Source organism: Gymnoscopelus microlampas (genome assembly GCF_963454915.1).
Source record: "Gymnoscopelus microlampas genome assembly, chromosome: 6".
Taxonomy (NCBI): domain Eukaryota; kingdom Metazoa; phylum Chordata; class Actinopteri; order Myctophiformes; family Myctophidae; genus Gymnoscopelus; species Gymnoscopelus microlampas.
The window spans coordinates 23,084,434-23,156,522 of NC_139943.1; the positions used below are offsets into that span (position 1 = coordinate 23,084,434).

The 72,089-nt window shown below is 40.9% G+C and overlaps 3 protein-coding genes across 13 annotated transcripts in view; 1 reads left to right on the forward strand and 2 right to left on the reverse strand.

The window, feature by feature from the left end:
• Positions 1-1,809: 1,809 nt before the first annotated feature.
• Positions 1,810-16,556, reverse strand: prdm11 (PR domain containing 11). Of its 3 annotated transcripts, XM_084059957.1 has the most exons (7): positions 16,365-16,556; positions 13,790-13,882; positions 13,155-13,414; positions 12,490-12,557; positions 11,378-11,565; positions 8,291-8,770; positions 1,810-7,611 (listed from the first exon to the last, which is right to left on the reverse strand). In XM_084059957.1, exons 2-7 carry the CDS (start codon positions 13,815-13,817, stop codon positions 5,450-5,452), a joined length of 3,186 nt encoding a protein of 1,061 aa, XP_083916083.1. In that variant the 5' UTR covers positions 13,818-13,882; positions 16,365-16,556; the 3' UTR covers positions 1,810-5,449. The 3 variants fall into 3 exon arrangements, with proteins under 3 accessions (XP_083916083.1, XP_083916084.1, XP_083916085.1); XM_084059958.1 differs by lacking the exon at positions 8,291-8,770; XM_084059959.1 differs by lacking the exons at positions 12,490-12,557; positions 13,155-13,414; positions 13,790-13,882; positions 16,365-16,556 and adding an exon at positions 8,975-9,029 and having other exon boundaries at positions 11,378-11,504.
• Positions 16,557-17,452: 896 nt separating this feature from the next.
• phf21ab (PHD finger protein 21Ab) lies at positions 17,453-54,981 on the reverse strand. Of its 8 annotated transcripts, XM_084059114.1 has the most exons (20): positions 52,237-52,510; positions 50,127-50,166; positions 48,349-48,400; positions 46,420-46,518; positions 44,673-44,705; positions 43,225-43,290; positions 37,855-38,013; positions 37,091-37,327; positions 35,346-35,441; positions 34,040-34,438; positions 31,988-32,113; positions 31,300-31,351; positions 31,095-31,174; positions 30,688-30,748; positions 27,161-27,300; positions 26,506-26,661; positions 26,052-26,127; positions 25,712-25,815; positions 24,896-25,318; positions 17,453-24,847 (listed from the first exon to the last, which is right to left on the reverse strand). In XM_084059114.1, exons 3-20 carry the CDS (start codon positions 48,388-48,390, stop codon positions 23,585-23,587), a joined length of 3,612 nt encoding a protein of 1,203 aa, XP_083915240.1. In that variant the 5' UTR covers positions 48,391-48,400; positions 50,127-50,166; positions 52,237-52,510; the 3' UTR covers positions 17,453-23,584. The 8 variants fall into 8 exon arrangements, with proteins under 8 accessions (XP_083915240.1, XP_083915239.1, XP_083915235.1 ...); XM_084059113.1 differs by lacking the exon at positions 52,237-52,510 and adding an exon at positions 54,864-54,981 and having other exon boundaries at positions 17,453-25,318; XM_084059109.1 differs by having other exon boundaries at positions 17,453-25,318.
• A 6,807-nt stretch (positions 54,982-61,788) lies between these two features.
• Positions 61,789-72,089, forward strand: part of dgkzb (diacylglycerol kinase, zeta b) — a gene marked incomplete at its 5' end in the record, with an annotated part of 50,112 nt that continues 39,811 nt past the window's right edge. The window contains one exon of one of the 2 annotated variants that reach the window (XM_084061087.1): positions 61,789-61,917. In XM_084061087.1, coding sequence (XP_083917213.1) covers positions 61,796-61,917 — 122 coding nt within the window. Of the gene's footprint in view, positions 61,918-67,522; positions 67,707-72,089 lie in introns of those variants that run through there. The other variant, XM_084061088.1, reaches the window with a different exon arrangement.

The following is a 72,089-nucleotide window of genomic DNA, read 5'->3' on the forward strand; positions in this document are numbered from 1 at the left end:
ACACACACACACACACACACACACACACATCCAGTACAACCAGTGTGTAACTGGTTGCCACTGAGCAATTGGCAGTCTTGCTTTGCTCAAGAGAACCTTTTGGGGATGGGGAGAACATCTCTCCTTCACTTATCAACCAGTCAGACACAGGCGATACAAAAGAAAATACCTTTGAAGGTCTCTAATGTCTGGGTTATTGCTGCCCTCCATTTATCTCAATATATTTTCTCATATTGTTCATTAAAATACATCTATCATTTAGGATAATTATGCATGTTGCCCAGCCCTGGTGCTATGGTGTTGGCAGACAATCCACACAGTGTCTCTGTCCAGATGGGCTCAGAATAAAACATTAGTTTGTTCTTTGTGTGTTCATCACCACTGTTGCATACGGTTTGTCTGCAACAACTTATATTGTTGATCAGCAGATGTTGCTCTGCTGAGCAACTGTCCTATGAGGGGTTTTTCCAAAATTGCTATGACACAATTGTCTTGACACCTTGAAAGAAAACAAAACACAAAACAAAATCTTCAAACTACATTCACAAAACCCCTGACTCTTCTGTCAAAATCAAGCACCTCAAAACCATTTGTTATCTTTGCTCAAAATCAAACACTGCTTTCATATCATACACACAGCCAATGTATACAATACAGAGCATTCAGTAGAAACTACATTTACACAGCATGCAGGGCATGTAATTACAGAATTGTCTATAATTGTAAAGGCATTTTGGAATAAAAAAGTATAGTAATCACAACTTACCGTGAATATATTGTATATTGTATTGTAAGTAGGCTACTGCAAGTAGTTTTGAATGTCTGCACTTGCATAAAAATACAGTAAGCTCAATTAACAAAGATAACTCTAAATGAAAGCACATTACAGTACACTCAAAATGTTGTGCAACTGCTAAATCAAAGTCAAAGAGAGATTCATTGTGCCTCAGCATCACGTCTTTGTTCTGGGTCACATGCAATATTGTCCCTTGCCAGGCAACGGGGCAAAAACCCTCTGGTGTGCCGGATCCAGTCTTGACAACACTCTGCCAGCCAATTCCATTTCCTGTATTTCCCTGCTATATGAGCTTTGGTCACTGCCATGCAGAGAAAACCTCGAGCAAAAGAGTGGTGGAAGGCAAACATTTATGAATCACTGGTTGATATTGAACAACTGTTGTATCTGGACACCACTGTGAAAGCTGACAGTGGCCCAAACCACCATATAGACAGACAGAATGCACTGCCTGTTAATGTTCCTGAGTCGTACTCGTACTTCATAATAATATTAATTAATTAAATTAATAATAATACTCATAATAAGATTTTTACCAATAGTCCAATTGCCCAAAATAGGGACACCAGATTAAAGTGATTTACATCAGTGGCTAGAAGTTAGTCCAATGAGAGAATGTATAGATAAGAATAACTATTCTATAGGTTTCACTAAACAATAGTAGACAGTTCTATACTAAATCTAATCTAACAACAAACTAATGGGGGTCCACGGCCTACTAGGCATCAATTTGGGGGTCCTTGCCATGAAAATGTTTGAGAACCTCAACCACTGTGTTAAACCTCGTTAAAGAGACATTTTTCGTCTCTGCCCCAACAGAAACCTACATTTCTGTTCAACAAGGCTTTCGTTGGAGGACTCCCTCCTCCAGGACAAAGCTCATTTCATTCTCTGACTTTAACATTGATCTACTGCTGGGAGACAGCTCTGAGTTGAACGTATACACAACCCTGTTAAGAGGACAGAGGGGGGGTTGTAGTGGGTCTCACAAAGACCTCCAGAACCGCCAAGACAGGACACACAGAAAGCTCTCAATTTATAGACTTGTTAGACAGAGACGGTGATGGCGTTTTTTTCTTTGGTTTGACAATGCAAGATCTTTTATAGCTTAAGATAGTTCAAAACGTTGTACACACAAGCACATTTTAAAAACAAAAGACTATATATTAGGGACTACCATGGAAAATATTTTATTCAACAATAATTTCCCATTATATATATTCTTTACAAAGCAGATTATAGAGCCAGAATTGTGATTTAAGAATATAATTTGATATTTAGGTTCCATATTCCACATTTTAATCCAAAATCCTGTGCTCATCCAAATTGTCCAAAAAAGGTTCAATCATCCAATTATGTGCACGTGAATTTGAGTTAGACTGTAAAATCCTCAGTACTAATTTAACTTTGCAATGTACAAATGTAACCAAATATACCTGTAGGTTCCATCCAATTAACACGGAGGATTTGTGTAGAATAGATGATAAACCCATTCATTGTTAGTCTGTCAGTGTCAGATAAATAAATTAATCCTAACCTGATCACTGATTTTGAGTGGCTCCAAGTGCATCAGCAAAACTACTATAAACGCCTGATGTTACACTGCTGAGATTTCACACAAAGTCATTTTTTTGTTTTTAAATGGCTGCAAATGCAATCAGAACAAATGATTCAGAGTATTGGTGAAAAATACAGTAACACTGTATAGTAGTAATTTAATGTGTAAAAGTGCATATTAATGTCAGAGATGGAGTATGCAATGCAGCAGATTAGCTCCCACAGTGCATTTATTTAGACACTCATACCAATAACATTACTGGTTCGAGTGTCTAAAGTACTACTCTTTCTCATTGAACATTCTGTCTGTACAGCACCTGTGTTTACTTTGGATGACTATGTTATTTTCCACATAAAAGTGCATATTCACCACCAATTGAAAATAAATTAATTGTGCAACTGATTCGTTTTTAAGGCATATAAACGATAGGTGAGGTTTGGAGCTGAACTAACATCTTGTCACAATATATATGAACTGGACACAATATCCAGCTCATCTTTCTGGTTTTAATTGATCTACACTAACAGCTAATTTATACCAAACAAAGAACTGAAGCTTACTCTACTACTCTGATGCTGTGGAGGTCAAATATGAATACATTCTACAGCAGCGAGGGAGACTTTTAACACTCGTCAGGGCCTAAAGTTTTAGTTCTTAGTTCTCAATGTCTCAAAAACATTACCTCTAAGTACTACTTAAATTACTTATTCAACTTCAACTTCAACTTGATTTAAATCCTGTTCTTATCTGAATTATAGAGGACATGCAGTAAAACAACCAGAAATATGTTTCTGTACCAACAAAAATTAAGAAAAAGCAATACAAAAATGCAGGTGAAAAAACTGTACATACTGTATATTTGTTTGCTGTTTTACTGCTCTTTGCCTTTGTGGAACAGTGTAATGATTTAGTGAAGAAAAAGGCAATGTCCACACACGATAGCTGCTCTCCCATCTTTTTTATTTATTTTAACCAAACAACAATGTTTCGCCCATGCAGGGCTCCATCAAGTTCACTTGATGTAACCCTGCATGTGCAAAACGTTAAATAAATAGAAAAGACAGGAGAGCCGCTATCGTGTGGGGACATTCCCTTTTTCTTCACTCGATTATTTTTGGGTCCAACACTGTGTTTAAAAAAACTGTGGGGATGCGCATATCCTACCCTTTTTTCATACAGTGTAATGATTTATCATACTTTGCTAAATAAAAGCCAAAGTATCAATAACAAACCTTCATGATATGAGATATATTTAAAAATGTATGTTGTAAGCATTTGAAATAGGAAACATCATATTGATAAGTCAGGGATCATCAGCAAGGAGCTTTCAGTCAAAACAATATCATTGATGACAATAAAGGACTATTGTAGTTCTGAATAATTCCCAACCAGCATAAACACGAACAAACAACAAATATAAAAGTGAACATAAACAGCATTAATCAAACTCCACCCACATCTGGAGTCAGTGTACAATCAACCAAAGGGTCAGAGTTCATTATAAGAACAAGCAGCAGAGAAAACATGTCGCATTCAGACATAGAATAGTTTTGGATTCTGAAAGAAAGCTTCAACATGAGCCTTAATTACCGATATAGAGGAAGTGACATCATTGTACACCTCATCAAAGTAACATTCCATCCAATCACATTAAACTGCATCCTTTATCTCCAAATACTAAAATAAAGTTGTGGTTTTTAAAACATTTTGGTCTGTTTATAATCATAACATGCATACGATAAAAACGTGCAAAAATGTAATTATCTTCAAAAGCAAAGACATTGATACAGGTTTGATAGATTTTTTCTTCTATTTTGCAAACATCATCTTTCAGTCATTGAATAATAAAGCAGAACTGTTGAAATATTGCAACAAACTAAAAACAAAGTCAAGCCACCACGATGACGTGAAGCAGGTGGACGTTTCATCCTGATGCAAAAAAAAAAAAAAAAAGCTAACAGGAAGTTCTTTGAGCAGGAAGTACTTTGAGCCACACGTCAAACTGACTACAAATAACTTCCTGTCACGTTAAAGTGTAAGAACTGAGTATCACACCATGAAGGGTTTCATATGGACTGCATAATCCTGATGATCCTCTCAAACGTTAGCTTTGGCATGAAGAACGGCTGGCATGCTAGCAGCTCCAAGGCATCACTGAAGAGCAGCCGTGAAACCTCACATTAATCCCAATTGAAACATTTCAAAGAAATTATCGGATATATCAGTCATCACAACAGTAAACATGTATACAGCTCCTGGTATGGTAGCATAGCAGTCTAGCACCTTTTCTTCTCTGATCTTGCATTCTGTCATTATGGCACAATCATAAAATTCAGAAGAAAAATACTTCTCTTAAAAACAGGCTCAAATGCATATACATTATACAGTATGTATATATATATATATATATATATATATATATATATATATATATATATATATATATATACACACACACACACAACTGTATATCAGATTTCTATAAATTTCATTTAGAAATATATAGCCATGTATCACTCTTAAATGTGTCATTAAAAGACAGGCTGTCTAAATAAGAAAGCTGCCTCCAATACTCTTAAAACAATTAATTGATTGTTCTCATTAGCCGATTGGCTCCCATGGCAACAGCAAGCTCTTTGAATCAGAAGCGCCAACTTATTGCCATGACAACTGTCTCTGGTCTACTTGTCGGAGATCAGTGACCATGGCTGTCTCGTTTTCTCATTCACAGGAAGCTGAAGAGCACACAATGACTGGAGCCCAGTTCACAGCGTGGTGAAGGTGTTAGGTAGAGAACTAGCTGTGACACCATGGGTGTCACAGCATTTGCCCATGACCTTTATTGCATGAAGTTCACTCCCTCTACCGTCTACCCTGTTTCCCCATCTCAATCCACTTTACTGGGTCATGAAATAGAAATACCCCAGGAATTATTAAAAAAAAGAAAAAAAACTCCCAATGTGGGATTATTGACTTCAGACGCTTTGTGATGTTGATGGCTTTAGGACAGAGCAGGCTCTAGAGTTCACTGGGTCCTAAAGAGAGTTTAATCTGAGTCACCAGTGTCCCAAAGACAGCTGTGTTTTTAGTCCCATTCAGATATCTGGGTAGAACTCTGTGTTCACGTCCACGCTGTGCAGAACAGACTTCTGTTCAGCCGTTGACATTCTGCTCAGAACCTCAGCAGACAATGAGTAGCTGCTGCCTGACTTCTCCTCAAACCAGCTGTCCAGTGCTCGCTTGCCGTCAAAGTTGACAAGGGGAGGTCCGTTCACAGCCAGGGTCAAAAGGTCATTCATCTGGTCCAGGGTGAGCCTAGAGCGACTGTTGTTCTTCCACATCTTCTGTAGAGAGTTGCGGCCTTTATCACAGCAGGCTGTGGAGCTGGGCAGAACCCTCACCACCTGGACGATGCGGTTGAGTAAAGGGAAACGCTGCTTGTACCTGGAAATGTGACCGACAACCTCCTTGAAGCCGTTCATGCTGTAGTAGTCAGCTTTCAGGTCCCTCCACTCCCCCACCACGCTTCCCCTCGCATCCGTCCGGCCCTGGGCTTCATGTCTGACAGAGGGCAACGTCTCCAGGTGGTCAAAGATCAGCGAGATCTCATCCTCTCCATAGCCCTGCAGGTCCTCGCGGCTCCGTGGCCAGGAGCTGAGGTCTAGGACACGGCAGGCTTGGGCCACCGGTCGGCTCTGCTGGTCCAGTCTCTGGGACAGGATGCCCTGGCTCCGCTGGCAGATCTTCTCTCGGATTGACTGGAACTTGGACTCCGCCACACGCAGGTTCTTCAGGGCCACGCCGTTGAAACTTTCCCGGAAGTTTTCCTCAAACTCCTGCAGGTACTCCCCGGGGCAGTCGACCAGCTGTCCGATCTCCAAGATGGCATCCTGGATGCGTGTGTGAACCTGTGACACCAGAAGGTAGTCTCCCTGGAAGACAAAGGCTAGGCGGGAGAAGACAGCGATGACATCCAACAGGAAGTAGATGAGCTTGACTGACTGGTAGTCCAGCAGGAACTGTAGCAGCGTCAGAGCGATGGCTGCAGCATCAGCTCTCTGAGTCTGATTGCTGATCTCCTTCAAATGAGCCACAACTTCCAGGTAGTCTTTAATCAATGCATTCAGGACATTGGGCTCTCCGATAATCCATCGCACCGCCCGGATGTCTCCCAGGAACTCTGCCTCCTCTGAGAGGGTGGGGGCACTGGAGCGTAGCTCCGACATCATGCGGGGGGAGTAGCGGTAGAAGCTGAGCAGCTGCTTCAGGTTGTTCTCCAGGTCTTCCAGACAGGTGAGCTCCTTCCCACTGATAGCGTCTAAAACTTCCAAGTGTGGCCGATGGATCATGACAGGCAGGCAGAGGATCCAGGGCAGAGTCTTCTGGATGGAGATGTATAGGCTGGCTCTCATTCCAGACGGGATGTTAGTTCCATCCACCCCTAACCCAACAACCGGCTGGTCCTGAAACCGCAGCCCCAGAACCCCGAAGGCTCGGTCCACAGCCTGGAGGTAGCCCTCCACGCTGGTCATGCCCAGTCTCTGCAGGGACAGAAACTCTGTGCTGGGACAGCCGTCACTGGAGGAGAACTGGACATAAAATGCCACTGTGTCAGAGAAGAGCTCATCGTTCTGGGCATCCATAATGACACTAAGAAACGGAGACAGACGCATCTTCTCAGCCAAGTCCTCCTTCTGGGCACGGGCAATGTGGTGGATTAAAATCTGACAGTCGCCCTCGTTAAGATACTGATCTACCACCTTCAGGTCACATTTCCTCAGCAGCTCGGCCAGGGGTCGGAGGTCAGAGAAAGGTCGCCCCTCAAGCGCCAGATGGTAGGCGGTGTTAAACAGCAGCATCATGTTACGACACATTTCTTCTGTCTTCTCCGGGTGCATGCGGAGCTTGTACAGCTGGAGACACTTCTTGTGCAGGTTGCTCTGGCTGTGCAGTTTAATAGTGTGGATCTTAAACTGCTTGGATCCAATGATGAAGGCAGAGGTTCTAGAAGACTGGACGGTGTACTGCCGGCAGACGTGGCACCACATCTCATTGAGCGTCGGCGAGTAGCGCAGGAACCAAAACTTCTTCAGCCACTCTTGTTTGAACCGTCGGATCCTCCGCCCCGACGCAGAGGCCAGTTTGGCAGGGTCGTCAACAGAGGTCAAAAGTTCTGCACTGATGGATTCGTCGGCCGAGTCCATGTCCTGGTCGTCTTCATCCAGAACCACTGGCACTGGCATCATTGGTTCAGTTCCTACAAGACAGAAATACAACCAGAATGTAAAACCTACAACAAATTAAATTATTATTATTGTTATTATTAATATCCTGCGAACACTGTCAGAGTCTGACTTTTTTTAAACTGTTCAAACTGAAATGCTTAGTGACTGCAAATCTGAAACAAAATTAAATTGAATGTTGTTATGACGTCTTTGTACTTAATAAATATACCCATGTGTATCTACCTTTTTATAATAAGTTATTAAATACATTATTTAAATAGTATTTAAGAGTTTGAATAATAAAATGGAAGAAACATTTGAATGCTTTTAAAATATTAATTTAATGTAAATTAGAAATGTACAACAAAGTACAGAGCTGACATTCACAACATGAAATGAAAACAAGTGCAAAGGGAAAACAGTTAAGAAAACAGATTCATAAAGTAAAATAAATTAGAAATGAAATCCCATAGCAAGCATTGACAGTCACACAGGGCTCGTCCTGACGATTATGTTATTCTACACTTCAATGGAAACGTAAGAAGTAACAGGCTAGATTAATATTAAATCAATAAAGTAGAAGGTCACAGGCTCATATCCTGTTGACGCGCTGTTGAACAATACGCCTATACCTAGTAATGCTCAACCCTATGTAAAAGTCTTGTAGCTTTGGGCCGAACAGCATCAGCCTCTCTAGCTGGCTCCACCTACCTGGCAGGTCTTCCACGGGTGCTTGCTCAGGATGGGGCGGGGCCACAACCGCCTCCACCTGCTCTCCACCTGCCCTGAACTGGCTTAGCTCAGCCTCCAGCTCCCTAATCCTCCTCTTCAGCCGGATACAATTGGGACAGAAGGAGGACGTGGACGGCTTCTCTTCACCCTTTTTCTCCTCTTCCTCCTCCTCCACCTTCATTTGAGGCAGGTTAACGTGAGCGCTGGAGGAGTCGAGCCCAAGCCCCAGCATTGGTACTTTGCATTCCCTGGTGAGATGTGAAGGCTCGATCTCCAGGGAAGCTTCAAGAACGTCTTTAAAGATCAGGTCGATTTTCTTCTTCTTGGACGGAGGATGTTCGTCTGCCTCTCCGTCTCCTGGGTGTTTGACATGTCGGCCATGCAGAGCTGCAGACCACAGACAGGGGCCTTTAGTGTCTGTCTCCAGGCCTAGATGGACACCTGATGTCGTCCCTTGGTCTGGAACACAGTGGTATTAGCACATTAGCGTACCGACACAAAGCTCCACACGTACATGAAGACTAATAAACCTGATTAAAACGGCCACAGCACTGGACTAGTAGCAGGGGCAATGTTTATAACTGTTCAACAAAGCAAAGAAAAAAAAAGGTATGGGAAAAGGAGAAGCTAAGACAAAGTTCAACATAAACCTGAGGTGCTTACCTGCAGCGAAAAGTTCCAGGACATTTTTTATGCTCTTCATGGGGACTTAAAGGTTCTGACAAATGGAATTCAAAAAGTCCAATCAGAACCACCTATCTCTGTGATGAAATTGTTTTAAAGAATGTTTCTTGATCCATTTTTTTATGTGGTGTAGCTTCTCAAGTTCTTAGTTTCTATCTCCATTTCTTAATGATATTTTCTAGGGATTTTCAGCTTCATTTGAGAGGAGTGTAGAGAGACAGGAAAGGGGGAGAGATGGGCAGACATAAAAGACAAGACAGGAGCCAGAGTGGAACTCAGATCGTCACAACTCACGAGAAGTATTTCTTCATAAAGCATATTTTAGACACCATTTTAGATAGGTCACATATACTAGGTGTATACTGTTAATACTATAATTTAGCTGTCTGTCTCAGTTCCGAACACACTTTTATTATGTCACTGTTGGGAACAGTAAAGGTCAAAACTCATTAAAACTCAACACTATAACAGTCCTCAGCTACTGTACCTGGAACGAAATGTCAAAAACATTGGAATTAACAGTTTCCAGTGAATTGTAATATAACCGTAATTTATACAGTATGTAACTGATAATATTTGTTATACTGGTAATATGGAGAAACTGTTGCCTGTGATTTAAGAACAGATCATGATGACAGATCTAATCTTTAATTTACATTTTAATGGCCCAGAGTTACAATAGGCTCAGGGATTGGGTGCTGGATGTTAGGTTACTGAGAAGAGAATAGAACAACATGCTGCTACCAAGCTCAGCTGGAGTTCACTTCCACTCAATTCTACAAGAAAACATGATCTAGTTTAATTTGACACAAATGTTGACACATTCACAGGTTTACATATTATGGGACAAATCAGATGGATGTTGCTGAATCTGAATCAGAGAAAAACAACATTTTAAGTCTTCATTTTAAAATGTATTATATATTTGCAATTCAATTTAATTAAATTCCAATGACAAATGTGAGAGATGCAGTGGCACTCTAACATGTTATACAAGTTTAGAAGGTAACTAGTGAGGCACAAAGTGATGCAAACCTATTGTAATGAGACCACTGTGTCTGCATATCTGTCCACCAGAGGGTACTGGTGATTTGTCACTGATACCGTATGCATAATAGGAAGTTCAACCTCTCCTCTTGTATAGGAAGACAATAAACTACAGAACATCCAAAATCTTGCTATCTTGCTGTATCTAAAAAAAACAATATTGCTGAATCTTCACATTATAATCCTAAAATAATGTCCTGGTTTAATTTGAAGACCAGACTATAGCTTAGACTTCCTATAACTAGCTATGATTGGCTGTGATGCCTATCTTTACATTTCTGTCCTTCACCAGTTTGAGTGACTTGTAAATGAGCAGTAAAGCTTCACTGTCATGCACAAGCATAGGGGATGTTGTGCTGGTGGTTATTCATGATGGCACTCGCCCTGGGGTGTCGATTAGATCACAACAAATAAGGCAAGGTGGAGTTTTCAAGAAGAGATGCACATCCAATCAAAAGTCTAGGTGCTGGACAAATGGCAGATCAACATCGAAAAAGAATAAAGTCTGCACACTGGTTCTCAGCAACACTTTAAAAAAAATATTGCTGCTCGATTTTTCAATCTCTCAATCTTCATCAGGTATACAACCTCATCTGTGCACGTTCACTTAACATAAAGCAAATAGTATTCTACTCAAAAATACAGAACGTGCTATATAAGAAAGGATTGACTTATCGATCCATTTATTAAAGCACATTTTTTGCTTTAATAAATGAATACTTTGAAATTGATTGATTGAATACTTTATAAACAAGTTTTAAAACAGTACAGCAGTACAGTAAAATAATTAATGCACAAGTGTATAAATGTCGCCATCTCCATGTAGGCTATAGGGAAGAAACCAGATTACTAGTAATAACCAAATGATTTTTACTGATTTATAACCTGATTATTCCCAGTAACTGGGGTATTCGTGATAGGCAAACTTTTGAAAGTCTTCAAAAGTTTTCAGATATAAGAAAAAATAAATAGCCGATATAAACGCTCACAACGACATACGCGTTGTGAGTTTGTAGCTTGGCTATTTTTTAAATAAAAGGTTCAGTTTATGTTTATTTTTCATCTATCAAAAGAAAATTGTGTTTACCTTTATTTATTTGTTTGATTATTTTGTTTGCTTAAGTTAAATGTTTTCAAATATTTTCTTTATGAATTAAATTATACAATAGTTGATAAAAGAAAATTGTATTTTTAGACAAAATATTGGTCTAAACATCGGTAATCTGTGGTCTAGGACTCTCCAAAAATCAAGATTGGACCCAAAAGTCTGGCATGGGTCGCGCGTGCTCTATGACATTATATTATTAATATAGCCACTTCCTTTCTCAGTCTCACCTGCATCCAGGTTATGGTCGATGCGTTGCTGGGAGACACTGTGCAGCCGTCTCATATAGTCGTCACTGTACCAAACCCTTAGCCGCTCCCCAACCTTTAACCCCCGACTGACCCGGAAGTAGATATGTCCTGCATGTTGGAATGCTGTCAGGTTCCTCTCAGCTTCATCGGATGAAGTACGCACATACCTGGGAAGACAGATACATTGAGATGGACGGACAAATCGATAGATGGACAGACAGACGAGGAGAAGGTCAAATTTTTAATGAATGAGAATTACAGAGCAATCAGCTCTGATCCGAAAACTACAGCAAATGTACCACTACTGGTACTTATACAACTATAACTTCTATAACTAGAAATGTGTGCAAAACGGAAGAGGGGATATGATGTGACATGAGTTTTATTCTCTACTCATTTTCAGACCTTCTGAAGGTTAGGCAAAAGCATTTGAAAAATTGTGGGAGGGAACACGTCTGTCTTGAGAGACTAGCCTGTTATCAGTGTGCGCAAGAAATATGAGGCTGATCAGCCTAGTAGTGTGCAAGATTAGCTGCGGATAGACACACATGAGCTCCTTGTGCAGGTAATAACTACTGGTTCTAATGTCTGTTTTGCTTAATTTCAGATTTATTTCATGTTCTCCAGATTTTAACCTAGTTTATAGTTTATAAATCTCCAATTATATCCACACAGTACTGGTGGTTCCTCTGATGTGGGTTGTCGTGATGCTATTAATACTACAGACTTTACAGAGGGTAGGGGAGACACTAGGAGAGTGAGACAATGTAGGGGGAGAACAGTGGTTGGATTTGGTCCCACTGTAAGACACATGTACTGTCAATCTGAAAGCACGTCTATTATTATGACGTTGACGACATCCTTCCTACAATGTAATCATTACTTCGAGGAAGGCTCTGATAAAACAAATCCGTTTGCTGCTACCTAAATAAAAAGTACCTAAAGGACATTTCCGTGAGTGCTGGTGTCTGTCTATTTATATGAACTCTTCTGAGCTGTGCCATCAGTAAAGACACTACTTGTTGAGACTGAGTTGTGCTTGCACTGACTTCCAAACATGCAGGGCTTGTATGGTCAATGACGCTGTGTACCTCATCCAGTTGGCTCTGGCCTCATCACTGCCATCTATGGACCTGTATGTGTTATTGGCATCAACCACCTAGAAATATCCAACACAATATCAATTTATATGAATAAGTGATATTTATATGTTATTCATTCAAACATTCAGTTAAGAAATATTAAGAAATATTAGATAGATCAATAGACAGACCTGTGTCTGTCTATGGATCCTTCCATCCACCCAGGGTCTTTCAATAACTCCTTCAGCAAGAGCCAAGACCATTAACCACATTAACCCTGGCATCCCTATTTTGGGCACATTTTCAAAATTGTCTTTTCAGCTATAAGACAAAGTACACAGGGCTTAAGTGATTAAACAGGCTGCTTTCATACTGTGTTGTATACTGGTTCTACTGGTTTTCTGTTGGTTAGATCAGTGTTTCCCAAACAATGGGTCAGGAGTAAATATCCCCTTTTTGTAACGTGTTCTACCCCAAAAATATAAATAAATTCAAAAGCTTTTCAGAAATAAATAAATAGGCCTAAATAAAAAACTACTTTTAAGAAATAGTGAAAATAACAAGCTCACAACGCGTCGCAATAGGGCTTTAATTCATAATGTATCAAATCAATCTTTTGGGTCTCGAGCTGAAAACGTTTGGGAAACTCTGGGATAGATAATACTTGTACTTACTATCCAGGAGTAGAAGCCGGTTGACTCATCCTTGTTGACCAGTTCTCCTTCATACGGGCCAAACAGTGCCCCCCTGGGGATGTTTCCATCGAGGCAGCGGACATCGGTCTCTTCTCCCTCTGTGAACACCTCCAAGCCCCCGGGCACAGAGAGCGCCGCCCTGTTGGCGCTGCCGGGTGCTACAGGAGTGTCAGGGATGAAGAGGGGAGGGCCGTGGGTTGGACACTCCTTCTGAAAATACTCTTCACACTCCTCACAGACTGAAAACACACACACACACACACACACACACACACACACACACACACACACACACACACACACACACACACACACACACACACACACACACACACACACACACACACACACACACACAGTACACAGTTAATGGACTCTCATACACAGACTTCAAACAAGTACAACTAAATATTCAGTTTCTACATCTGCAACATTAAAATCAAACAATAGTAAGGAGATACAAAGGGGAGAGACACAGTAGCCAGATAATATTTCCATGATCCTCGAAAGATCACGGAAAGAGGTAGAGATACGAAAAGGAGTATCTCTACAAATGAACTGCTGTAAGTTTGTAAATGACAGATACAAGTATTTCAGTCAAACAGACAACTCACACCAAAGGTCTATTTCCTGGTTGCTCATCGTGTTGCCATGGTGACAGTTGATTGGCAGTTTGTCTCCTTACTCCAACCCCTTCACTTCTCCCTCTGTTGACAGACAGGAAGCGTCACAAATAATTATTTTGTCACTAATTATAATGTAATTATCACATGCTCATGCTTTTATTTGACCTATGTAAGGAGTGATAAAAGGACAGAAACTATAGGGTGATAAGCTTATGCTGAATGATAAGGTGTCGTATCTTCCCCAGGGGTTATACGGCAGCCAACCAATTGACAATTAAGATATATATAATTATAAAAGTCCTATGGTGTCAAACATGGACCAAAACTCTGCCGCCAAACACGGTAGCTTCAGGTAGAATTCTCAGCTGAGGAGACAGTTTATCTGGGTGCAATGGAACCAAAACAAAGAGTCAAAAACTGTTAACATTCAACAGTTCACAGAATGACTGTATAGTAACAACATGGGCAAAGTCCGTCAACCCGAGAATATTCCACTGAAACCTGGCCCAGATTATTCACAGTATTTTGGCGTTTTCACTGTTTGTTTTGGTTGCCAAAAAACATCACAGATGTATCTAAAACAACAGTGAAAACACCAACATACAGCGAGAAAGCAATGTGTCTCTGCAGGTAAACACCACTATACACCAGTGGCTGTTCTGCTGGTATAGAGGGAAATGTACTTAATGTTTTGCTATGTAAACACAGCGCAAAGCTATACTATGCCTTTAAGCATGACATCTCCAGAAGTGAAGTAATAACAGCAATATTATATTAAAATATGAACTTTGTCCTCATTGACAGCAATGTGAAAATATTGATTAAAGTGTTCATTAACCACTTAACCCCCATATACTTTTTTTGACCGTGATCCCCCAGGTGCCTATCCTTGGTCCTGCCTGTTTTCACTCTCTACACTAAATCTCTTTGCTGAAAAAGCTGATCTACAAGTTCACAACATGCTTGTACAGTAGATCTGCCATTTTCACTGAATGTTCACCTATTATGACATATACCCAGCAAAGGGACGCTATATGATTCAAGTGTTTAAAAGCTATTTCTTCATTGTCTTTGTGAACAAATAAGGTTATGTGATGGATATATTATCACTTGGCATTCAATCATTGCCCTCATATCCAACCTCTGGCTGACAAGCCTGCCCTCAGTTGGATGAGTTCAGGCACATTAATGCCCTGTTGTCCAAAAAGTTGGAAAATGTGAGATATAATGTTTCTGTCCAACAGGCACAAATTCTCTAGAAGATTTTATGACAGGATTGTATTTTAAAGGGCATTTCACTAACATGTTTATTGAATCCATAATATCTCAATCAGTTCCCCCCAAAATATATCAAGAGTTTGCTTAATCAATGAATGAATTAACTGTCAGAAAGGGCACTTGCATGCATACATTCAGCTTGCATAAATAATGACATAAATTGCATATATAATTGCATGCATAAATTCAGCCAAAGACTCACTGAGAGATATGTAACATGGGTTTACAATTACTTTTTGTATTTTGTATCTATCTATATTGTATACAGTATGTATTTAATACAATGTTACTAGGCTCTGATGAAATTCAAATAGCCTACAGAAAAAAAAACACATGAAAACCTAATGAATATGTATCTAGGTTATAGTATTCAGACATACAGACTGCAGTGAAAAGGTGTCTCGGAGAAACAGTCAGCCTAATGTACACTGCCCTGGCCTCAAACTCAATTTATAGTCATTGTCACTTGCCAAATGGAAGAGATTAACAAGGCATTGTAGCTTGTAGATCAGTTATTTTTGACAAGAGACAACGTACCACGGCACGGACTGTTTTGGCTCCATGCAGTGACCTGTCAGACCAGGATGCCTCGGTGACTTGAGGTCAGCGCTCTCACTGTCACACGTTCACTGTCACACTCACAAGTCACAACATGGAACACACACTGGCATGTTTACTGTATATTTCATAACATTATTAGACAGAGTGACTACCAAGGATTCCGCTTTAAGACACAATGCAACACTTACGCCGCTTTATAAAGACATTGTTACTGAGGTTACAGGCTGCGCATAATAATGATATATCCAGTTGACAGATTTTCATTTTTGCCCTTTGTTTCCTGGCCGACAGGATTGAGCAATGTGTTTTTCATTAATCACTAACATAACACACGTTACATAATGATGAACGATCGTATGCTGTGTTATTACTGTTATTACGATCGTTACAACGCATCGGACAGACTTCTAAAAAACCGTGCCATTTGTGATTTGTCCAGATGTGAAGTCTCAGGTTTGGCTTTTAAAAAAGGAAAAACAAGAGGACTACAGAATCAAAGACAATAAGTGGAAGAGACAGAGAGTTCCATTGAAGTTTGAACACATCTATATTTTAACAGTATAAGTGAATCCACAGACTATTTTTGGTGTGTATTTTTTAGGTGAATAAAACAGGCGCTGTGTCGTAGTTTGCAGCTTTCAGTCTGCAGGCTGTTGGCAATCTGCCTGCCGTTTTCGGAAGCCATTTTCATTTTGGCCACATTGGCGACTAAAACACAACTCACCTTCTGGAGAGAGAAAAAGCCCCCCCTTATGCTCCAGACCCTCCCCCGGTCCTTGTGCTCTGACCGGCGGGTCGCTGACTCACTGGTCGCACTGGTTCCACTGGGTTTGCAGCCTGGGCGACGCGAAGTTTCTCCCCCTCCTCCCGGTAGTTATTGCATCGAGTCGGTCGCCTGCTGGAGCTTTGACCACCATTTTTTATCACAGGAAATGACATGGAAAAACGGAAGAAAGAAAGAAGCCGATTGCAAAAAAAAATAAAGTTACTGTGCGTTTTTTTTGTGTGTGTATTATTCGGCTTTTCTAGGTCCCCCGTAGCCCACCTCGGAGCGCCCTCTGCCATAGCTGGCCACACACTGTCTGCCACATTTCTTTTTGGTTTCATTTTGTTGAGGCATTTCTGTCATTAGACCAGTGGTTCTCAAACCTTTTAATTTCAAACACCCCCACAACTCTGAGAGTGTGCAAATGGAACCAAATTGACCCGTAAGGATCCATTTGTACACTCTCAGAGTTACAGACCTGGCTGTAAGGGTCCATTTGGAACCCCCTCAAGGAACCCTGAGGGCCCATGGGCCCCGAGAACCACTGCATTAGACAGTGGAGTGAGACTTTGGGATTCGATCCCATGACGTCGTGATAAGGTCTTATTGGTTGATGATCCATCAGCAGCCTAACAGCCAATGTCAAAAATGTCCCTCTCCTCAACAATCTACTGTCTAGGCTATAACACAATGAATGAACATATCTTATCCCAACTTCAACAGATTATGCAGTAATTCTCAACCCTTTTAAATTCAAGGAGCCCCGGTTTATTTACAATTGATAAAAGCCATTTTAAATCTTTGGGACCCCAATCTACACTGTAAAAATAATATAATTAAACTTGGCACATGTACAGATGGAACCAAATGGAGGTCCATTTCGTGCCATTTGTTCATGCTCAGAGTTATTGATCAGGCCGCAAGTGTCCATTTGGTTCCTATCAATCATAGCTGGGGACCTCTCAAGGATACCTAGGATCTTACGCTGCAAACCAGTGCCTCAGAACAACAGCTCAAAAGATCCTTAAGAACAAAGCCACAACTGCTGATTTTCACAATTTATTAACAAAATGATAAAATAAATAAATACAAATTGATCAAATGCTCCTAATATCAATGTGTCCCCATGTGCCCTACAGTATTGTCTAAACACTGCATACAAGACGGAGGTAAGAAACCCAGCAGACCAATGACAACAGGCCAACACAAAAACAACTTCTGGAACAGAAAAAGAAAAGAAAAAAAAAGTTGAAAAATTAAACACAGTCCTTTCCAAAATTATTATGAAAAAATACAAACAATTATACAAATATTCAGATTGTGTAATTTACCAATTTACACATTATTCAGCACAGCAGATGAACTGGTACTGTACTTGTATCGCTACAATGCATCTCACCAAAATGGAAGATAATTAAAAAAGACATTTTTTATTTTTTGCACTCAATACACCCCCAACGGACTCAGCAGTGGATGAGGTAAAAAAGCTGAAGGTGTGAATGACGGAGGGGTGATAGGATGAGAGTCGATGGACAACACTAGAAGGCCACAGTCATGACTGCCATCATCTGGAGAACAAACCCCAAACACAACAACAACAACACTCTGCTAAATCAATAAAAAAAACAATCAAACTGGAGATGAATCTTATCTATGAAATGCATAAAAATAATTGTTTTCCCCTTTTTAATTCCTGTTTGATAGAAGATGCCGAGAGAAGTTTTGGTGAATGCACACAATGCTGAGAAGTGACAGCCAGCCGGCAGATATGTAGCCAATACATACATGCAGGCTTCCAGATAAAAGAATAAAAAATAAAGTACATTTCAAATGTTCTTTGGATATACTGGTTTGTATAGTCTGAGGATAGAAACGAAGGGGTTGTTCTCATCTATTCTAGAGAAACATGGACCTCTCCACCAACGCCAACCAGCGTTGTGCATCAACCAAACCTTGAAAAAGATTCAGTCCTGCAGACAGACAGCACAGAACAACGGTGCATAATAAATGTCAAAGTTCATGATTAGCGCGGGTTTCTACATTGGACAGACATTTAAGCTTAATTTATACTCCATCGCACGACGGTGATGGTGGTCAAAAAGATCAGTTATTTTTGGAAATCGATTAGTGCTGTCTGTGCAGGACAGACTGAGGCAAGACAATGAGCTTTCCTGGTTTCCCAGCAAGCCTCTGGATGGAGAGCTGTGTCGGCTTAACACAATAAAAACACCACATAGAACATACACTATATGACAACAACATCAGTGGACACCCTTTGTAATTAATGTATCTAATAAATGGCCTTTATTGCAGCAAATGGAGCTACAATGACAGACAAATGTGTGCTTCCAATTTTGAGGCATCAGTTTGCGGACAATCTCCCCCTGCCCCCAGGCTTGAACACCAAATGCAAGCCAGACGTAATAGCCCAACATCAAGTGTCCAACCACTGCTCTTGTGGCTGAATGGAGGCAAATTGCAGCAGCAATGTTCCAATTAGTTAAATGCATTCCAGAACAGTTGAGAATGTTATATTGTCATTTTGAAACAGGAAACAGCCTGTTGCCACAAAATTGGAAGCACACAATTGTCTAGATGAATGTCATTGCAGCTGTAGCATAAAATCTCCATTCACTGGAACCAAGGGTATTAATTAGAAACACTTATTAGAAAGGGTGTCCACTGATATAGTGTATGTAGTAACTATGCGAATACCATAGTTTGCATGTTAGGAACAATAACTTGGTAAACATATTAGTAACATAGTTACCTAAGATAACATGGTAAAATGATTCACCTGTTAGTAATGTTACTGATAGCATGTTAACATGCAACATAGTTGACATGATAGTGAGAAGTGTGGTATTGTGTACTGTGTGCAGTTGTAGAAAGTATAGTTGTACATGGTGTAATTTCCAAGGGTGTGGCTAGGTTGTTCAAATATGGTGCATCTATAGAGGGTGTAGTTGTAGAGGCTGACTGCCCTGTTAAATCGTTGTTACCACAAGGTCAAATAAAGTGAAAAGTGAATTTCAAATACAAAATTATAATAAAAGGTTTACAAAATTAAAGCCCCAAAGCATAATATGTATATCAAAAAGGTTTGACAAAATGTTGTATAAAAACTTGCATAAGAAGGCATGCTTTCCACCTTGCTGATTGGTCAGATTGGTTGCTCGTTGGGCCTTGTTCTGACCAATCAGCGTGCGGTTTTGTTTGTTCATTCCAAATGTACGCAGTCAACATGGCCTGACTTAGATTCAACACATTGAAATCTTGAACCCTGTTTACACCTGGCATCAACTTGTCTCACATCTGCATATTTATCCAAATTCCCATTTACACCTTACAATTAAAATGTGTTCCTGGTGTATACACTGAAATCAGATCTCTTTTTCTCATGCAAAATACAACCTGCTGTGCTTGTGACTTCCTCCTATTATTTACATATTTTAGAAAGAGGACAAGCACATACAGTACACTATTATTTTCTATAAACACAATCATCTGACTTTTTTTTTTATAAATCACAATTTAAAAAACTCAACTGCTAGTTAATATTATCTTCTTTTTTTTGTTCTTCAGGTCCATTACCTGCTTCCTTTGACATAGTAGTTGTATGTGGTTTTATAACATTTCATTTCATCACTAATCCCAGGTATAATGCCAGGTCTAAATGGGTTCAAACTCCATTGTGAGGAAAGGATGAGCAATTTGACAGAAAATAGATGGATTGAGACCAGCCTTCAGTAGAGATGTTATTAATATTAAAATTAATATTAATACTGGCCAAAACGAAAAGTGCTTAAAATAAGACAAACCCTCTAGTCACCATGACAACCATTTACTGACAGAAGGTGCAAACCTGAAAGTCAGATCTTTAAAAAAGAATAAAGGAAACAGATTTAAGGCAACTGCTAATCCCAACACAAAAATCACTATCTGATCAAATCAACAGCATCCTGGGAAATAAAGTTCCAACTTGCATTGACAACCTGCAGTCTAAAAGTGAAGAGAGACTGGATCTATGTTGTGCTCTAAATGTGGAACAGACAAGACAGGATGGAAGGAGAAATACAGATGAACAGACAGACAGACAGACGGACAAATAGACAGGAACAATCAGAGAGACAGACAGACAGAGGGCTGTAGAGGAGTAGCTGTTTGTAGCGTTAGTAAGGTTTAAATGAGTCACAGTGCAACAAGTCAAGACAAATATTAAATCTGCTGTTTGAAGAAAGAAAGGCACTCCATGTACCTAGAGAGGGAACCAGCCACAGACGCCGTGTTTAAACATGTACAAGGACGTGATGTCACTAACTCACTGAGGATTGTTCCTGTCCAGAGCAGTTGACACACATGCAAGAGAAAAATTATGCATGAAATTCTCAAGGATCTGTCGTTAAAAATAACAAAAAAAAAAAGAAAAAAAGATTGTAGTTGTGTTATAGAGTTAGAATTGCATCTTTTGGTCAAACAGTCCATTCCCTTCAATAATAAAATGGCTCAAATCAGTAAATATCAAGAGGGGGAGACATTAATCACAGAACAACATGTTGTACCAGAACATGAAGACAATGTTTCCTCCAACAGATGTCTGTGGAAATTCCTGTCTGGGGGCCGTCTGGCTGAAGTCTGATTGACATGCTGTGTTAGCCAATCAGATGGTGGCTAGGATATGCTGATATGGTCAACATAATATCATATTGATATGGAACAGTACCACATCCTTAATTTCTTAATCACTTGTTTTGCTAGATAAAGGTCTTCAGAATCTCTACATCATATCCAATCCACCTCCATTTCTACAATTCTTTACATATTTACTCAGACCAATCATCCAAAGGATATTATTCTGATTCCATTTTGTAGCAAAACCAAACATGTAAAAAAAAAAATCAAGGATGATGAATACACATTATAGTGACTGTAATATTCAAATTAAGCTAAATATTCTACAGAGTTCATTGCAACTCGAGGCACACAGATCAAAGGGTTTGTTAACGATCATAGCCTATCAGCCAATCAGAATTTCCGATCAGTCAAGATCAATTTATCTGAAAGACAGGGCCAAATGAACTCACCCAATTTCAGCCCAGTGACTGATATGTATATGTTCCATACAGAAAAAGTATGTGAGAGTATGCGCGTGTGTGTGTGTGTGTGTGTGTGTGTGTGTTGCGAGAGGGGTGATTAAGTTCAGGCATTCCTCCTGAAACATGAACTAGACAGACAGGAGCAGGTTTCAGTCATACAAAAATATTGGCAAGTTGGGGATAAACTCACATTACAACAAAGAGATGCATACTCTGTTTTAGTTCCATATGTAACGTACAAAAAGCTCTTCAGCACTTATTTGTTATGCAGCAAGCTTGTGCTTTAAGTCTGAGGGTTTGTGGTATTTCTCCCTTCACAGCAGGTTCATACAACAAACCCTCCCTCATCGAGGAAAAAAAAGTAACTTTTAGGTTATTGTTTATCGTGCTCTCCCTCTCTCTCTCCTGTGTGTCTGGGGGGGAAATGGTATAAGATTCTTAACTACACAATGTCAATCAACTTGATCACTTGATCTCTCAATACAGTAAGTAGACTTTGTCCCTGCTGGATTTGGATACAATAGCATTTTGGCAGTTCAGAATTCAACAGAAATATACAGAATGCAAGGATCACCACTTTTAAAAGAGGATTCCTTTGTGTTAAACAACGCCAGTCCAACATACGTACATCTTTCACTACAGACTGGGTTCAAGGACACAGAAAGCACTTATTTCTGGAGACTAGGAAGACCTGAATATCTTTTCCTATAAAAAAAAAGAACAAACACAGCCCAGATAGATAAGTTTTGTGTGTTGACATTGCAATATTGCAATTTTTCACATTTAGTGCTCACAGTTGACACACTTGACTCACAAAATGAAACTCAATCACTACACTTGACCGACACCACTGAAAACATCTGTTAGGCTAACCACACGCATTCAATTTCCTCTTCATATCGACACAAACCCCCATCCTCCCTCGCTAGCTAGCTCAGCCTTCTACAGCACCAAACCTTTTAAGTATTAACTCTTTAGCGTCTGATTCTGCCTGAAGTGGTGGGCTGGGGGTGGGGGTAGGCAACTGTCTGTTGAATTGCCATGAACGTCCAACCCCTGGCGTTATAAAAAAATACTGAATAGAGGGCATGGAACTGGTGCATCAAGTGGTGACATTAAGGATGAGAGGGGTCTAGTTCAATGCCCTGGGGCACTGAACCACACCCACAGCCAAACCCCACCACCCACACCTCTTTAGACAGCACCAGAACTGCACCTAATTTATGGCTCTTTTCGACTACAAGAACTCAGTGAACCGTGCCATGAAACACATTTCACAGGTTCTGGATTTGTTTCCATACGCTACGGCTCAGTTTCAGATAAGGTTCTCAGAACCTAACTTGGGCCCTGCTCAGGAGGTGGTACTGACCCTGACCCTGGGAACCCAGAACTCATACTTTCAAAATGTTTAGAAAATTGCCAATCTAAAAGTTCACGACGTTGTCACATTGCGACGCGTTGAGAGCTTGTACAAACCTTTTTTTTATTAATTATTTAATGACGTAACTCCCCCTTCAGGGGTGGTTCTGGTTATAATAGAAACGTAAACAAAAGCAAACAAAACATCACAGAACTTCACAGGTTCTGGAGTTTCAGGATATGGAAGGTTCTAGGTTTCCCTTCATAGTCGAAAAGAGCCATGAGTTCCCTCACCGAATGACAGCTCTAGAAGCCTGCTTGTCATCATAGCCCTGCTCCCTCAGAGCCCCACCCACAGTAGAACCCCACACCTTTTAAATGAGGCCTCCTTTACAAACCCCCGCCCACTCCCGCTGTAGTAGCAGGCACACACTGGTGTCGCAGCGGCTCAAATCAACCTTTCACGTTTCCCTCCATACATTTTCCTACTTGTTGGCATGACAACACTGGGAATAACCGTTAACCTTTGGGGTTCGTGGGTTATGTGAGCTGGGCTGTGGCTCTACCACTGACACAGTCTGACAATACGATGCAAACAAACAACATTTATACAGATTGGCAACTTCAGGGCGCCATACGGCGCAAGCGAAAAGTCTTTTTTGTTGTTTTTTTATATATATGTTTTAGATTCGGCAGCTCAGAGACGTTAGCGTTTTTTTCTTTTTACTTTTTACTGTCCGCACTGCTGAGCAGGGCTGGCAAAGAATGCTGGGAAGGTTCTGAGGTTTTGCCGTTGTTGCCGTTAGCGACCTCTTCCTGTTTCGTCTCCACTACAGTCTCTGGGCTGCCGGCGGCCATCTTCGTGTCAGAAATGTTAGGGGTGTGGCTAGACCCACTGTCGGAGCAGCCGTTGGTCGTTGCTACTGTAACTGCCACCAAGGAGGAGCCCGGGTCAGGGTTGGCCAATTGGCCGGCTTCAGTCTCCACCCTCACCACTAAACCCACCCCAAGTCCCACCCTAGCAGGGCTGTTAGCCGATTGGCTGGCAGGTTCCTGTGGAGGAGCCTTACCCTCGCTGTCACCTCCACCTGTCTCAGAGACGACTCCTCCTGTCTGGCTGCTGCTTTCAGCACCTCCATCCTCCTCCTCCTCCTTTCTCTCTCCATCAGCCTTCTCATCAGAGACATAACTGGCCCCACCCACACAGCTGACTTCACCCACACCAATGGTCACTGCCACACTGCTGACCACGCGCACATCCTTGGACTGGCCCCTGGCTGTGTCGACCTCCTGGCCCCTAGCTGTGTCGGTGTCCTGGCCCCTGGCCATGTCAGACTCCTGGCCCCTAGCTGTGTCGGCAACATGGACGCTGGCTGTGTCGTCAACATGGGCGCTGGCTGTGTCGGCTCCCTGGCCCCTGGCTGTGTCGGCTCCCTGGCCCCTGGCTGTGTCGGCTCCCTGGCCCCTGGCTGTGTCGGTTCCCTGGCCCCTGGCTGTGTCAGCCCCCGGGACTCTGGCTGTATCAGCCCCCGGGACCATGGCTATGTCAGCCCCCGGGACCCTTGCTGTGTCAGTCCCCGGGACCCTGGCTGTGTCAGTCCCTGGGACCCTGGCTGTGTCGGCACTCTGGCTCCTGGCTGTATCAGGTCCCTGGGCCGTGGCTGCATCGGGTCCCTGAGCCCTGGCTGTATCGTGTCCCTGAGCCTTGGCTGTATCGGGGACCTGCGCCCTGGCTGTATCGGGGACCTGCGCCCTGGCTGTATCGGGGACCTGCGCCCTGGCTGTATCGGGGACCTGCGCCCTGGCTGCATCGGGGACCTGCGCCCTGGCTGCATCGGGGACCTGCGCCCTGGCTGCATCGGGTCCCTGCGCCCTGGCTGTATCGGGTCCCTGCGCCCTGGCTGTGTCGGGGACCTGCGCCCTGGCTGTATCGGGGACCTGCGCCCTGGCTGTGTCGGGGACCTGCGCCCTGGCTGTATCGGGGACCTGCGCCCTGGCTGTGTCGGGGACCTGCGCCCTGGCTGTGTCGGGGACCTGCGCCCTGGCTGTATCGGGTCCCTGCGCCCTGGCTGTATCGGGTCCGTGAGCCCTGGCTGTATCGGGTTCCTGCGCCCTGGCTGTATCGGGTCCGTGAGCCCTGGCTGTATCGGGTCCCTGAGCCCTGGCTGTATCGGGTCCCTGAGCCCTTGCTGTATCGGGGCCCTGCGCACTGGCTGTATAGGGTCCCAGAGCCCTGGCTGTATCGGGTCCGAGAGCCCTGGCTGTATCGGGTCCCAGAGCCCTGGCTGTATCGGGGCCCTGAGCCCTGACTATATCGGGCCCTTGGGACTGGCTCTCTCCCAGGGCCTGGTTGAAGTTGAAGGCCTGAATGAGGCGGACTAGATGTTTTACCTTGTCCAGCGAAAACTGCATTTCCTTCTGTCTAGACAGAATGCCGTTCTTGGTCTCCATACATTTCTATTGAAGGGGAGCACAGAGACACAATGTCAAAGGAATGTTACCGGTTGTCACTAGATTACTTTAGACAGGACTGAAGTCACATGAGAACCCCCCCAGAAGTGGATAGTAATAAGTTACATTTAGTCAGTTAGATTTACTTAAGCAACGTTTTGAATAAATGTAACTTGTATGAGTAGTTTTAAGGAAACATTTAAAAAACATTTTTTACTCAAAAGTAATATATTCCAAATTATTTGCCAACATTCTGCTTGTTAATTAATGAAACGCATGCGTGGCCATCTACTGATGACCACTAATACTGTTTAAGTTGTAGACTTAATCAACCATCCTTCATTCACCATCAGGCATCAGCCAAATCGTTCCAGAGTTGCTGAGCAGTTTTTTCCTTACCGTTATGGAGTTGCTGAGCAGTTTGACTCTCTGTTCCAGCTGCTCACGTTCTAATTTCAGTTCAGAACTCCACTTCCCAAGTTTCAGTTTCTCCTCTTCTTTTGCTGTAGAAAATAGACAAACAAACACCAAAACCAAGGGAAATAATAAATGACGCTTCAATTTCCAGATCAACAAGGTTAGATATTAATAGTAAGGAGTACAATGGCCAGAGAGTCGTAGCCAGGCAACATTCTTGTGACCCTAGAAAGATCATGTAAGGATGAAGTGACAAGACAAGAGAAGTTAACAAGAGAAGTAGAAGACATTATTTTAAATTGATCATCTCTTATGGCCTCACCTTCTTTGTAAGCGATGTAGGAATGAACAATAGCCAGGGTTCCAGGCCATGGAATAGCCTCCTCTTTTTTCAAGATCTAGAGGGAGAAGCTGAGAGTTGTCATGGTGACAAGGTACATGGGAGGTAAGGGGAAGGGGGGCAGGGGGGCCGGGGGTTCCCAGACTGCACCCTGTGGTGAGGCTGGGACAGACGGTGAATGGACTTGAATGGATGTGAAAGATGTTGAGCCTTTACACTTACAGAATGAATGACACAGGCACAGAAAAAAAGTACAGAACAGTGTTATGTGTGTGGGTGTGTGTGGCTTACAAAGTAACTGAACAGTGTGGAAACCTTTCTATTAAAAAAAGGTCTGTTCTACAGTGATATACGGCTACAGAGGGACCTGCTCGCTCTCTGGACGGCTGTTGTTGACTGTACAGGCCTTCTGCGGGGTCTGTCTGCTGTGTTTTACCTGGTCTTGACATTTGGGACAGATCCACATGCCTTTAGGAATGGTTTTCAGGGGAGGATCCAGGCAGTCCAGGTGAAAGACACGTGAGCATGTGTCGCACATGAGCAGCTGTCCGCTGCGTCTGCACACAGTGCAGAAATCCTCATGGATGTCTCCCTGCGAGGAAGAATTGGACCAATCAGTTTCCTGCCCCTGTACGGGCCCCGGCCGATCGCCACAGGAGTGACGAGGCAGGAGGAAGGGCCGTGGTTTGATTTGGTCTGGTCTGAACTTGGCCTTTGTTGGTCTGGAGTTTGATTAATTGTGTGTAAATTAATCTAGCCTGCCGTACCTGTCGTTTGTTTAAAGACATTTCTCAGAACCTACTCAGTAGAGGAGAGGATGCTCTAAAGGGAAACTGTTCACTTTGTAAGGCTGCCTTGGGCAAAAAAAAAAGTGATGATTGATGTGGACATGGATGGACATGGAGGTCATAGATGACTGACAGGGTAACCGGGCCAATAGGAGTAGGACAGGACTGAAATATTAGTGTGTTGTAGATGTGTCGGGTTTCCAACTGTGATTGGTCTAACTGACTAGGGGGAGGGGGAGGGGGGGTTTGAGGTCCGGCTTGTGTCAGTCTGAACCCGCCCCCCACCCCCAGGCTGTTACTTACATCCCCGGTGGCGGGGCTTGGCGGGGGGAGGAGGGGGTGGTGGTGGTGGTGGGCAGGGGAAGAGGCGGAGTTACAGCCAGGGGGCGGGGGCAGGGGCGGAGTCCCCGGCTCCGGCACGCCACTGTATTTGGGAGGACGACCTGAATGAGATGACAGACGACAAAAAGACGGACAGAAAGAAAAAAAAAAGAAAAAAAGAAAGATGGAGAGGGGAAGGAGGAAGAACACAACATGTCTGTTTGACATACCTTGGAAAGGGAGTCTTCGTTGGCTAGCGTGAGAGAGGAAGAGGAGGGACAGGAGGAAGATGAGGAGTCAGAAGCACAGATAGCAGTGTTAGTGCTGGACAATGGCGTCAAGCTAGCAGCAACAGTAGGACAGAGCAAGGAATGTCCAGCATTCACAAAACTGGAATTGAAGAGAAATGGCATTCCCCCGCGATAATCCAATGGCTGTGGTGACTAAGTGAACCTGAGTAATTAGGGTGGAAAGTGCATCATGTAGGTCGGAACAAATTCAGGGTCTGTGATTAGCTTATTAGCAGTGACATCATAAAATGGGTTTCTAACATTTTAACACAGCTGATACCTTAATCTCTATATTTGTAGTTACATTAAAAAAGTTGTTTGTTACTACTTCCGTGTAAGTCTTTTGCTAATTACTAAATACTTAATTTTATTTAAGGTTAGGCACTGTTAGCATGGTTATGTTTAGGCATTTGCTTGGTGAGGTTAATGTTGGGGTAAGGATCTGGGGAGGGCGTTGCTGTGGCCAGACTTCCGTCCTTTCTAAATTGACCATCTAGTGATGACCCGTATATGATGCCCCAAACCATCCAAGGAGAAAAATAAGTCAGGTCTTTGAATTTTATTCAGGGACTGAAAAGAACTGTCACAATGTATGTGATGCTAGGAGTATAATCCTAGGTGTGATTGCCTAACTGTTCACAACTAATTGTAATACGTATGTACTTTGATATCTCTGACGGAAACAATCGGGATTAGAGGATAATTTTAAATATTGTACTAGTACACCAGACATGTTGTCCAGAGCATTAGCATTAGAGGGGATAATCACAAATATACATTTGGAGTGAATATTGCAATAGAGGGGGAATAATAGCCTGACATAGGTTACACAAACAATGGATTATTTCTTTGATTAGTAATGGTAATATTACAGAAATGAGATAGCAGTGCCATTATACTATCAATTACCCCAAAAGTCTTAGTAACGCAGTTAGTCATAGTAACGCACTACTTTGATACGTGTTTCTTAGCAATTAGTTAATTTAAGCTACCAGACATCAGCTGCCTGATGAGATATGTAAGCTAGCCCAGCGGAACACTTAAAAATGTCTGCTGCTCCAACCATAAGAAGCACAGAAGCCCTGCCTGGAAGCCAAAAGCCGGATATCTCCCTTGGCCAGGAGGATAATAATAATCATCATCATAATCAAAATCATAATAATAACAACAGTGTCCCTTTGTTGTCGAGTTATTTGCTACAGGACATTTGCACAAATATAAAATTTGACCTCTGCACTTTCCCATCCCAACTATTAGGAGCAGTGGCTGTCATTAACCCATTTTGGGCGGGAACCCCTATTTGTAACTATACCTTTCAGGACGGGAACCCCTTTTGGGGTTCCTGTTGCTATGTACTGTATATAGCAACAACATTTTTTTGTAATTTTTGAATACATATTTGAAGTTTTTCAGAAAACTTAGGTCAGGATTTAGAAGGCGTTTTTAAAATCGGCCTCAGGTCTAAATGGGTTAATATGTCACTAGTGGAGCAGCAGTTATGGGTAGGGATGGGGATCGAAACCTGGTTCGATTACGGTTCCCAAGCTACTGAGACCCAAAAATCAATAAGGTTTGGGCTTATCGATATTCTTAGACATAGACATGCACATTCTGTCCAATTCCAGTTCTTTGATTCCACCCACCAGAAGTCTCCAGACTTCAGCAGACCTTAGCAGACCTCAGCCACACACACACACACCACCAATACTTTGCCAAACAGCAGGAACTACTTTCAATGTTTTCAGGGGAAGCTACAAGGGTTTAGATTTCATAAACAAAATGTAAATTTGCTTGTTATGGCAGTGTTGCCAATGCCAATGGTTTCATCTGAAGTTCACTTACTGTTTATCGGATTGTACACTCTTAAGAGTTATAATGAGGGAGCAAGTATTGGTTTCTTGCATAAGGGCGGATTGGTTGCTGTGACCTTTCATTAAAATGACATCTGCTCTATCCACTAAAGTCACCATGTTGTCCATGTTTCATTGCTCCAACAATATTACACTCCAACCTTCCTTCCATCATATATCCAAGCAGCTGAGATCTGCACAAGTCTGACAGACGAAGGGGTGACAGGAAGTAGGTTTAAACTATGGTCAGGTACTGAAAGCTCTGGAGGCTGAGATGAAGACTTGAAGGTTAAATGAAACTTCAAACAGCAGGATTCAGCAAGCAGACAGCGAGGGAGAAGAAAGAAGGTGAGAAGAAAAGTGTGGAAGTGTTTCACAGCAGTGTCCACTTGCACTGAGAAGCACATCAAAAATTGCTTTATAAACAGCTTCACATTTGTTGGATTGACGTAATATTACACATAGATAATACACAATAGCATAGACCAGTGGTTCTCAACCTGTGGGTCGGGACCCCCTGGTAAATAACATTTTTAGAAACTGGCCTTCATGGTGTCACTGGGCCAAAAAGACCAATACTGCATCAAAAGTAATAAATAAACTATAAAAACTGGTCAAACATTGGCCAAATTGTCAAATTATAAAAGAAATTAGCGAACATTGTGAAAATAGCCAATCTAAAAGCTCACAACGCCTCGTTGTGAGGCGTTGTGAGTTTGTAGATCTGCCATTTTCACAATATTTATCTGTGGAACCGAGTCAAACTAAATAGAATGCCTCAACTCTGACATTCCAAGTGCTTGTCAGGGTGGGGGGGTCCCCAGTTCAAATATGATTATTTTGGGGGTTATCGGCGTGAAAAGGTTGAGCACCACTGTCAGACAAATTAACATACAATTAAGTAGAAGATTAATAGCAATTGATTACTATTATACATACATTACTGTGCTGCCAAAGCCTTATGTGGTGTTGTGTGTCAAATTTTGAAAAGGGAAAATACCTTTGCATGCATCTTCAACATTATTCAAAGTAGCTTGAGCCTGAGGCTTAATGGGTAGGTAAAAGCATTGATGGGCTAACTAAATAGACTCATTCCGGTTGTCATTTTATTTAATCGATGCATTTAGTTGCAAAGCAAGTTGTCTGCTGGAACTATTTGTTGCCTAAAACTAAACATAAATGTGTTAAATGTTATTTTATTTTACCGATTTTAAATCTTAGAGGATTCATACAATGATACAATTAATCTATCACTAGAAGGTCAAACGGAAGAAGAAACGACATCATCTAGCTTTCAGACGAAGCAATTCAGTATCTAAAAACGTTAGACAGAAATGCATTGTGGGATAGCCGTGTTGGTGGTACTGACCTCTCTTCCTGGTTCCCTGGTGCAGAGGACTGTTCAGATAACTCACAGCAGTCTTCTTCCTCTGCAAATAAGAACAACATGGATTCACACATATTTATCTAAATAAATAAAATGTCTATGTAAACTACTGTATGCAATGAAGGATCAAACGTAGAATTCAGTAGAAGTTTTGTACCATTAATACTTGACATATATTAAGGGCTAAAGCCTGCAAAACCGAGCAAACTCCACTAATCTGGCTCTCAACAGTACTTATTCTAGAACTTGTTCACTATTCAGATACTGTACAAGTCATTATAGCTTTGCAGACAGAATCTGATGTTCAGTAAATGACCAATTCAGTTTAAAGCCCGTCCTTAAGTGAAGCTGAACATTATGTACAAACTGTACAAGTGTTGAACTTGTACCTCAGGTTCGAACACGGCTCCACTGTAAACTGGGTTGGCTGTTGTCCTTCGCTTCCTCTCTTGACGTCTGCTCTGAATCTCTGCAAGAACAGAAGTTGTTTAAAACAGAATTTGAATGAATTTCAAAATGCAACAGCTTCAGGGGAAAAAGTCTGACAGTGTCATATCTTAATGTGCATAATATGTGATCTGACCAATGACTTACCCTCTAGATGGTCATGCGTTACCAGGCCCAGTGACACCATGAAGGCCAGTTTCTAAAAATGTTATTTAAATTAAATACAAAAGTTATCATCATATTCCACAAGGGTCTAGCCAATCAGATTCCATCACAAGTAGGTATCATGGAGACAGGACCATTGTCATAGAATAAGCATGGTTGCAAAGTCAATATTGTTGTCATGGAATCAGTACCATTGTCAGGGTGTCAGTGTGGTTGTTACGGAGTCATTATCAACATCATGGAATCATTACCTTCATCACAGAGTCAGTACTATTGACTACTGTACATTTACATGTACTGCAAATTAACCTTATTCAGACACATGGCCTGAATAAGAAACTGCAAAAAGTAAAAAGTAAAGTAAGTAACCTGAATAAGTTCATAGTTTACCGTAATCAAACTATGCCTCAAATTGGGTTTTTCGCATCATATTGTGAGACCTATACAACAGGCTCTATCTTATATCGGTTGCAAACTTGTTTGCAGTCATGCAGTCATTAATCGGGCCGTGCTCCAGAGCATGTAAACAGGAATTTGAATGAAATAGTTCTATAAGCAACCAATATAAACAGCTTAATCAAAATGTTGTCTTATATAGAATAAGGCCAATAGTCGGATTATTGCAGTCCATGTAAACATACTGTCATGGAAACCAATCAATGTAGCGTACCTGTGGGTTCTCCTCCCTCTTGGGTCTGGGAGGAGCAACAGGAGGAGGTGACAGAGGAGGAGTGGAGGAAGAGGAGGGGCGGCTCACTACAATCTTCCGCTCTGCTCCTCCTGATACTTTAACAGTCTGCAGGGGAGAGACGAGGGGGAAGGACAGGGGAGGTGTTAGAAAGGAGGAAGGAGATAGATTAAGAGGAGGAGGGATGAGGAAGGAAACCGTAAGAGAGGAAAGAGGAGAGGAGATGGAGAATAGGAGAGGAGGAAGGGGAAGGCAAAAATCTGCCAGGTAAGTTTCAAAACAGATTTTTTTTTAAAACCCTCGCACCAAAAACAAAACAAGCAAAATCCAAATATTTTAATATCTGAAAATATGCAGTGGTGGACAAAGTACAAAACCCCATTACTTGGGTTAAAGCATAGATACTCCTGATGAAATTTGATTCCACTGTAAGTAAACGTTGCTCAGTCAGATTTTCATTGGAGTACTTGCTTTTACCTGTAAGTATTCAAATTAAGCACATTGCTGTTGTTTGTTTCACAAGGCATTTACAGTAACTCCCTGAAACCACCTAATGAATGCACTGACTTGCTTGTAGAGCAATTATGCTACAAACACAAAGCCTATAGGAACTCCTATGAAATGTTCAGCCTTGAAAAGCAATCAAATCAACAAAAAGATCAGCCAATGTCATTTAATTATTCCCCTTCTTGGGCTGAAGATCAATCCAGTTGCACTAAAAGCCTTTCACAAGCACAGTGGCTCTGTTTAACTTGAGCGACAGGATAATTACAGCTAGGTAAGATGTTAAAATGTCCATATGTCTAGCTGTAAATGGCAGGTATGCATCCCTCACCATTACCAACTGCCATGTAAGTCGTTTCAGTTGAGACATTATGGTTGAGAGTGGGTACTGTGAGTGATCTCCTCCTGTGAGGAACACAGCATGAGGCCTGTCACATTTTAGAATAGAAAACAAATTCAACAGCTGACTTCAAAGCTATGCAAAAAAACAACTACATAGAAATGTAGTGGAGTCAAAAGTACAATATTTAACGAAATTTAGTGGAGTAAAAATCATACTCAAAAGATGTACTTGAGTACATCTACTTCATTACCGTCAACCACTGCACTTTATTTATTTATGAAATTGTTTATTCAATACAAATAGATATACAAGTTAGAGAAATTGTTACCCCTGTTTCTGAATAGGCTTTCGTGTTTTAAACATGAACAATCATTCCAGATGAGACCGGTCATACTTTACTATTATTGACCATATACTGTACTATGGAAGTCTACTGCAGTCTGGAGTATTGACCATCTACTAGTGAAGTCTACTACCGTCTTGTCTGGGGTCTACTCGTTTAGTCTACTACATTCCTCTGCCTGCCGACACGATCCATTTGGTGTCTACATGATGATGCATTCATGTTTGTGTAGTTCTCTCTGCATCAGCCAGCAGATATTCTTCATCCTGTATCTTCAGATTATATATAGATTATATTAATACTTACAATATGTTTTTATATGTGTTTTTATATGTGTTTTTCTATCTCATTTTTTATTTAAACCAATGAATTCTCATAATAGTGATTATGATATTTTGCCGCTTGATCAGATGCTATGGCGTCCGATGCAGTCACTGCAGATGCCCTTTTGCGTACCATGTTGATAACGACAGAATGATCATAACCATTTCCCAACCTATTAGTATGCAACATGGACGCTGCTGATTTAGGGCGTCACACCCTTGTTTTTTAGATTCTTTTCAGTGTTTTTAATGGCAACATTGCCTTGTTTTCAATGTTGAGTCTGCATTCTGTCATCACAAGTGAGCACAATCATGATATTGTGGAAGTTCTGATGTCCTGTGATGTCTACACATGATGCTAGACGACATTCACAGCATCGGAAAGGCATGCCTGGGCCATGTGGCCATGTTTGACGAGTTGAGGTGGGAACATGTTGTTTAAACTTCATGTATTTCTTTCTATTTCACCCAAACCTAGTAACGTTCATTAAATAAAGTTTATTCTGTTTGAAAACACTTACCTTGGTATCACAGCCCAGGCTACTGATCTGGATTGGCTTTGTGGAGGAAGGGGCAGGCTTAGGGGTGGGCTTTGGGGCAGGACGGGCAGCACTGACGAGACGTGTTGCTGCGGCAGCAGCTGAAGAGATGCCGGGCACCGCCGTGGCAATAACGATGCCCGTCAGAGGGGTAGTCTGCATTGTTTTGCCGGACATGGGTGGGGTGGGGTTAGGGCTACAGGGCTGTCCGTTAACAATGCGGACCTGGTGGATCGGCGCAGCCGAAGATGGCAGTGAGGAGGCAGAGAGTTTGGTCGCCAGCATCACTGGTCGCTGTAGCAACTGTGGGGCAGCCATCATGGGAGGGGGTGGAGCCGGGGCGATGGGCACGTTGGTGGGTGTAGCAGGTTTAGGTCTGACCTATCAGAACAAAGCATCCAAAGAGCAGTCAACGACCAGCACACAAAACACAGAAAAGACTGCTGGGTAATGCCAATGTGACACTGTCAGCGATATCCAAATAATCTGAGCCTAACCCTCAAAAAGTTTGGTCAAGAATTTTTACAAACACATTTAAAAACTAACTTATTGTTCTGAAGGTATTTTCATTATTATTCTATAAGAGTATCTGCATTGAGGTTTTTGGGGTATTTATGCAACTGCTGATGATGCAGCCTTCAGTGGAGTGAATTCTCCACAAAAGACAGTACTGTATGTAGATCATTGGATGTGTGGTTGGCAAGACAACAAATTAAATCTGAAGACAAATGAGTTAGTGCCAGACTGTTTATAGTAGTTTGGAGAGTATGTGTAACATTCCCCAGAGTGTTTCTAGGGACATAAAAAAAACACTGTTTATGAGGCTTTATGAGACTGAGTATGAGGACATAGGAATGTTAATAAAGACAAATAAGATTGAGTATAAGGCTGCATATCACACGTTAAAGGACACATGTAAGAGTCTGTGATACTGAGCTCCCACTGGCATTATTCCCAGCAAGACAGACATGACAGTCGGGTCAGGAAGCTAAAACACACCGACAGCCAGGAACACAAAACACTAAGCTGCAGGAAAACGAGGTTACACAACCAAGACAAACACACACACACACACGCAGATACAAACAACCAGGCGGGATAAGCTATCAACATCTGAGGTGTAAAAGAAAAGGACATGGAGAGGAGAAGAGCACGGAGCAGCCATCTTTTTAGTGCCAAGCTTAAGCATTTGGCAACAATGCTGCCCTCTGCAGGACAGACAGCAAATCGCCTCACACACTGATTGGTGGGATCAGGGATTTGAGGGGCAGGGCTTATCGGGACGCACCTGTGGCTGATAAGTGGGTCGAGGCGTCAGTCTAGGAGGAGGGACAAACTGAGGAACTTTGATTGGCTGGGCAGAGGAGGTGGTGGTGGCCTGCACCTGAGACAAAACCAGGACAGATAGAGGGTCTACGGACGCCGCTCCAGCTCTCAGTTAAACATCTCAGCTACTGCTAAACATCTTTACTCCTCAGTCTACACCAGGACGGCTACAACCAGAGACCTGGAACTGGATGGAACAAGCGTGCCTATTCAAAATCAGCATTCCAGGATGGTTGAAAAGGCAGACATTTTCTTTGTACTACTGGACTATGTGCCGATTTACGGCAAGTCACACGGATACAGGCTGTGCAACACCAATATTTCAAGCACTGATATCAAATTGAATTAATTCTTATCTTATCTTACTACTAGATGTTAGTCTTAAAGACGAGCTTAAATTAAAAAAAGAATAACATGTTTTATAGTGTATCCGGTCATATTGGGGACATAGTTAACAATAATGCCAAAACCAAAAATTAAGATTTCAATTTCTGTGTAATTTTAAGTCAAAACTCTGTCAAACTAAAGCATCATGCGTGCTTACACCAGCAGGTACCAACCAATTTCACCCCATAATATCATGACACCTACCAAAGGACGGTACTGTATGTGGTATGTAGGAAGTAAGATGCTCACAAAATGGCATTTAGCTCGTCTTCAAGACAACTGCCTATACTGCAAATGGGTCAAAGAATTTATGTTTCTGTGATGTACAGGTGTTGATGTGAATATTTTCTCAGCTAAGCAAGTGTTAATATTTTTCTCCACTTTCATATGTCAAGCGATGCTAGTTAAGGTGTTAACTGTGTTAACCGTGTTAACCGCTTGTGGATGTATAACTATTACACTAATCACAGAGCTGTAATTGGTTCATGTTGCACAGCATTGACACAAAGCATTTCCATTATCTCCTTCTTATGCTGTATTACCCGAATTGCCACCACAGACAGTGGAATGCCATTCCTATCCAATTTCAGTGCTGTGGATACAACTGTCAGCTTAACATCACCGAACCTACAACATAGCTTTACTCAGGTCTACTTGAAAGACCAGTACAATTATAGTTGAATATAAATGCCAGTTTAACATACTACTTCTATCTGCTATCACTCGATATAATGGTTTCTCTAACTCCTGGCAATACTGACATTCTAACAGACTAGCACATACTGTGCACATAAAGCTGGTTTTGGTGAACTGAACATTCTGAATTGCACATTTCAATTAGTAGTGCGGGTTAGACACTGTATCTACTGGTGGAGGAGTAGAGTAGACTGGGATTAAGCTAAACATCTCTGAGCGGGAAACTCTTGGTTGGTAGAAAGGCCACCACACACAGCTCCGGCACACAAAAACACACACATCCTAACACACAACATCTAGACTATTACTCGGAACCTCTTTACTACAGGAGTGGTTCTCAGCTCCGGTCCTGGGGGACCCCTGGTTATGCTGGGTTTCTATCTTACCAGGATGACTAGTGCTGCAGTGCTAGGGATCCCTGAACACTGGTGTGGAGAAGCACTGTTCTATATATTTCCCTCAACTGACATCTGTCAAAAAGATGCCAAAGGAAAACATAATCTAAATCCATAATCATGGAGGTCTGTTTGAATTATGATTGGATTGCAATCAGTCAGAGCTGAGAGGAGGATGACAGATGACTGGACGGTGAGGAGGAGTAAGTATAAAGTGGGCAAAGCTTACCACCACAGCGTTCTTGGACACAGACAGCCTAACAGGCTCTGAGCCCTGATTGGCTAGCCTGCCAGCCACCTGCAGGTTGATTGGTGTGCTCTGTGATTCCGGCTTGGCGGCGGTAATGGCGGTGGTAACCATAGCGACAGTCGCCGGGCGCTGCGGCAGGACGGACGCAGGCGTGGTGGCTGCTTTCAGCACCAGAGGTAGTGTCTTGGTGGTCAGGACAGGAGTGACTGTCAGCGTCTGTTCATGGATCAAATAAAATGTACAGTAAGTCAATACAATCAACTAAGCGTGAGACATTTTCCCAGCTACCTTGGTTGATGTGACAATAAACCCCTCAGTGAAGTCCAGATCAAGGCACTTTCTCTGAAAAGCACATTTAACACAAAAGGCAGTTCAAAGTATTTTACCTAAGGCATAAAAATGCACACAAATAGTGTGTATTTAAGAACAACTTGTCAGGCGTAGATAGGTGTGGGCTATATGGGGAGTTGCATCACGATCCAAGGGGGAAAGGGTTGAGTTATAGGCCTGTTATAAAGCTAACATGAGGCCGATTTGAAGAATGGGGGGGGGGGGGGTTCTTCCTTGGCCTACTGGGAGTGTGTGTGGAAATTTTCACATCTATCAGTCCAGCAATGCCATAGATTAGCTGCTGACACATGGACTGACGGACTGGGGCATATTAATCACTAAAAACGATCATCTATAGTTGTAGCCGTAGTGTGTGTGTGTGTGTGTGTGTGTGTGTGTGTGTGTCGGTTGACCTGTTGAAGGACCCCCTGTGGAGTGGTCTGGCAGGGGATGTTCTGCAGGAGGATAGGCTGCTTGTCGACCCCTGCTGGAGAACTCTGAACCTGCAGCTGCAACTTTTCTGGTTCCTGCTTCACCATCAACTCCTTCCTCAACTGTTCCACTACCTTTTTCTGGAGAGGGGAGGAGTTAAGGTAAAGGTTAAGAAGATGTAGAAGGATGAGAATAGGATTCTTCAGGACAACAAGACAAACCAGGTGTGAGCCCCCAGGTGTGTCATCCTACAACAGCACAGTCGAGAGTATCCCAACCATAGATATAGAAACCTAGATACCTCATTGGCCTCTGCAGTTCATTGTAGCTACTGGTATCTCAATACAAGGCTCTTCCGCAGGGCTGTTTGACTACTGATCAATCACATCGCGTTAACTACTGGCCAATCACAGCGCGTCTAACTGACTAGTTGCTGCGCGGCTGCCTCTTAAGAAAAGACCCGCCCCACCTGCCTACCGAACGCCCCCTTCTGTGACGCACACGGAAGTTTCCAGCTTGCCCAAGCCTTATATGGGCTAGCCCTGCGGAACAAGGAAGCGCGCCCGAGATACGAACGCTTCAGAGCCGAAGGAGGCGTCTACCTTTATATGTCTATGATCCCAACGGTCTGGGAGCAAGACCGTCTTTGACTGCAAAGCGCTACAGAGAGTGGTGCTAACAGCTCAGTGCATCGTAAGAGGGGAGCTTCCCTCACTCTGGCATAGTATATGCAAGAAGCAGGGCGTAGCCAAGGCTGAGCAGAACATCAAGGACACTCACTACCTGACCCCAGCCACAATCTGTTCAGGCTTCTACCGTGGCCACGGCCAGGCAAGCGATACTTATGTACGAAAAGCCATTACTCCATTTTCAATTCCGATGTAGTGGAGCCCCTAAGTAATCAATAAAGCTCTGATCAAAATGATCGCATATTCCAGCAGCATCTTTTTACCTTGGCAAAGAGTGAGTGAGCGATGTTCAGTAGAAAGGGCTTATATAATGTCCATTCCAAGTTTTATTAGACTTTGGTAGTGAAGTTAAACTTTGTAAACAAACTTATTATTATCATTACATGTGAGAGCTGGCAATTTACTTTATAAATGTTTAATCGCGTGAGGGACTCGCTTCCGTAGATCTACAAGTTGTCATGTGGTGCGTCATGCCGCGCTATAAGCTTGTAGATCTGTCCCTTTTGGAGAGTTGCGTTGTTTTTCGCCTGTTTCCGGTTACCTTTTATTATGGTCTTCAATGGGGCGTGGAGCAATGCAAATGATCTCCCACATGAACGCCCCTCTGACCTTCAGGCAAAAATGAGGAACAACTGTGATCTGTACATTTGAGGGATTTACACACCTCTTTGTAAATTGCACGTCGGTTTTTGCTAGAGAAAATACACCCTCCTTTAGTCGCTTCATTTACACATAATTTGGTCTTCTTGTTATCTGACTTTGTTTCCCTTGTTTCGTTCTCTATTCTTTACCCTTAGAACTCTTTTCTCGAAACTGCAAAATGTTGGGTGCTTGTACAAAAAAAAATCCACCCACTCTTTCACACATGTAAACTTGTGATACAAAGTGATACAATAAAGTTAAAAGTACTGTATGAAACTGATTATATGGTTGTGGGTTTGAATGCTATTGATTCACTACTCACTAACAAACAGTTACAGCATAGTAACAAGATGTCGCTTCAAATAGCCTGTTGGACAGAGGTGTTAAAAGTGTATTTAGATACAGGCCAAATGGAATATACCTGGGGATCCTGCAGAGCATTTGCGTTACCCCAGCAACACATTGCAAAGATGTAAAAGTTTTAAAGGCGTTCATTCTCCCTTTCCTTCTCTCCGTCAGGCCACATACACGCACACCCCCCCACACACACACACACGCATGCACGACAGTATGTCAGAACAATGATATTTGCAACCCAGAATCAACAGATGAAGTCTTTGTGTTGCTTGGCAACAACACTGCATTCTCCAGCAGATCCTCAATGCTACAAGACCGCTCTGCTCATAATGAACAGTAATCAATAATCATTATAATATTGACTTAGTAATAATCTGCTCAATAATCCTGCATGTACAATACTGACCTGCCCCAATTTTTATTTTCTCTATTCAATCAATTGTCATATGCAATAGTGACACAACAACTATGAATTAGTTTGAACACAGCTGCTACCATCTACGTAAGACAGGTGGCACAGTGTAGCTGTGTTTTTTTCCTTCAGACTTTCTTGTTATTATGCACGTCCTTGAAACCTCTACTTGCTCAGTCATTGTATGGGCATCAGTTACAATGACTGAACTCTCCAACTGTAAACCAACATGACAATGACCTAAGACATCAGAACCAATCTATGAATGCACTCAGACAACGGGTACCACACGTTTGCATAACCGTTACCGGAGGGGCATGCATTCCCAACGGGCATCATTCCCAACAGGCACCGGCCTAGTCTAGGAAAAAGGTTACCATTTATTTGTTTTGTTTTCCTTTTCTTTTGTTTGTTAAATCCTCCAAAAGCTATACTCCAACCAGACTCGTTACAAGACACAATATTGTCCACTTAAAAACATAAATAGACTATTACATAAATGTAATTTTTACTATCTTGAACAGGGTTTGCCTTTCTGTATACAGTATCCCCATAAAGGTAGACCAATCACAGCTCACGTCACTGTCAAATCAAATCAAGTTTATAAAGCACATTTATAAACAACTCCTGTTGAACCAAAGTGCTGTACAGAACAATATAAACAATGAGACATTAATAAAACACAAATAAACCATCATTAAAAACAATAGAATTCAACCATACCAGGGAGATTCAAAGGTTGTGAATAAAAGAGTCTTGAGCCTGGACTTAAAAAGATTCAACATCATACACTATGTGCATCTCACAAAGAAGAGTGTTAAAGTTGGATTGTATAGTGGAGAATCTATACTAGGGTTGTCAAGATACCAGAATGATATTTTATTTAGTATTAAAAACCTATACTCGATACCTCTCTCGATACCATGGCAAAAATAAGTCCTAGATACACAAAATAGCATAATTTTCTTTTTTTTTATTAGAAACTTAACACTGAACACAACATAATTGTAAGAAATAAACTGTGCTGGTATTATTTCTGTTCTCTCTACTGTTTGTTGCCTTAACGTGTAAACACAGTAGTACAGTGATCTCAGTGGGATTCCCCCCTATAAATAAATGATCAAATGAAATAATAATACAAAAATATGTTGGGGTGTAGCGGTCTGGGTGTCCTTCTCAGCATCTCCCTGATGCTACTGTATGAGAGGAAATCTATAATTACATTTGATATTGTATTGTATGTATTAATTGTATTAATATACAATTAAAATGTTTTGTTGAGCAATATTGCTTCTTTTAGAATCAAAACAGATGGAACAGAGAGAAACATTAGATCAGTCAAGTTAATGCTTAGAGATATACATTTGCACAGGGCCCACTCCAAAAATGGGCCCAGTTATATTGCATTCATTTGGCCAGTGGCCACTGCCTCTTAAAGCTCTATGGAACAATGGCTAATTTAGACTCCGTCACATGACGGTGTCATTTACCTACAATAACTGTGATGCATTGTTTACTTGAAGATCTGTTCTTTTCAGCATGTAACACTGTCATGGAGTATATAAATTGATCATGCAGGGGAAGGTTTCTTAAGCTCATCAGCACATTATATAAATTATATTAACACAACATTACCTAAGTCTTTGAAGAGATCTGGGTGCAGGTCTTTAAGATATTTAGTTTGTCAACTTTTGCAGATCTGCTTTTGCTAATCTTTTGCCTTTCCATCCGCTTCCACCTCATAGGCAGAATATTGCCAAAAAGCAGTCCTACTTTGTTATTTTTGGACTAACGTTAGGGCCATGACTAATACATCTATTCATAATAAATCGCCTCTCGCTGGTTGTGTTGATATCCAGTCGTGCATGCAGTATAATGCAGCTGTAGCGATGCTCTGTGTGCCTCTGTAACAGTCATGAGATGAAGCCACAGGTCTGGGAACAGGTTTCTGAAAACCGTATGTTGCCATAATATCAGTGGTTCTCAAACCTTTTCATGTTAAGGACCCCCAAAATTATATGCATTTGGTTGTGGACCCCCATCTCAAAATATTTTGTTCCATGGACCCCCAGAAGCAAAGATTTGAGTTACAAATGTTCGCTTTAAAAAAATATATATTCAAAGATTTGCACAAATGTTTATGATAAAAAAATAGCAGATCTACAAGCTCATAGCGCGGCACTCAGTGCTGCGCTATGAGCTTGTATATCTGCTATTCGTGAATAGCCAAAGTATAAAATAATGTCTATAGCTAAAATCTAAAATGACACAGATGTGTTCCCGGATTGAATGGGTTAAATTAAATATTTATCAAGATTGCCATTTCCAAAGAAGATGTAGACAGTCACCACACTAGTCAAGCCAGTTTGTCAACGCAGGGATGATGCCATCATGATTTTTCTTGCACCACTGACCACCACATTTTGATTTGTATGGCTTTGTTCACACAAGTTACTATGCACTGCACATATAGTAACTTAGTGTTAGCTAAAGATTGGACAAAGAGGCCACTCCATTATTAGACTGCAGGTTAGACTGCAGGTTGTTGTTTTACTCAGTAGGATATATAGATCTTTCAGTGAAAAGAATGTGAGAATGTGTAACCGGTTCGAACATGTCTGAAAGAAAATCGTGCCGGGAGGACGAACATCAGTTAATTCCCTAAATATCCAACGACAACAGTTGACTTTTTGTTCCAAAATGATTCAGTCAGGCTAGAATTGGGTAGCCTGTCTGAAACCATTCTCCAGCAGCATAGAAGAAAACATGGAAACACTAGAACCCAACTACAAATGTCCAATCATCCAGAGTGGTGATAAGCCCACGGCCCATTTCAACCAATAGTCTTTAGTCTATTTAAAACATTTAGTCAATGTGACAAACTCTCATTGGCCAATTTCAAAACAATATCCTTCTACAGTCTCTTCCCCTCCTTCTACTATTCCTTATGTCTAGTCTATATTCTGGTACTATACACTTCTTCCTTCCATGATCTTTCCAAGATCACAGGAATATTGTCTGTCCAACATGTACTCACATGTCCTCCTTTCTATTCATTGATTATAATACTGCCAGTAGGAATTGACGATTATAATAATCTACTGTTGGACGTAATGAATTGCTCATCTACACGTGTCATCCATCATATACACTCCACAGAAGGGTGTAGAGTACAGTGCTGCCAGCAGTAGCATAACAATGAAGTGTGATGATACAGTATTAATGCAGTAAAGAGTTTGTATTTAACTTACCTGTTTCTCACTGAGAGCTGTGATCTTGGCCTGTAGTTCATGGAGCTGTTTTTTTAAATCAGCATTCTGAAAAACCACACAGAGAACAAAATGCTTCTTCATAATGAATAGTTTGATTCTGCATTAATAATCTGATTCAACACCAGCAGTCTGCTTCAACACCAGCAGTCTGCTTCAACACCAGCAGTCTGTTCAGCACCAAACATGAACAGTCAGCTTCACTAACATCAACAGCCTGCTTCAATACTAAACATGAACAGTCAGCTTCAACATCAAAAATCTGCTTCAAACAGTCTGCTTCCTCAACGGTTTCCTTCAACGCCAATATTAACTGTCTGCTGCAACACCAACAGTCAGCCTCAACAACAAAGTCTGCTTCAGCACTCCTTCAGTAATACACACACAGGCGCGCGCGCACACACACCCGCACACACGATTCTGCAGCCTTCTGATATAGTTCTGATCTCAAAAGTCTCAAAAGCAGAGTTTTTCTCAAATTACAGTAATAGATACAGAGAGAGAAGAGACATGCAGAGAGACACACACAAAGAGAGATGCAGCAAAACAGAGGAAAGATAGTCATCTCTAAACTAATCTCAGTAGGACCATGAACACGAATGCAGACTTTTTAGACCAGTGGTTCTCAAAGTGGGGACCCCCAGTGGTCCTTGAGGGTGTTCCAGATGGTCCCCCGCGAAATGTAATTAAATTAAAGTAAATTATTATCAAATATAGCACCAAAATCAGTTTAACCACTTTAACCCTATATATTGGCTCTTTGAAAATAGCAGATCTACAAGCTCACAACGCATTGCGATGCGACGAGTTGAGAGCTTGTACCATTTTCACAAATCTTGTATGGGGGTCATTGGCAGAAAATATTATCAGATGGGGTCTGAGGCCAAATACATATTCATTTGGGGGTTCTTGATGTGAAAAGGTTTGAGATCAGTGGTTCTCAAACAGTGGGTTGGGAACCCCAGGGGGGTCCCAAATTATTTACCTAAATGTGCAACATTGTTTTCTCACTCAACAGTACACAAACCAACATACAGTTAAGTATAAGTGTATATACAGGGTATCTTCACATTAATTACTTGACCATTACAGTACCAAAAGTAATGAACAAACTATACTATGAAAATGGTCAAATATTGGCCAAGTTGGCAAATATTACCTGAAGAAAGAGGCAAATATTGTGGAAAATAGCCAACCTTCATGCTCATAATGCCTCACAACGCTATTTTAACAATATTTATCTGTGGAACTGAGTCAAACTAAATGTAATGCCTCAACTCCTACAATTCCAAGTGCTTGTCAGGGTGGGGGTCCCCACTTCAAATATGATTATTTTGGGGGGTCGCGGCCTGAAACCCTTGAGAACCACTGTTCTACATGATGTATTTGTTAGTGCCATCGGTGGGACAGAGCAGGTGACTGCAGCTTACCTGAGGGTCCTGTTTCATCTGGGCAACCAGTTTCTGGGAGAGGAACACAGGAAGAAAAGAATTAAGAAACACCTCTTCCATAGTGACACTTAGTGGCTGAAACTGGTACTGCTATAAAACAAATTGCAATAACATTTTATGAATGCATAATACAGTATGTCATCATAGTGTGTTACATAAACGAATATCCCAAAAATAATATAAATTAGTATAAGCATAAAAAATAGGAAATAAAATGAAATAGCAAGACAGTTAATAAAACAGTATGTGTGTGTGTATGTATATGTATGTATATATATATATATATATAATATATTTATATATATATATATATATATATATATATATATATATCTCGCATAATCAAGAAGTGCATTTAAAAACAATATCTTCTTCTTTTTAATAAATTAGTCTGATCTTGGCACAACAAATAGCAGAAATAGACAATCTAAAATCTTTATTATATTTTCGGTATTTATGAAATTTGATTACTATATCAAAATAGATTATTTTTCATAATTGATTAAATTGATTCATTCAATTAATTGTTGCACCCCTAAATGATAGGTTGGGTGTACATTTTGTTTAGATGCTAAATTAATCTTGGTGTAATCTTGATATTCTCTGGATTTACATGCTGGCTGTGTACTTGACACCGAGTGAGCAGGCGCAGGTTTTAAGGACTTGTCAGAAGTTGTCACACGGGGAGCGACAACACCTGCGTTCTCGATTGGATGCGCGGGGTCGCAGTGTGCTCCTCATATGAATAGACGAGTTTAAAAGTGTCGCGTAGAAAAAAAGTTAAACACATTTCAACTCTTGACGTGGGATTTCTTTCAGGCAGGACCATGATCTTGGGGGGGTCCCCACCTAAATGATTGTGAGTTAGAAACCAGATGCCCTTTGTACACTGTTAAAATAACACTTTTTTACTATACAGATTGGGGTTCCAGAGAAAAAAAAACATCAAATGGGAGGCCTAATGCATATCAAACTGGGGGTCCTTGAAATTAAAAGGTTTGAAGATCATTGATCTAATGCATTAGACTTTGTTTGTTTTGGTCATATAGCAGCTGACTGGTCGTTGAGGCTGACGCACACACTGGGAACCCTTCACTCACTGTTTGTGCTTTTTCTTCTGAGGTCATTGAAAAGGTTTGACATGTTTGCAAACCTTAACTTTGCCAATAATGCTTCATTTAATACTCTGTCTAACGACGAGGTTGTGCACATAAAATAGCCTCCATTATCATTGCACGACAGAGTCGTAGGACAAAGAATATCATGCTTAACTGTTGTTTTGGAAAATCTAAACCAAAGTCAAATTGTTTTACAGACCAACTGATCTGTGCTTTAACCAGATAAACGTCCTGTAGAACCATGCTGTTAAAAGAGGGAGGGAACTTTGCATACGTATGAGTACGATAAAACAAGAACTGCAACTGACAGAATGTGCACTCACTGTTATCTGTCATCACGATATAAAGTTCTTCTGAAAAGGCAGATCGTGAATACATTTTATTCGTCCACGATCTAATATCGACATAGTCGGGGGTGCACGTGAGATGAGCATGAACGCGACAATTTCACGTCATACACCTGTCAGACGGCCTGTGCACTCCTACCCGAACACTTGCCTCTCATTGAAAATCAATTACTAGGTGCGTCCGTCAGCCACTTCCCATGTGAAAAGCCCTTTAAGTGTCTTGCTCAAAGACATCTTGGCTGTTGAGGGTGTATGTTGTACCTGATGGATCTGGATCTCCACCTTCAGAGCGTCCTGTAGTGTCTGCAGCTCCATCATCGAGCCGCTCAATCTGCCAGCCAGTCTGGGGAAACGATCTGCCTGAATATAGAAACACACAATTCATATAAATATCCACATAAGTAAATATAAGTATCTAGGAAAGAGACCGGTATATGGGTTGGGACATTTATTTGTTTCATTTATTTTCCACATGTATCAAGCACATTTGTATATACCAGGAATTTCTCTTCTGCATCTAACCCAACCTAATTATAGGGAGCAGTGAGCAGCACCCATGATTATGAACCAACTCCAGATCTAAGGCCTATGCTGCCTTGGCCTGCCTTGCTGTGGCTGTAGCTTAATGGGTAGAGAGGCTGCCTGGGAAACGGAAGGTCCCAGGTTCGATTCCAGGCCCCCGGGTAAGTGTCAAGGTGTCCATACGCAAGACACTTAATCCCTAAATGCCCCCACTCTCGCACTAGAGAAAACCCAAGTGAACACAGGGGGAACTTGCAAACTCCACACAAAAAAAAAGCCCCCGTCGGGTTCAAACCCACAACCCTTCTTACCTATAAGGCAGGGGTAGGCAATTGAGATAAGCCTAGGGCCAATATCACTCCCAGACATTCCATCGCGGGCCGGGCCTCCCCGCGAACATGCACGCGCGCGCAGCGCGCGTGCATGTGCGTGCACAACACGCGCCCGCGCGCGAAGCGCGCGGGCGCAACATTTTTCGGGTCTAATTCGGGTCTAATTCGGTCTAATTCGGGTCTAATTCGGTTCTGTTTGACCAATATAAATCAACATTTTTTCCGGTTTAAATATCAGCACAGGCGATTTTTCTGGTGATTTTTTTTTTCTTCTCCATTTTCCTCTAATCTAGCTATAAAATGTTATAAATCCTTTAAAATGCATCGTGTTTATGAGTGCATGATTTCAAAAGTGGGTTCAAAATCAAAAAATATTTTTCTTAAAAAAAATAATAATTTTTTTTTCAAATTTTTTTTTTCCTCAAAATTATCTCACGGGCCAGATATTATTTCTGGGGGGCCAATTTCGGCCCGCGGGCCGCCTATTGCCGACCCCTGCTATAAGGCAACAGTTGCTCACCTCTGAGCCACCTGTTCACTGTTATTGTCAGTATAAAACCATCATCTGCGTGTGTATACATGCATGCTTATATTTATAGGTCTACTATATTCAAATAAAAGGACATACATGAAAGCGCTACCATATTGTTTACCGACTGAAGAATGTACCTACTGTATGGATAGACTTCCTTTCAGTCGGTCAGAACTTCTATCAGTCAGTCAGATAATCAGTCAATTAATCAGTCAAACACTCAGCCAGACAGTCAGTCAGTCTACCCATCTGTCCTCAGAAATACAAGGTCACACTAGGTCACAGTCTCTCTGCTACCAAGCATTACTAAAGAAACACACACATAACTGTACACAGCTATGCATACCACAAAACTAGTCTAGTTCTACCAGACAAAGTACACAATGTACTCCACATAAATTAACTTCTCGAGTAACTTCTAATGAATGGACATCTGTCTGCTAGTTACAAATTACCCTACAAGTTGCTTTGTATAAACTATAAAAATGTAGGAGTAATACTCTACATGAAGTAATTCACAGGCTTTCATCTATTATTTACAAATTGTCCAATAAGTTAATTGACATATAATAACTAACACACCTTTGTCTGTTAAAAGAGAACAAGTGCAGATCTTGATGGGATGCATGAAGACTTGGAAAAACACAAGGTCAAGACATTTATTGGTTGAATGAAACATTAGCTGTTATTTATTCACTATCAAGCGTTTTTCTTGTGCAATGCAGACCATATAAAACAATATATGAATAAAAATAATTAATAAAACCGAACATAAAAATAATGTAATAATCTCATATAATCTACCTTAACACCGTCTCCAGTGGGAACAGCATCCAACTGAAGCATTAAAGAGCCGCTGGAATATTAAACAAGAAAATCAAGTTAATTCAGGTTCAGGTTCTTCAGGTTACATTACAAGTTAAAGGTTGCAAACTTTACTTCAGTATTGCAAACTTTACTTCAATATGTCAGTCAGTCAGATTGCATTTTTTACTTTACTATTTCAAATCTAACCAGACGTGACGTTATTTCTAGGTGTACTGGAAACAAGTTAGTAGCTGTTTGGTCATACTGACCACTGAGATAAAAAAAAATGTATTAACTGGTTTACAATATCAATAAAGTTAGTTGAAGCAGACAGCACACAGTTTTGGACACCAGATGTGCCGCCATCTTTACTGTAGTTCCGACATTGTTGCAATTACGTCTCTAAATTAGGAGAGTGAGATAACGGATATAAAGCTTATGGATGGTAGTTTTAGGTTCATTTGTATATTTAGTACACTCAAGGGCAAGATTATTCAACCCATGTCCTCTACATCCCCTAAATAGCGGATTTTCTATTCTACCAGTAAATTAATTGCATTCACCTGATGACCTTGTCATTCTAGTTGTCTAAACAGGGACATTGGACAGCAGGTGAATGCAATTATCTATCCGTAAGGTAGAAAACCAGCAGTACTCAAGGACCAGAGGTGAAATACCTTGTTCTAAGGAATTCAAATACAACCAAATACTGTCTGAAGTGAATTTCTTTCTTGGATAACCAGTTTCACTGAATGCAAAACTTGCACTACCGCCAACTACCTCCTACTACTACTACTACTACTAATACTACTACTACTACTATAACTACTACTACTACTAATACTACTACTACTACTACTACTACATAGATATTGATAATAATAAACTGCATATATCGAACTACAAACAATAGTGATAATCTTTCTTGGAGAATCTATTCCACCATGTCTGGACAAAATATAGTTATGGTTGATTATGGGATGTATCACAAATATGTAGGGTTGAAAGGGAAAAAATAAATCACCCTGAAATCCAAAATGCCTAATCAGGGGGATGGGGAAATATATTTTTGGTGGGAGAAAAAAATAATTAAAACAAAATAAAACAATGAATTAATCCGTTTTTTTTTGCTTGGTTTTTTATCTTAATTGGGAGAGGTATTCACATTTCCATGTTCCAAGTTATTATCTTGGCTGTAAACTACACGTCCAGAGGTAACGTCTGGTATTAAAAGAACCGGTAAGACTTTACATTAATAAATACTATAATGCGTTATAACCACATTTAAAATGGATTATAGTGCACTAATAAGGCATTATAACACTTGCTATAAATGTCTATAATTATGCATACCAACTTATAACAAGGTTTATGAGGTGCTATAACTCGTAAAAAATATAATTTATAAGTGCTGGTGCATTATAAACTCAGTGGAACAGCACGTAAAGTGTTACCAGGCAACACTTTACTTAAAAGGTCGTGTCTGTAATGCATTATAATCACATTTGTAATGAATTATAATGCATTATAGACCCGACCTTTAAGTAAAGTGTTACCGTCCTGGTAGGATAGAAAACCACAAGTACTTGGGTCACCTGAGGACTACAGATGGTGACCAATGGTCTAACATATGATCGGTAATACACAGTTAACTTAAAAGTACCTTTATGGGTAACGATCTTGTTGATATTAAATCTAGCCATGAGCTTTGATATTCAAAACCCAGTTCCTTCTGTTTACCCCTCAAAAGGAGTCATAGCTGAAGCAGAACTCACCACTGGGCTGTGAGTCTGGATTCCACCCCTCTGGGCTTCCCTGTAACACAAAGAATCCAACACACAGAAAACAAGTTTGTTACAAATCTGACTACCACACACAATAAGATTATGGCCTAATAAAATAATAATAATAATAATAATAATAATAAAGTACTTTAAAATGACAAAAGCTGTGGTTTCTTTTTTATCCTAAAAAGGAGCTAAGGTCAGAGGTCACATTTCCACAAACACGACATCTACTTCCCGTCCTGCTAAAAGTGTTTGGTTTTATTAGCACTGTTCCTTCGACATGCTTAAAGTTTTCTTATATCTGGGTTCAAACTCTTACAGCCAAAACACGTCAACTCCAATTGATACTCTAAGTTATTATTATTATCATCATCATCACAGAACCAGAGACAGCAAGGATTATGCACCCATCTCTGAGAGGGATGTAACTACTGAGGCAGAGAGAGAAAGAGAAAGCAGCCCACTTTAACCATTTGCATTTTACAGTAGTGTTTATAGTCATTTAGATGATGATCTCATGCAGAGAGACATCTGCTAAGTACAACAATAGAATAATGTTCAAATAGCAGATAAACAACATTAAAATCAAACAGACAACTTTTCCAGCGGCCAGATATTACACCTGTGATCCATAAAGTTCATAGAATGAGCAAGTGACCAAAGCAGAAGAGAGACAGAAGATAAGAGAAGAGGATGTGGGATATTTGTTTTCTTTTTACTAATTGGAGATAGGGACCAATAAAATGATCATCTCCTTTATGTCAATTAACTCACTTTGGATTTGTGCCTTTTTACTTAAAGTGGAGTCCAGTTTCCAACTGTGAGATATTTGGTATCACAGGCCTAAAAATGTAAAAGCTATAACTGTATGATGCTGCAGACTAGTCTAAAGCAAGAGCATTGATATACATTTATTGTACGTTTAAACTAGAAAATGAAAGTGAGGACATACATTTTAAAATAGCAGTAGTATAACAGTAACTGAAATAGTGGCGTCTTGTTTCAGAGTTAACGTTACTTAATTGAACTAATTGCATGCTGGACAGTTAACTTGTCTAAATAAAGTTCCCCTGCAGGCCTGCGAAAGGGACACATAAACAGATAAAATAAAATGGTGGGTTTCAACATGAATGCAGAAAGTGCTTCAGGCGTCCAGGTTGTTTTAATTGTTAAAAGTGACATGTTTTTTTAAATAATGTGTCTATCATTTAATACACGTTTTATAACCCTCTCTAACAGCCAACTATGGCCGTCTGGTCCAAAGCTTCCTCCTCCTCATATCGCTGTTTATAACAACTGCTTTAACATAATATTTACTGTCTGTTATTAACGGGATTATTAACTATTTTTCCGACTATCAACTCTTTGTTTTAATACCCTTTAAATATGAACCATCCCTCCCCCAGGTGAGCCCGACACAAAAAAACACACACACGCACGCACACACGCACACACACAATATCCAAAGAGAACAAGTGTCATAATGTTAGCTTAGCTTAACGGCATTTAGCATGGCATTTAGCATTTAGCATGCTAATTTATAATGAAAGCGAATGGGCTGACTGGCTAGCTGGTTAGCGTTAGCTAACCAGCTAGCCAGTCAGCCCGTTCGCTTCCATTATAAATTAGCTTCACGGGGCTAATGCTGCTAGAACCCCACTGACAACTGTGTGTTAGCCTGATGAAAATGATAACCTTTAAAGATAAATAATAATAATAATGCAATTGGAGCGTCTATTAAAAATAACAAAATACAATGACATTTTTTTTCAATGACTTTGATAACGGTGATGATTTTTTTTATAATAAACAATGATCCCGGCCAACATGATGTGGCTCTAAGTTAAGAGTCGGCCCTCCTCCACTAGAATAAAAACCCAACTCCTAGAATAAAAAACTGAGCAGGAAAAAATAACATCCCCTCCCTGTTTAATGTCCACCTGTAACTAAATACTGTTAAAACACACAAGACGACCATAAAGACGTCAAGACAAGCAAAGTTTCAGCAAAGACAAAGAACAGAAATGAAAGTTGTGATAATAATAAAATAAAAAAAGGGAGCCCCAATGTGGACTTACTCTCCTCTCTACTCACTTACAGCAGCCCTCTCCTCTCCTCCTCTCTTCTCCTCAGAAAATAAAATAAATAAATATTCTACTAAACAACCCCAACAATCCACGGTGTTTAGAATATCCCAGAACAGTCACAGACAGGCTCCCGGGCTCTGCGGCAAGGCGGATCCGCGTTATTGTATATTTAGTTTAAATGTAATTTTGTCCAAAAAGAGGAAAAAACTAAAAAGGTAGAAAACAAGAAGAACTCTTCTTCAATCTCATTCACCACACAGCCTGAGAGCCAGCTCCGATCACTGCGCTCCACACAGGAGCTAGAAGAAGAGGGGGGGAAGGAAAAAACTACTTGTAAACGGGACTGAGTGGTCGTTTTGTGACGCTGAACCGTTCGATAAATTGTTATTTCACTGGTAAAGTTCGTTAAATTTGGTGGATCGGCGTCGCGGGGCGCAAGGAAAACGTGTTGGGAAAGAGGGACTATTTTTTTGTGTCGGTGCGGCGAATTTATTTCACTTTGCCTAAGGAACAGTGGTGCTGCGGTTCCCATTGCCTAGGGAAAACACCCGGATGTTAAACTCACTCCAACTCACATGGAGAGAAGACCAAGTAACACTCCTCTCCTTTACTCCACTCCTCCTGTACTTTACGAGTTCAATGCACTATAAAGTCTGTAATGATCGGTATAACCGAATATTCAGTGTGAATCTTTTTTTTCTCGATTAACTGAATACACAGGACCCAAATGGAATCAAGCCATTGTGCTTTCTTGGGGTTAATCCTTTTAGCATTATTTTGTATTGAACTTTCTTGTGTTTTTTTTGCAAACTGTTAATTAAGTATTCAATCAATCAATCAAACATTCTATTGAGGTTCTGGGTCTGCGCACTGCGCTACTTTCAAGTGAAATATGCTACTCATACGGTTTAATTCTGTAAATACATATTGACCCTTGAAATGTATAATTGTCATCAGATTTATCTACTTAATTAAAACGTATTGTTATGTGAACTTGGCCAAAAATATGATTCTCATTCTTCTCTGGATCCCACCAATTAAAATGTAAACTCATTCCACTTTATTGTAGGCTACTGAAGTACTTAGTAGCCTACAATACAAAATAACTAAAAAAGAGAAATTCTGGGAAATTGCAAGTGTGGTTGCACCTATAGTTGTGGGTTGCGGTTGGGACCCGAGGAATACGCTGGGAGGAATAGCGTCGGAGGCCTTGTGATGTGATTCAAATTTGATGCTTATCGGATCCTGCGTTCTGATATATGGCGTTTTGTTATTAATAAATAGGCTCCTCCCACAATTTTTGCAAGCCAAATACATTGTATTTACTCTTGTATTTCATTTTGAGAGGATTGATCCCACCAAAAATCATGTTTTTGCATCAACGTTTACATTTTGCGCATTAGTGGCGCCCCCTATGGGTCAAAGTGGAAATACTTTTGGCAATTCGTTGAGTACATGACCCTTGACATGTGAATAACATTTGGTGTTGAATGCATGATTTTGGGCATTTTTTGTCAAATAGACCCCTCCACTAACTTTAGAAGCTTGGAAGACGAATGGTAGGGACTATCAAAATTCCGCTAGTACGTGTTTATTGAATAGGTCCAGAGATCATGTGTACCAATTTTTGTGAGATCAGCGCAAAATCTGTTGGAGGAGGAGCAAAGTGTGTTTTAAAGAAAATTCAAAATGGCAGAAAATGTATACAGACGCAAATGGGCGTGGCCTATATAGGGAGTTGAGTTACCCAAGGAATCCAGGTTAAGGACATTTTGATTCTACGACCTACGGTTCAAGAGGCCGAAACATAGCGGGCTGTTATAGCCCCACCATGAGGCCGACTGGTGTAATTATTTTTTTTCATATGAAGGCCACTGGACTATGAACCTCCCCTCCAAGTGTTGTAACTGTTGCCCTTATTATGGTTTCTGAGAGAAAAATACTTGAATGGGAGTCTTCGCATTTTCCCAAAATTAATTCAGTAATAAATTAATATCAATTAAACTATACAAAGTGTCTCTTAGCAAACAACAAGCACACTTTTCCCGATGAAGCCAGTTGATTTGACATATAGCTCGAGTGTGAGCCGCCAAAACTGTGGAAGGAAAAAAATAAAGTTTATCTAGAAAGAATAAAGACGCCCAAGTACTATTAGTGTGTTGCTCTTTCAACCACACTAATAAGTATTAGCCTGCTCCAAATAATTGCTTCCACTAATATCCTAAATACAACCAACAACCTTACATGAAAGTCTTCTACTCTCCTCCACCTCTCCTCCTCCTGGCCTCCCATGAGAATGGGTCGGTTTCTGTCAATATTGATGAGGTGGTCTTGGTTTTGTCAATACGAGGACCAGTGGCAGGGTCCGTGCATTTAATCCACAATATTATGCCATCTTTGTTTTATTTATTTATTATTATTATTATTATATTATGCTTATTTATTTTAATGGTTTATTTTTTAGTTGGTAGGTTTATGTTTAGATGAATTTAAGACTAAGTTCTAAGACTAAGTTTGAATATTAGGCTAATAGTTATCTTTCAGCAGGTGCAGGCAGGGCACTGGAGGAGGCCTGGAGGCCACTACTGTTCTGTAACCAAAAGGCTGCAGGGATGTTCTCTGCAACAGTCAATCTTACCAACGTCTTTCCTATCCTCTCATGGTTCTGTTTGGTTCATGGTTCTGCGTTCCCTCCATTCTTTTGCTCGGATCTTTTGTCAGATCAGTCACACCAGCCTGGCTGGTGGTGACTTGTGCTACGGCTCCCCTCGGAGGACAAACAGTACAAAACTACTGTCTGTGTGTCCTTAAGTTTGTGTGATTTACGGTAGTCCAAAACGAAGTTATTGACGTTGACATGTTGATTGTTTGTCTTTCTCAATGGTGGAAAAAGTACTCAAATGTTTTACTAAAGTAAAAGTATGAATACTGCAACTATCCAGAAATACTCTATTGCAAGTAAAAGTCTGGTATTCAAAATGTAGGCCTACTTGAGTAAAAGTACAAAAGTAGTGGCATCAAAATAGGTTACGTAGCCTACGAAAAGTAAAAGAACTCACTGTGCAGAATATCCCATTTCACAAGTTCAAAAATCTTTTGAAATTAGCAGATCAACAAGCTGTGAGCTTGTAGATGGTTATTTTCAAATGGCCGAAATATACAATAATAGGGAGTGGCTAATGTATGTTTTGTAATAATCAAAACCTGCAGTATAATTAGTAACTAAAGCTGTCAAATAATTGTAGTGGAGTAAAAAGTACAATATTTGCCTCTGAGATGTAGTGGAGTAGAAGTAAAAGTAGGCCTATTGAATCGAAAATACTTCAGTAAAGAAAATGTACCTCAAAATTGTAACTATAAGTACAGTACTTGAGTAAATGTACTTCGTTACTTTCCACCACTGGTCTTTCTTTGTTATTCCGGGCAATCGATAGTTGTGCGGTGCCTCCCAGTGAGCATAAAGCATAAAATGTCATCCCAGAAACGCATAATAGGCTACTTTGTATAGTATATTTCCGACCAGAGGACGCGGACGACTAGCATGGATGAAAACAACGACATTTTTGCATCCAGCTTTCGTTACTCAAATACACCACCAGAGGTTGCTGTGTACCTGTATCATGGATGTATTAGAACAGTGGTTCCCAATGTGTGGGTCAGGACCCCCAGGGGGTCCCCACATGCTTTTGGGGGGTCCCCAGATGACAGTGAGGCAACAATTTAAGGACTTTAAGACCTTTTTAATACCTCAACAAAGAAAAAGATAACCGATCTACAAGCTCACAACAATTGTGAGCTTGTAGATCTGCTATTTTCACAATGTTTATCTGTGGAACCCAAGCCAAACTAAATGTAATACCTCAACTCTTACATTCCAAGTGCTTATCTGGGCGGGGGGTCCCCAGTTCAAATATGATTCTTTTTGGGGGTCACAGCCTGAAAACATTGAAAACCACTGTAGGCTATTATTAGATTAGAGCTCTCAGAGACCAACTCCATTTATGACTACTTTTTATAGCCTATTTATTGTTTACAATCCTATTGCGACTATATTAACTTGATTTGTACAACACCTTTCAAAACACATGTTACAATGTGCTTTACATAACAAATACCGTTAATCAAACATTGGCAACAATTAAATTATATAAAATCAAAAGAACACACATTGAGGAGGTATGGGACCTACCATTAGCTATAGAAACAGGTAGATTCATTGGTACTCCTTAAGAGGATATAATTTGTTTATTATGTGACTTGGATTTTTTTTGTTTTACTGTCCATTATATGAGGAATTAAGATTTTTTTGTAAAATTAATCTATTTGTGTTAACCTTTTTTTGTTAGATGATTATGAAAGACTTAGATTATGAATTATTTTAGCAGACATTATGTAAGGAAAAAAAGACAAAATGTTCTGTATGTTTGAAATGGAGTTTGAAAAATAGAGTTTTTCTATATTGTACGCCTATGCAATGATTTATATGTTGTGTCCTATACAATAAGTCCATGTGGGCTGGGCACCTTTTGTGCATGACACGAAAATAAAGATATCTATCTATCTATTAAATGAGAATCAGAATTATTTTATTGCAAGGTATTTTGGACACACACAAGATATTTGTCTCACTGAGGGTGGTGCATTCACTGAAGCAACTACATGTATATAGAAATAGTTTCGATTATGTACAGCTATATACTTAATAATATATAAAAATAAGCCCAAAAATATGAACTATATAAGAAATGCAATACAATGTACACTATACTAGCTGGTATAGCAGCTTAGGTCATTATTGTCAAAATAATATTATGTGGAAGAGAGAGAGAGAGTTGCTCGTGTATGGGAAGTCGAGATATTTCCCACTGAATTTCATGCAATACCTCTTGTCAACAGTACCAAACCACAGGATCTAAATATTTCAATAGAAGAGCAGGGAGACCACGTCCAGTTGTGTTAGTTCAGTCAGGCAACTCTTGCATTGAAATAGAAATATTTATTGTAAATAAATACATATGAGCATACATATTTTGGCGTCAAGGCTCTGTCTCAAATCATACAAGCATGCAAATATTTATAATAAATAATCTGCCAAATAGATAGAGAATGAAAAACAAGACTCCCTAAGGGGATCATTTAGAACAGAGCTGAGCCCACATGCTGGGGATGCTGGGGAGGTGGTGATAGTGCAAAACCTCATGAGGTGAGCACATCAGGCAGCTGCAGCACAGCACAGCACAGCACAGCAGCAGAGCAAGGAGTGAGCAGGTAAACAGGGGGGTTTAAATAGGCCGCCCCAGTCAGGTGTAGTGTGCATGTGACTGATCACCTGATGGTGAGTTTCCGCTACTTTGAGTTGACTGCTGAAACTAGCTCTGCAGGTTTTCCAGTTAAACAGACAGTGGCAACACTGGAAGATTGTTTCCCATCCACACCATGGTTTCTACAGTGCAAACACATAATCTAAAATGAACAATGGCTCTTGGATGAAGAATAGTGAGGACTAGGCAGGGCAAAAAACTATTTGATAATCTGGTGTACCAAACCTTTCTCAGTTGAACCCAAGGTCATTTTTGATGTAAAATCCATTTCTGCTTGGGGGATTTTTGTATCGTACATATTTAATTATATAATTTGCATATTTAGATAAATGAGCAGAAATAACAGGTTGGGGACAACCAACTTGTGTTTTGGTGTTTTTTTCTGAAGAGAAAGAAATATCTCATTCAGGTGTATACCGTATGTTATGTATTATGTATGTGTAAGAGAGACACTGGATGTGGCACTAGGTCAGACACCAGAGGGACTGTGAGGGCCATCGTAGGCACTAGGCAGACCACTTTTGGACAGAATGTCCTCTCCATCAAGGGAAGCCTACAATGGAATAACCTCCCAGTTACTCTAAAGGCCACTCCACGCCAATGATTCGCCATGCAACCACTTGCAACCATTATCCCCAATGCCAGTTGCAAGGAGTTGCAATGCTGCGGTTGACCTTAAAACTGTTTTGTTGCAAGGAGTTGTGACTACAGTAGTTGCATTGGTGGGTTTTGGCCTTTGGGAAAGCCCCACCTTGTGTACATTTAAAACAATGGTTAAAAATGTGTCAAACATGTGACCTTTTTAAATCTTAGATGTGTCAAAATAGGTTTAGATTTTCTATTGGCTAGGTATTAGACTATACAGTAGGTATTTAGGTATGGTATTTTTTATTTGTAGGTAGTTGTATGTTGTTTTTCCCTATTTGTCATGTTGTCACTGCGTGTATTTATATTTACTGTGTATTTATATGTGGGACTACTAATGGAAATTAGCTTCTATAGCTAAATCCGGCATATTTACATGCAATCATGTGTATTGATTGAAGTGTTCATTAATGTGCACTGTCCCTGAAATAAACAAAATGAAGTAAAATATGGTAGTTAATTAGCATATATTATGCATATCATATGACTTGAAGCAAACACAGTTATTTTCTGTTCAATATTATTCCAAGTACTTTTTACAAATATTATTATTCCTGTACATCTGGCCACTACAAATGCTGTAAATATGTTATTTGTCCATGTAATAAGCTAATATTATGGCCTTGACTTCTAGACGATGTTTGTAAACCAATGGTCACTGCCAAACGTTTGCCTTCAAGGATGGAAACAACTGTCCACTAGACGGGAGGAGAAAAGGATCCTATCATGCCACCAAGCTGCATGGGCTAATCGAACATAGCTATCACACTTTTTCTTCATGTCCAGGAAAGATTGGTGCCACAAGCCTTTGTTCAAGGACTCCTGCCCGGCTGTCTTAGAGAGCATATCTGTATCTCCAACCCATGCATGCCACAGTGCCCTCAAAAGAACAGATCAAATAGAGTCCATATACAGTAGGCTACATGTTACCAACCATGCTTCGACTGACCCTGCCTTCATCAAACAAGCCAAGCGGGGGAACGATGATGGGGACAGTGAGGAGGCTGACACATAAGGAAGAGGCATTCTTTTGAGACGAGGCATGCCACATTGCCTTTCATCAGCTATGGAAGGTGCTCACTAGAACCACATCCTGGCATACCCTGACCCAAATAGGCTGTTCATCATGGCAACAGATGCCAGTGATGGGGCCTGGGCACAGTGCTGTCTCAGTAGGAGGAGAATGAAGAAAGAGTGGTTGCATAGCCTACTACAGCTGTTCCCTGGACTGTGCCAAGAGGATGTTGAGGAACTGCATGGCCCGACAAAAGCTGTCCGTGGTGCTGCGGGCTGTGACGCATTTCCACCTGTACTCATATGGACACAAGTTCCTGTTCGACCACACATGTCTGACCTTACTCCTAAATTATAGAGGGACAGTTGACCCGGTGGCTTGAAATAACTTTGGGGTGCACAATCACGCAGGACATCTCCATGGCAACATCACAGTTACAGTGACCAATGGGAACCACGACAGCCCCGATTCCCCTGAACTCCGCTTCACCTACTGTACACAATCTGCAATGAGAGTAGGACAGCAACCAACCACAACCAGGTTCGGAGTTGGATCAAAACTGCTCAGAGTGATCTACGTCAGTGAAACCTTTGGATAAAGATAACAATGTATTCTACTCGCAGTGTGCCAGCCTCTCAGTAATCAACGGCTTGCTGTGTCAACAGAAGGTTACAGTAAATTAAGTTTGTGACTTCTTCCTGACAAACATACCTTGCACGCAGGAACATTTGAAAAGGTCTAAGTAACACAAGCATAATGTAGTGGCAAGCAAGACATACATTATCCCACACCAGAGGACAATGGCTGGCAGCAGTAAATCATTCCAAACAAAGACACTTCTAAACAGGCATAGTAGTAACACAAAAGTATGTTCTGGTGTACTATTTAATAAATCTTAGTTTTAAAGAAAGCACAGCTAGATAGATAGATAGATAGATAGATAGATAGATAGATAGATAGATAGATAGATAGATAGATAGATAGATAGATAGATAGATAGATAGATAGATAGATAGATAGATAGATAGATAGATACTAGATAGATAGATAGATAGATAGATACCTTTATTGATCCCGGGGGGAAAGTGATGTTCTGTACCCCTGCTACACCAAGAATTCCTTCTCCTGTCTGTCCAGTGTACACTCTGCTGGGACAATGCAATATTTAGGCTAATTTTGCATTTTAAAAAATAGATTTTTCTATGATGTTCTTATAAAGAAGAACTATAAATGTAAAGCTGTACCTAAATTTGCATACACACAATCTGCAATATATCATCTAAATTTTTTTTTTATAAACACATGTTAATATTACATGTACTTGCTTACATTTACATTTACTTACAGAATCTCCACAAATTTGTTTAAACATGCAAATTCTACATGGAAAATGCAAAAATGGCCTAAGCAGAAAAATGTAGGCTACTATACAGGAACAATTTAATGAGATAAAATGTGAATTCACCAAAACACAAGTTGTATGGCCTATTCCCGCGGTTATTTCTGCTGGTTTATGTGCAACTTATCTCATTAAATATGCACGACCCAAAATGTCCCAAGCAGAAATGGATTATAAAATGTAAAGCCTAATTGTTTTGCCCATATACTGTACAAAGGTTTTGCCATATCTACAAGCACACAAGAGTTCCACACAGATCAGCGGTTTCCCCATGAGGTTCAAAACCGCTGTCTAGAGTATTTTATTGCGTTTCTTCCCATACCTATTTTAGCTGATTCATTCATTCTATATGAGTCTATGACAAATCACTTTCTATTCTGCATGTCACTCTCTATCAACCAGTGGTGGAAAAAGTACTAACATTTTTTACTTAAGTAAAAGAATCAATACTGCAAGGTATTTTGGAATTCAAAATTGACTTAAAGTAAAAGTAAAAGTACAAAAGTATTTGTATCAAAATGTACTTAAAGTAGGCTACTAAAAGTAGAAAGTACTCATTATGCAGAATGTTGTCCTGTTTCACACGTTTTCAAATGTATACAAATATTTTGAAAATAGCAGATCTACAAGCTCACAATGCATGCGTAGATCGGCTATTTTCAAATGGTGAAATATATATAGGGCTGATGTGGTTCTGTATGTTTTGTGATAATAGTCTAAATCTGCAACTAGTAACATTACATTTTCAAATAATAATAACGTTTTAAAATAATTATAGTGGAGTAAAAGTACAATAGCCTCTGATACAGTGGAGCAAAAGTATTGAAAATGGGAAATACTCTAGTAAAGTAAAAAGATTCCTCGAAAGTGTACTGTACACTGTGTACAGTACTTGAGTAAATGTATTTAGTTACTTTACACCACTGTCACTTTCTATTCTGCATGTCACTCTCTATCAACATGATGAAAATAGAAGTCTGGTAACAAACAACATATACAAATACAATAAGTAAACATTATTTATAGCACACCAGCCAGCGTTTTTGTAACCTGACCTAAGGTGAAAGATATTCCTTGCAGGTATTTTACATACAGAAAACCGATCACATCATCGCATAGACTGCGGAGTCATATTTCGGTGGTTCACCAGTTTCCGTGTAACACTGGAGAGGTCGAAGTAGAAGTGATGAATGGTGAAAAACAAGCAAGGTGTGTTTACTAACGCCCGGAAGAAGAAGAAGAGGGGATTCGCCGATAACAGCCGACAACGACTCTCCTCAACCTGGCTGGCCGTACATCAGCAACTCTTCATGTGAGTTTCAAATTAATCTGTCATCTCACTTGTTCAACTATAGTTGGATCAAGACTATCATGTATTTGATCGAGTCTGACTTTGACTTACTATCTACGATAGTCTTGGCTAGCAGTCCCCGGTGCGTCCTGCACTTTCACCAGTAAAGCCCGTATTTCTCCGTACATGTACAATAAAGATATATACGTGCTTACCCGGTTGCCCCAAATGTTAACTCGCGCTTCGGAGTCTTTGTGCAATGTCCGTGTTTTTCAATAGATATGTTTTTTAATCCCGTCTGTGGCCGAACGCCATTCCCCCCTCATTTACTTCCTGTTTACATTGAGTGTAATTCCGGCCTTCACCGGTTGCGCTCCGTCACCACCGCTCATTGAGGAATATACAGGGAACTTCCGACAGAATCCTACACAGACGGGATTAAAACACTTCTTTATTGAAGAATACGGACTAATACATTGCACAAAGCCTCCGAAGCGCTAGTCAACATTTTGGGCAACATTATTCATTAACTTATATATATTTCTTGTACATGTACGGAAAAGTACGGGCTTTACTGGTGAAAGTGCAGGACGCACAGAGTGGTGCTAGCCAACACTATCGTAGATACGAAAGTAAGTCAGACTCGATAAAATAAATCTATGATAGTGATTGATTGATTGATTGATTGATGTACTTTATTTAGTAAGACATGAGAACAACAGTACATGGAAGTACAAATTCACAATACAAGGTCTACTAAACTGGAAGACTCATAAAAGCACTGAGCTTGTTTCAAATGAGTTCCCCAAGGCTACGTTTTAGGATACATTCTGGTTGTTTTAGAACTCAAAAATCCATAGGAACCGACTGTCTTGTGACACGAGAACCGATGGTTGAAGCAACATTGGGACTCCTGTGGGTTGTTTGTTTTCATCATGTCACGTGTGTTTGTCAATACAATACTGGCATGAAAGCCTACACGCAAAGTTTTGTTGTTGTTGTTGTACCCCCTTACTTCCTCAAAAAAAGATAAAGAAAACCTAACTTCCTCGAGTTTAGGGGGGCTGTTGTTTGTTGGGGGCTTGTGTGACCAATCATGTTACAGTGTTGGTCTGACAGGTGTGACGTCATATATGTGACGTCATTTAAGAAATATATATATAATAATATATTAATTTATATATATAAATAGACGTTTGCCCGGGAGCCAATCTACAAGCTCACAACTCGTCGCTTCGCGCCGCGTTGTGAGCTTGTAGATCTGTTATTTTCACTATTTCGTAAACTTTTTAATTATTTATTTATGGAAATTATTTGTTTTATACTATTTATGAAATACTTTTGAAACATGTTGGAATTGTTTTTAATTGATGGAAAGTTGTGATTCTTTGTGATATCTTTTTAAATGTAGGAAACGGAAAAAAGGAGATATTTAGTTGCGACCCATAAAGATTGGTCCGCGACCCGAAGATGGGTCCCGACCCACCATTTGTGAAACAGTGATATAGTGTGTTGTTTCTCTTGTGACCCTAACTTGATTTAACAGCATCTGGTGGTCTCTGGCTGGCTGCTCAGTCGCTGTCCAGCATCATCATCTCCTCTCTCTCTCTCTCTCCCGTAATAACATCCTCTCTGAGTCTGTCCCAGGCCTCATTATTATTATTATTATTACACATAATGTCATTACAGAGGTGTGTTCTGGGTAACGGGGTAACAGCTTTTTCTTCAGGAGTCCTCCAGATGGGTCTGCTCTCCTCTGATCAGCAGCTCTGCTCTGGGATGCCCCTCCCGCTCAAATGACGAAAACGATACGCCTGGCTCGTTTCGCCGTGGCTTACGTGGCTTTATATGACAGAGTCTTGTGTCTGTGGCTTAGTTGAAAAGCAGAAACTGTTTGATCCTCCTGGGCACATCAAAGCAGGGAGAGGAGAGGGCTTTATATAGCATGGCTCTTCAACAGGGGGTCCGGGACCCCTAGGGGGTCCTCAGAGTTTCTACAGGGGGGCCACCAAATCTTTGTGTGATAGGAACTTTCTTTTGTACATTAACCACTTGAACTTTAGCATCCCTATCCCTATTCTGAGAGGAACATTAGGAGGTTTGGTGTAGGGGGAAAAAACAGCAGACAAAGTACAAGTTTTCTAATTATTGATGGTTTAAGTGGTAACTGTCTGAAAATTCATTAACATGAATCCAACACAACGCTACACAATGATAGAGCTGTCAAACAAGTCTATGAAGCTATCTATGAAATGTATGAACATTTTTGATCTACAACAGAATTGTATTCAATATGTAGTGGGGGGTCCCTCCATCTCTCTCACCTTGGACTGAAAAAGATTGAAGACCCCTGCTTTATAGAATTGTTTTCTCTCAACACAGTAATGTCTGGTTATTGTAGCTCAGGCCTTGCTTTAGTGATGCTGATCTAGAAGACACTGAAAGTTGTGATTGCTCTTGATGGTAGCTGTGGATAAGAGTGTCAGTTCATATGCAAATCATGAGGTAAGCTCTCGCCCGAGGATCAGATCAGAGACGGTACTGAATGTGGCATGTTTACTTTAGCTTACTTTTTAAAAACATGATGGCACGCATCAAACCACAACATACCCACACAGTACATTATACCACCCCACACAACACACCATGCATGCGCCCACCCACCCACCCACCCACCCGCACAACACACCATACAACACATCACACCATTCACCACACACAACACAACACACCATACCACACCATGCCACCACCTCACACAACATTGTACTACCCCACACAACATAACACACCATGACCATGTCACCATACCACCCCACACAACGCATTATACCACCCCACACAACACATTATACCACCCCACACAACATTACACAACACACCATACATACACCCTCACAACACACCATAGCACCCCACACAACAAAATGAGTTAGTAGTGTTTTATGTGCATCACATCATGACCCAAATGTGAGCTTGTAGATAGGCCATTCTTGTTACTTTTGTGCGGCACTTTTTACTTTTGTGCGGCACATGAAGGATAAAATAGGGCATTAATTGGTGAAAAAAAAAAAACATAAAAAGGTGAAATATGGAGATACAAGGTTTCTGCCCGACAGCAATGTTATCTTCCTAAATGGCTGTTTAGTTTGAAAAACTATTAATCATTGTTGGTTATTATACAGTAGGTAAGCCAAGTGATTTCTTATCTGTAACCCCAGTCAATCTGCGACAGGTTAGTTACCATGACAACCTGTAATCCTTGTTGTGCACACAGACAGGAACTAGGGCACATCATCATCACCACCATCATTGTCTTCTTCATCAGTAGCAGCAGGTCTTGTCCTCACAAATAAACTACTGTAGTTAGTTTTTTTTTAAGAATTGTCATTCGCTTCATCTTTATGTGTGTTAAGAGGAAGACAGAAGATATTAACCATTACATTATCAAAAAAAAACTAAGCTGTCACTCTGCTGTCAGTGATTTTTGGAGCATTTCTGCTTGATTGACCTACAGTATACATGTGTATTTAGATGTGTATTTAGAGTTACGTTTTTTAAAGTGTTGTCAAATTTATGGACCATACACTGATCTTCATAGTTTCATTATTTCTCTTAACTTGACGTACATTGACAATTTCATATTACATTTTCATTCATCAATATGTCAATTGTGAATTAATTACCCAGTCTATGGTCTGGTCTGACCCTTTGTAGTTAGCAAGTTACCTGGTCTGACACTACAAGGGAGCCCCCAGGGGTGACTGTCAGTACTGCGAGGTGAAAGAGACTGGATCCCAGTGGTGATTGTGAATTTTTTAATTGGCTGTCTAAAATAACAGCAAGGCTGAACTCAGGGGGAGCCCAGGGGACAGATCAGCACCAGCCACACGTGGATCACCGCTGTTTTGGTCTCACTGCGTCCGTGCAGGCGTGCAACCTCTGCTTTTACTGCAGTATGCTCCTCTCTCGCTTTCTCTGGTGTAGGCAGGTCGTTTATGTAAAGAGTGATGTGGGAGGGAGGCACGTTGCAGAGTGCAGCAGTAGAAATGTGAGGAGTGAGAGGCAGGTCAGGCGAGAAGGAAGCTACAAATGTTAATGCGCTTCAAAATCAGTTACTCGGCTGTATTGGACACGGAGGCCGTGACCCCCCTCTCCAGCGCTATCATGTAAGTTGTCAGTCATTGGTCAAGGTTAAGACCTCCACACACCCACGTGTACCTTCTCAGGTGATTCATGATCTTAAAATATAAAGGGTACACTGTAAAATCCTCAGTGTTAATTTTACTCTGACAGTTACAAATGTATAAATTATGAATTTCCCTTTTTGGGGATAAAATATATCATCATGATCTTCAAATGAACACTGAAGATTTTACTGCGTAGATCATTGGCCTTATTATTTATATAGAGGTTATCTAAAAGCAGAGTTTACAAAAGCATGATCTCAAGGAATAGTTAAATGATATTAACACATATAGACAGAGATATAGATACAGATATAGATACATAGAAGTCAAGTAGACTCCACACCTGCAATACATCTGAGTCACCTGTAGGTGGTGACTGGTGACATGCACACAGCAGCACTCTTCTCAACCAATCGCAGTGAAGTGTAGGAGGGGCAGAGAGAAAGAGAGGGAGAGTGGCTGAGATAAAAGTATGTGGAGAAGGGAGAGTGAGAGAGAGAGAGAGACAGATGACTGAGAGAAAAGAAAGGAAGACGGGAAGCAACAGGTAGAGAGAGACGGTGAGAGAGACAGAGGGAGAGAGATGAGTGCATGTCCATCTTCTCCCTAAAGCTTTGTTTTGATCAAGTCTCCTTTTTTGACACTTCCTGGATTGCTGGTGAGAGCAGCACGCCTTGGTGCTAGAGAGACAGAATGAGAATGTCATGGAGAGATAGATAGAAAGAGAGAGGGATAGAAAGAGAGCCAGCCACTGGGATAGAGATAAAGATAGAAGGTTAGAGAGGGAGCAGGCTGATGGGGAAAGAGCATGACAAAACAGAAGTCTTTTGGAAAGAGGTTGGGTTTTAAAGGAAAGGAAGGAAGGAAGGAACTAAGGAAGGAGAAGTTAGGAGAAGCTCACAAACTAACAGAGTCGGGAGGAGAATGGTTGGTTTTGTTTTGAAGGCTCTGCGGCTGCAGTACTGACTGAAGCAACCCCGCACAGCGGTACAGAAAACACGATCCGTTAAAGAGGAGGAGAAAGATTGAAGCCTAAAAGTTGTTATACTGTCTGTCCTCTCAACACCATCAGCCTCCTCCTATTCAGTCTGACTGGCAGGTTAAATAGTTAGGTTTAAGTTATTAATTCTAGGTTCAGGTCAGTAGGTTGGTAGCATTATTATTATTAGTGTTGTTGTTATTATTAACAACACTTATTATATTATGACCATTAACTAGGTAATGGTTTGTGGGATGTTGTTTTAGGTTAGTAGCAGTTGTAGTTGATAGAATGTCCTACAGCTGTTGACCACTGAGCAGGGCTAGGGTCAGAGGTCAGCAGTTTGGGTAAGGGTGCAGAGCAGAAGGAACATCGGTCATCATGGAGGACCAGCAGGCTGAAGAGGACCAGAGAGCAGGAACACCACCTCCTGCTCTTCCCCTGCCCAACAGCACCTCCTTACACGATGGAGAAGAGGAACCTTTCACTGACACTTCTGCTGTCTTCTCCTCCTCCTCCTCATCATCGTCCTCCTCGTCGTGCGCCGATGCCGCGCCGCCCTCGTCGGCCGAACCTCCTTCCCCCCACTGCGTCGTGCACACCAGCCGGACATTCGGCGGGCTCAAGATGTTCTGCAGGAGGTGAGCCCAAATGGCATTTTGTGTTCCACATCTAGCAGTAGACGATGTTCAGATCCCAGATCAGCAAAGGTATACGAAAGTAAAGAACCAGGAGGGAGACCAGAGATGAGAAGAGAGAGGGAGGAGAAGAGGGGGCAGACGGAGATGTTCTTTTTATTTCTCACTGCACTTTATATTTTATATACATTAGCATATTTGTATTCTGTTGCTAATAGATTTTTATTTTCATCTTTGGATTTATGTAAAGCACTTTGTAACTTTGTTTTAGATATTTTTGGGGTCTTTTTCTGCCTTTTATTGATAGTACCAGTGGATTAGAGACAATATGTGGTATCCGCCTGGACCGCTAGGCCAGCGGGCAAGTGCTTTATAAGTAAAGTTTATTATTTAGTATTATTTGTATTATTATAATAAAGAAGAGGAGTTGGAGACCAAAGGAGGAAAAGAGGAGGTACGAACAGGATAGTTCAAGAGTTCACTAGGAGAGTTCAAGAGTTGGACTAGGTCCAACAGATGTTGGTCATACTTGGAGGTCAGTCACAGTTCCTGAAACCCCTGGATACAATCTATAGTAGTGCAGTTTTATCCAACGTCAGACGTCATCGCATATGAACATCACAGTACTAAGTGCCTGGATTATGTCTAAATATGGACATGCCTGATGTCACAATACTGACATATCGGAGCTGACGGACATCTCCCAGTCCTGGGTGCTGAACACACTGCTCAACACCTCACAAAGCAATGATTTGTCGATAACCCTGCGAGAACTCGGCTGTACTGTATACTGTACTGTATTTACAACTCGGTCGGCTGTGCTGTATACTGCTGTACTGTATCTATATTTACAGATACCCAGTGCTGATGGGTAGGTACTGACGATCTTCAAGCTGATAACGTGTTGCAAAGTGACAAAGCTGATGGTGCGTCACATAGCTTGTGTATACAGTATGTAAAGCCCTCCTTGCAAAACTACTTTCTTTTTGTCTTCTCCAGGCCAACATGCAACAAAATTGTCGCCCCTGTCCGTGTGTGTCTGTTTGTGTACACCTAATCTCTCACACCGTTGGACCGTTTGGCGTCAAACTTTGTATGCACCCTCCCAGTAGGCCAAGGAAGACATTTCACCCCACTATACCACTGGGGGCACTATACCAGGACCCTTTAGCTTTTGGCCTATACTTCTTCTCTAATCTCATAGGGCGTACAATATTTTTTTTCTAAACAGTCATTTGCACCAAACTTGCACAGACAGCATCCCAAAGTGCACCAGGGAACTTCTGTAAGTCAGTGAAACCCCACCAGATAAACTACAAATTTCTCTTCTCAAACTGTTGTCTCTATTCTGCCTCTTTACATCAGGGATTCTCAGTGATTCTTTCTGAGTTACAGACCTGTAATCGTCCATTTGGTTCCTAACAATTAATAATAGTCTTGTGTGCACTTTTCCAGAAATTGGCATAAACATTTTCTGTTCTGGGTTTCCGATTCATTTGATTGACTCAGCAGCAGATTTGAACCGGAAACATATATGAAGGTGTTGTGTGTTTCCGGTACTAATCTGCTGTTGAGCCAAATGTTTATTCCACCTTCTGGAAATGGGAACTAGTACTACAGTTATATGCGCAGTCTATTTAGCTGGGGACACTCAGGAACCCCTTCAAGGACCCCTGGGGGTCCCCAGACCCCAGGTTGAGAACCAGTGCATTACGTGATCTTTCTAGGATCCCAGTAATCATGTTCACTGTATGTCTTGAGCCATGTACTCCTGTTGCTGATCTAGGAACTGAAGCTTACTCTATACTGTTGGACTTGTTGGAAATATTTGTGGATAAGAGAGTAACATAACTGATCAGAGTAATACACCTGGAGGTCTGCAAGCATGTCATCACATTTTTTCCACTAGTAAAAAAACAAAGGGTTGTCCCAGATGCCACAAAGGTTGTCTGTCAACATGGCACAATACATGGCTAAATTGTCTTGTCTCATGCTGGCATGTGTCACATTTGGACTAACATTCTAATTTCTGACTGATATCGCTTGATTATAATATGGTGTCATCTAGGAAATGAATGTTATTCTACTGCTTTGACTCAAGGGCTAGTCGCTCTGTATAAGAGTGTCAGAAAAAAATCTAAATGTAAAATATAAATATGAATGCAAGTGCATTTTGAAATTGAGGAGGAGGTTGTTAATCTCCCAGTGATCTCTTCCCCAGTACTCTAATTATAGCTGCTATTAATGGATTGGAATAGAAATTAATTACAAGCGGTCATTTTTAGGGCCTGGTGGGAGCACTGTCCCTCTAGAGTGCAGAGAATTATATCTCCCTCCTCTCACAGGAGGGGAGTCGAGTCCAAGTCAATGAGGAGGGCACATTTTATATTTTAGTCGTTTATCTGACACACTTATGCACAGAGACCTGCGTCGACTGAGCAGGCTGGCGTTCAGTGTCTAGCTCAAGGACATCAGGACGAATGGCTCTGTTGGGGTACAGACGGTGAATTTGCTGTTAACAGGACGATGAGTTTAATCTGTGCCAGCGAGTGGCTCCAGAGATGAAGCTTTCAGCACAAGACTGCTTAGGAAGTTCTGGTGTGATTTTTCAACCGTCATATTGGAGTATTATCTGGCCCTATGGCTCTGACCCTTGTAACACATACTTTTGTCATGATTGTCGTGATCTTGGAATTTAAGTTTTTTTTTGACAAATCTTTTTTCCCTTTCCTTTTTCTCCCAATTTAGTCACCAATTCCTGATTCTCTGTGTATTCTAGTCTGTTCAGTGACTGTAGGAGTCACTGCTAACTCCTACAGTTGGTGCTAGAAAGAGCACAGATAACCACGTGTCCCCTTCGATACACGTGATGTCAAGGCCGCTTCTTTTCACCTGACAGCGAGAAGTTTCCCCGGGAGGATGTAACACATGCAGAGGTACATGCTATTCTCCTCAGTTCCACACCCCACTGTACAGGCGCCTTGACCAACCTGTAGGAGTTGCTAGTGCAGCGTCAAAGATTGCCCTCCCCGCACGGCTTCCAACCCGCACCGTGAACAGGCCGATTCGTGTTCATTAGAGTGCGTGCGCCAAAATGTTTACTGCTGCTATACTACAAAAAGCCTGTTTAGGCAGAAGATAAATTATGCTTTTTAGCGTTGTGCAATAAATCAGACTTCAGTACTCTCTTGAAACCATCAATAGTTGCACTTTCTCTAAGTGTCTGCATAAGAGCTTTAACTAGATGACTTATTTAAATGTGACGTATTGAGTCTCAGGATCAGTGCAGCCAGCTGCCAGCTGTGTCTAACTTGATTAGGGCAGCTGGCAGGATGTATGGCTGCTCTGTGATTATTTCTGTTATCATTATTACTGTCGTACATAAATAATGCAGCCTCTGGAACCTGTCAATCACATGTGACCCTTCCTACACCTACCTTCAGCTGAGACACTATACAATACAAGCCACAGTAGAATCAACAGTATGGATTAAAGTTCTCAGTCGCCATGACCTATTTCAGTCATTTGGATTCCATAGAAATCAGAATGTCTGCTATGAAGCATGTCACACACCGAAATACAAGCTTACAATGTGTCAAAGTGACGCATTGTAAGCTTGTAGATAGCCTATTTTCGGTAATTAGTTATTTTAAAATTATTTGTAGTATTTGAAGTGGTCAATCTAGCAATAGAATGCATGTTCAATCTTCCAGAAAACCCTAATGATCTGGGATATTTTATAATATCTGCAATTTCTTCAGCTGGTATGGCTGTAAAACACCATCATTTTACATATTGTGCTAATTGTTTATGAAACACAGCACTAGTGTGTGGGGCTCCTTTCACGTTGTTTCATAAATCACAGATAAGGAATTTGCCTAACAACATGTTTCAGTCATGAGATTTTATTTAGCTTTAATCCAGGAGTATTAGATTATGAATAAACTACAATATAATCTGACATTCAGCAGCTAAATTCCACCAGTAACTACAGTATATGTTTTGTCCTCATCTTGTTTTTCTTTTGGAAAAACTTGCTTTTCTGCCACAGGAATATTGTCTGCCCTCTACAGTATGTCTCTGACCTATGTCTTGTACCCCTTGTGGTGGTTGACGATAAACATCAACATCAGTTCCAGGTGTTAAGAGTGGGTTGTATTCATACTTTGTTTAATTATTTTGTAGTTTTAGTTCTAGTTATTTTTTGTATTTGTTATATTGTTGATTAATATGAAGCGAGGACAGCTTAAGTCAATTGGAAAAGTATATAGTACACCATAAATGATAGATCAAATTAAACTTATGATTACAACTAACAAGAGTAATTTCACTGTGGCCAAAGTTACATTAATTCTTGCGCTGACACGAAGCCACATAGCACCAGTG

What these genes read in the sequence shown, in the direction of transcription:
- prdm11 (XM_084059957.1), bottom strand. Translation starts at nt 13,817, where the DNA reads ATGAGCAACCAGGAAATAGACCTTTGGT. An exon ending in CCAGGAAATAGACCTTTGGT is followed by an intron (nt 13,415 to 13,789) that starts GTGAGTTGTCTG and finishes GTGTGTTTTCAG; the next exon opens with TCTGTGAGGAGTGTGAAGAG. An exon ending in GCCAGAGCCAACTGGATGAG is followed by an intron (nt 11,566 to 12,489) that starts GTACACAGCGTC and finishes CTGTCTTCCCAG; the next exon opens with GTATGTGCGTACTTCATCCG.
- phf21ab (XM_084059113.1), bottom strand. Translation starts at nt 48,390, where the DNA reads ATGCTTCAGTTGGATGCTGTTCCCACTGGAGACGGTGTTAAG. An exon ending in AGAGGGAGGAGAACCCACAG is followed by an intron (nt 31,352 to 31,987) that starts GTACGCTACATT and finishes TAACATTTTTAG; the next exon opens with AAACTGGCCTTCATGGTGTC. An exon ending in TGCTCAGCAACTCCATAACG is followed by an intron (nt 25,319 to 25,711) that starts GTAAGGAAAAAA and finishes CCCCTTCAATAG; the next exon opens with AAATGTATGGAGACCAAGAA.